Genomic DNA, 66,801 nt, shown 5'->3' on the forward strand with positions numbered 1-66,801 from the left:
AAGCACAGTCTATCGTTAGGCTGGGAAGGTTATACTTTTATTGGTAAATATCCTTGTCACCATACACGTAACACGGACAAAAGCAATCATTCCTGCGTGACTAATTAAAATGCTGCTTGAGAACTTTACTAGAGAGTTTGATTGCAGGCTATTTACTTTGTATCTTTTGACGTGTGATGTAGACAATTTGAGTTTTAACCATTATAAAGCTTTCACTCTTTGAATCTGAACCTCTACTGTCATTAATAATTACTGCCTCAGCCCCCCCCCCACCCAATGTTAGACATCCCCCATGATTTCCCGCAACTATGAAAATAAAAGTCAAAACATGCTTAAAAATAAATATTAATATTATCATCAAAATGATAGCAAAACAAACACGAATTCTGCCAGGCCTCCCTACCATGCTGACTACAACTCTTTCCTTTTCCTCACCTGTCTGTCTGTCTGTTCCCCTCTGTTTCTTATACTCAGACTGTCAGCTCATTGGGGTAGGGACTATCTCTTTGTCCTATTGTTTGTACAACATCTGGTGCAGATGAGTTATGGTCTATGACTGGGGCACCTAGGTGCTACCATAACACCTCATAAAGTTTTCAAATCTGCATGCCTAAAGTTAGTCCCCTAAATAGAACTGATCCAAACTTGGAAATTTCATTCCATGGATAATTCTGAGATTTCAATATTTCTGTTTGTCCCAAATCAGAAACAAACATTGATTTTTTCCTCCTGAAAATGAAATTTTATCTTGAGCCAACTGAAACATTTTGATAAAACTGAAATGTTTCATTTTGCTTTTGAGTGCTTTTATTTTGTGAAAAAGTACAATGGACAATAAAATACATTTCACAGTGAAAAGCTGTTTTGAAATGAAAAATGAGAAACATTTCATTCTGAAAATATACAACTGTTCCATTTTGACATCATCAAAATCTTAGAGTCATAGAGTTTAAGGCCAGAAGGGAGCACTAGATTACCTAGCTAGTCTCCTGAACATCACAGGCCACCAAAACCATTAAGAAGCCTCTCACTAAACTCAACAACCAAAATGAGAGCAGAGTATTGCAACCCACAGGAGACTAAACTATTATCTGCCACAGGCAGAGAAGAGGAGGGACTGAGGACCACCAGGCCCGAGGCTCCTGCAATGGCAGGGAAATTATTAAATTAAATATATGCAGGTAATCCTGACAAGTGACCTGTGCACCCACATGCTGCAGAGGAAGGTGAAACCCCTCCAATCTCCCTGCCAATCTGATGTGGGGGAAAATTCCCTCCCACAGTGCCTATGGGCTATGGCCATGGGTGGTGGATGAACCATGGGCTTGGGGAGGCTAGCCCCTGGCCCAGCCTACCCCTTCCACCTGAGTCCCTGCCCCAGCCAAAGACAAGAGGCCTGATTTTCCCTGCGGCCGCCAGCCCTGCCCCCCAGCCCTGGGCTGCCCAAGCGCCTCCAGCTCTGGAGCACTAGGTGCTGCATGGCCCCCTGCCCCAGTCCCAGAGCACCAGATGGGCAGGTGGATGGCCCCCCTTGACCCTTCCAGCTCTGGAGTGCTGGGTGGTGTAGCCCCAGCTCCAAGGGCCCCCCCAGCATTGGGGTAGACCCAGCCACCCCAAGTCCCAGCTGCCTTAGCTCCAGCCCCAGCCCAGCAGGCTTCCCGGAAGAGGAGCAGCCTGCCTGAGCTGGGGCCAACTAGCGGCAAGCAGGAAAGGGAACCTCAGGATGCAGCATGGGCAGAGCCAATCGGGGCTGTTTGGGGTGGCACAGCCTTCCCCAGCCTATTATATGTGCCACTTATGCCTATAGCGATCAGTTAGACCTTAAGCATGTGAGTAAGAACCAGCCAGCCAAGCACCTGAGAGAGAGAATGCTCGGTGCCACCTCAGAGCTCTGGCCCAACCTGCCCAATGTCCCATCTCCAGTTGTGGCCATCCTGGATGCTTCAGAGGAACAAAATAAAAAACTCTCCCAGAATACATAGGAGCAGGAGGTGGGGGTATGGAGGGATTCCCTTCCTGACCACTGATGGCGGCCCCCTGAAACCCTGAACATGAGCTTTAGGAACATAAACGAATACTCAGCCCCTGGGCTGCTGAGCCCCTGTCCCCCATCATCACGAACAATCCTGTTGTACAATCCACTCATAAATCTCTCCGACTCACTCTGAAAACTAATTAACTTGCTGCTTCATTTCATTTTTTTCTGAAACAATTACATTGAAATTGACACATTCCTGCAGAAAATTTCACAAAGCTGCATTTTCCAACAGAAAACGTTCAGTGGGGAAATTACCAAGTAGCTCTATTCTTAGTTCCATATTTAGGCATCTAGGGTGGAATGTTCAACAGCGTCTAAGTGATTAAGGAGCACCAGTTCCCCCAGTGTAATAAGCATAAGTATCCCACCCCTAGGTGCCTAACTTCAGACACCCAGGGTTGAAAACTTTGCCCTGGTATTTTGATCCTTACTCACCACACAGAAGCACCAGCCAGGCCCAGAGCAGCAGCGTCCCCTTCATTGCCATTGCTGGAAAACAAGGGGAAATGTGTCAGATTAATGCAGAAAGAAGAAAGCAGGGCCATCAGCCTCTGAGGACACTGGAAGGGGGGGGATCAAGTGCCAAATTTACCCCCCTCCTTCACCTGAGAAATGGGGACAGAATGGCCTACCTGGGAGACAGGTAAATATTCTATCTATGGGGAACATGAGGCACAGAGAGTTGACTGACATGAACAAAGTTGCAGAGTTAGTGATACAGCTAGGGATAGAACCCAGGACTCCTGACTCCCTGCAGCCTCCAGCTCTCACCACTAGACCCCTCCCAGAGCTGGGGATAGACCCCAGAAATCCACACTCCCAATCCCCCTCCCCTGCCTACTCTCACTACCAGACCCCACTCCCCTCCCAAAGCTGGGGATAGAACCCAAGAGTCCTCACTCCTAGCCATTCCTGCTCTAAACCCTACACCCCTCCTGATTACATTCAAGTGAAGAATTTGAAACAAAGAAACATTGGATGTATTGCGTCCAAAATCCAACTCTCACACAAAGCAGAGGGCTACATACGGCAGGTCACTATCCATTTATCTATCTGAGAGAAACAAGTTGGGGGAGGTAATATCTTTTATTAGACCAACTTCTGTGGGTGAAAGAGTCAAGCTTCCCAGCTATGCAGACCTGAAGAAAGGCTCTGTGTAGGGCTTGTCCCTTCCACCAAAGGACGTTGGTTCAATAAAAGAACCACCTTGTCTCTCTCATATCCTGGGAGAACATGCCTTCAACAACCCTGTAAACAATATCATCTATCTATCTAACTATCTATCCATCCATCCCTGTTTGCACCCCACTATCTAACTAGCTAGCTAGCTATCCTACCCCATCTATCTAGCTATGACATTTTTAATGTTCCTATCGCTCTGTGATCTAAGCAGCTTTGCCTCAATAAGGAAAGGACAAGATTGTGCTCACCTGCCCCATGCACCTGGCTAGCCTAGTGCCTGAGCGCACAGGTGCTATATAGCAGGGAATGCCTTGGGGAAGCAGCCAATGTTCCAGTGACACCCATGGGTGGGGTGGGGGCAAGCAGTAAGTGCCAGATTTAATCACAGCTTCCTGAATGATAAACTTGTTCACATATTATACACGCCTATAATGCTGATCTATATTTACTTATCTATCCTCATACACACCCATATCTTTGTACTGGAAAGAATCACAGCTACCCCACTGTGTGCCATAGGCTCTTCACTGCTACATCTAATGGTGATTCTGCAACATGCATTAAGGTATTAGGACCGTGACCAAAGGAAGTAAATAGAGCAGCCTTCTGAAGACCTCAAGGAGGCACCTGCCTCCTTGGATGTGTTGTTCAACCCTGTTGAATACATGTGATGTTGTGCTACAAATTCCAGACATTTGATCATGATAGACCTTTCTCTGCTAGACTGAAGAGGCCATTACTAAATATTTGCGCCTGTTGTAGATACTCATAGACTGTAATCAAGTCACCCCTTAACCCTGTCTTTGTTAAGCTAAATAGAGTGATCTCCTTGAGTCCATCACTATAAGGCAAGGTTTCTAACCCTTTAACGGTTCTCGTGGCTCTTCTCTGAACTCTCTTCAATCAACATCCTTCTGGAATTGTGGGCCCCAGAACTGGACACAGGCATGCAGCAGCAGTCACAGCAGTGCCAAATATAGAGGTAAAATAACCTGGCTACTGCTACTCGAGATTGCCCTGTTTCTGCATCGCAGGATCACAATAGGTGATTTATTTTGGAATTCTTATTTCCTGTGACCTAAACCATATGGTCCATTCCTCAAGGGGAAGGTGGGTTGAGTGAGAACTAGATCTATCGCTCTATCTAGCTATAGAATCATAGAAGATTAGGGTTGGAAGGGACCTCAGGAGGTATCTAGTCCAATCCCCTGCTCAAAGCAGGACCAACACCAATTAAATCATCCCAGCCAGGGCTTTGTCAAGCCAGGCCTTAAAAGCCTCTAAAGAAGAAGATTCCACCACCTCCCTAGGTAACCCATTCCAGTGCTTTACCACCCTCCTGTTGAAATAGTTTTTCCTAATATTCAACCTAGACCTCCCACACTGCAACTTGAGACCATTTCTTCTTGTTCTGTCATCTGCCACCACTAAGAACAGCCTAGCTCCATCCTCTTTGGAATCCCCCTTCAGGTCGTTGAAGGCTGCTATCAAATCCTCGGTTTCAGAGTAGCAGCCGTGTTAGTCTGTATTCGCAAAAAGAAAAGGAGTACTTGTGGCACCTTAGAGACTAACAAATTTATTAGAGCATAAGCTTTCGTGAGCTACAGCTCACTTCATCGGATGCATTCCGATGAAGTGAGCTGTAGCTCACGAAAGCTTATGCTCTAATAAATTTGTTAGTCTCTAAGGTGCCACAAGTACTCCTTTTCTTTTTATCAAATCCTCCTCACTCTTTTCTTCTGCAGACTAAACAATCCCAGTTCCCTCAGCCTCTCATCATAAGTCATGTGCCCCAGCCTCCCGATAATTTTCGTTGCCCTCTGCTGGACTCTCTCCAATTTGTCCACACCCTTTCTGTAATGGGGGGCCCAAAACTCGACGCAATGCTCCAGATGTGGCCTATCTATTCTGCCCACTTCTGTAGTGACTTGACAAAGAGTTTATTCTGCATAATTATTCAATTTTCTTGTTAATGGAGTTGCTCCTGATTTACACAGGGGTGAGTGAGAAGGGAATCATCCCAGGGACCCCAGTGGCATTACTCCTGATTTGCACCCAGGCCTGATCAGAACCAAACCCATTTTATGACTTTTTATAAGGGTTATATGGCATTTCTTTTCAAATCAGAACAAGAGTATATCTGTTTACTGATGCTATGTCTACAGAGCCTGTGAGCCAACCCAGCCCCTGAGGCAGTAAAAGCGCACATATGTCAAGCAAATGGAAGCGATTGCTAATTGGAGCCGTAAACAAATTGAGGCGTGGCCAGCTCTTCACATGCAAAGGCTGTAGGTGATGGAGCATCTCACCTGGGAAGCCCTTCCAGTAGCTTTCTGCCTGCTAACTGGGCAAACAAGAGGGGAATGTTAACAAGGCAGCTGGGCTGGGGTTACTAGGTAACAGGGAATGTGTCAGCTGAGACCTTGTGCTAGTGACAACTCATGTACACTGCTGGGGCATAGGGGTCAGCAACGGCTCTGAGGGGAACGTGCTCCCTACTGAGCCCCCTGCCTTGTTCCCTGCAGCACAGTGTCCCCTAGCCCCAAAATGGGGCATTAGAATCAGCAGGGATTATGAGGGGAATGCACCCCCTTCTAAGCCACCACCTCACTTCCTACAGCACAGCACCCCTTGGTGACACTCTGGGGCATTGGGGTGAACACCTACTCTGTCGAGAGAGCATCCCTCCTGGGATCCCTGCAGCTCAGTGCACCCTAAAGCCATGCTGTGATCAGTCAGATAGAAGACAATCACAGTCTGTGTCCATTTCACCACTTCTGACCCCAGCTGATCGCTCTTGGAGGTTTATGATCCCTTCCACTAACCAGTGTGGTGCTGGCAGACCAGGTACTTACTCAGGCCAAGGACCCCATGCCTCACTTGACCACCCAGGGCAAGTCTACACTTAGAACACTGCTCTGATACAGCTGCACCGCTGTAGCACTTTAATGAAAATGGAAGCATAGAGCTCTCCCGGAGATGTAGTTAGGCGGTAGCTCTGTTGGGAAGAAATGCTCTCTCGCCGACATAGCACTTTCTACACAGGGGGAGGGGGTTAGGTCACTATAACTATGGCCTGGCAGCTTGCATCAACCTAACCATGTAGTGTCTACACCAAAATTTTGCTCCAACCGATGTAACTCCACCTCCATGAGAGGCATAGAATTCAGGTTGACATAGTTAGGTCAATGCATTGTCAGTGTAGACATTGTGTTACTTACATTGACTTTAGTGGCCTCCAGGAGATGTCCCACAATGCCCCACCTTGACCACTCTGGTCATGGTTTTGAACTCTGCTGCCCAGCGGCCAGGTACACAGGTTCATGCCCCTCCCCTTTAAAGCCCTGTGAATTTTTGAGATTCATTTCCTGGCTACCCAGCTTGGAGAGCACACATAGCAACTCTTGAGCAGACCTAGCAACTGCCCAGCTAACCATGCCAGCTCCATACTGCAGACGTGTTCCTGCCTGGCCTACTCCAGAGCGGTTGAATCTCCGTGGTCTGTGGGGAGAGGAGGCGGTGCAGACACAGCTCTGATCCAGCTGTAGAACCCTCAGAATCTGTGGGCTGATTGCTCGGGGCACGGAGGAGAAGGGCTCCAACAGGGAACAGCAGCAGTGCCATGTGAAAGCCAAGGAGCTGTGGCAGGCATACCAGAAGGCAAGGGAGGCTAACAAACACTCTGGTGTGGAGCCTCAGACCTGCCGCTTTTACAAAGAGCTGCATGCCATCATCGGCAGAGACCCACCACCACCCTCAAGACCTCTTGACAAGGTTCCTTCCCCACTCTGAATTTTAGGGTACAGATGTGGGGACCTGCATGAAAAACCCCCTAAGCTTATTTTTACAAGCTTAGGTTAAAACTTCCCCAAGGTACAAACTATTTTTCCTTTTGTCCCTGGACTTTATTGCTGCCGCCACCAAGCGTCTAACAAATATAACTGGGAAAGAGCCCACTTGGAAACATCTTTCCCCCAAAAATCCCCCTAAGCCCTGCACCCCCTTCCTGGGGAAGGCTTGATAAAAATCCTCACCAATTTGCATAGGTGAGCACAGACCCAAACCCTTGGATCTTAAGAACACTGAAAAAGCAATCAGGTTCTTAAAAGAAGAATTTTAATTGAAGAAAAAGTAAAAGAATCACCTCTGTAAAATCAGGATGGTAAATACCTTACAGGGTAATCAGATTCAAAACATAGAAAGAAAAGGAGTACTTGTGGCACCTTAGAGACTAACAAATTTATTAGAGCATAAGCTTTCGTGAGCTACAGCTCACTTCATCGGATGCATTTGGTGGAAAAAACAGAGGAGAGATTTATATACACACACACACAGAGAACATGAAACAATGGGTTTATCATACACACTGTAAGGAGAGTGGGAGGTGCTGTCGTCATCATGAATAGGTCAGAGTATGAACAAGAGGCTACTAGGCAGCTCTCCAACACCACTTTCTACAAGCCATTACCCTCTGATCCCACTGAGAGTTACCAAAAGAAACTACAGCATTTGCTCAAGAAACTCCCTGAAAAAGCACAAGAACAAATCCGCACAGACACACCCCTGGAGCCAGGACCTGGGGTATTCTATCTGCTACCCAAGATCCATAAACCTGGAAATCCTGGACGCCCCATCATCTCAGGCATTGGCACCCTGACAGCAGGATTGTCTGGCTATGTAGACTCCCTCCTCAGGCCCTTCGTTACCAGCACTCCCAGCTATCTTCGAGACACCACCGATTTCCTGAGGAAACTACAGTCCATTGGTGATCTTCCTAAAAACACCATCCTAGCCACTATGGATGTAGAAGCCCTCTACACCAACATTCCACACAAAGATGGACTACAAGCCGTCAGGAACAGTATCCCCGATACTGTCACGGCTAACCTGGTGGCAGAACTTTGTGACTTTGTCCTGACCCATAACTATTTCACATTTGGTGACAATGTATACCTTCAAATCAGCGGCACTGCGATGGGTACCCGCATGGCCCCACAGTATGCCAACATTTTTATGGCTGACTTAGAACAACGCTTCCTCAGCTCTCGTTCCCTAATGCCCCTACTCTACTTGCGCTACATTGATGACATCTTCATCATCTGGACCCATGGAAAAGAAGCTCTTGAGGAATTCCACCATGATTTCAACAATTTCCATCCCACCATCAACCTCAGCCTGGACCAGTCCACACAAGAGATCCACTTCCTGGACACTACGGTGCTAATAAGCGATGGTCACATAAACACCACCCTATATCGGAAACCTACTGACCGCTATTCCTACCTACATGCCTCTAGCTTTCATCCAGATCATACCACTCGATCCATTGTCTACAGCCAAGCGCTACGATATAACCGCATTTGCTCCAACCCCTCAGACAGAGACAAACACCTACAAGATCTCTATCATGCATTCCTACAACTACAGTACCCACCTGCTGAAGTGAAGAAACAGATTGACAGAGCCAGAAGAGTACCCAGAAGTCACCTACTACAGGACAGGCCCAACAAAGAAAACAACAGAACGCCACTAGCCATCACCTTCAGCCCCCAACTAAAACCCCTCCAACGCATCATCAAGGATCTACAACCTATCCTGAAGGACGAGCCATCGCTCTCTCAGATCTTGGGAGACAGACCAGTCCTTGCTTACAGACAGCCCCCCAATCTGAAGCAAATACTCACCAGCAACCACACACCACACAACAGAACCACTAACCCAGGAACCTATCCTTGCAACAAAGCCCGTTGCCAACTCTGTCCACATATCTATTCAGGGGATACCATCATAGGGCCTAATCACATCAGCCACACCATCAGAGGCTCGTTCACCTGTGCATCTACCAATGTGATCTATGCCATCATGTGCCAGCAATGCCCCTCTGCCATGTACATTGGCCAAACTGGACAGTCTCTACGTAAAAGAATGAATGGACACAAATCAGACGTCAAGAATTATAACATTCAAAAACCAGTTGGAGAACACTTCAATCTCTCTGGTCACTCGATCACAGACCTAAGAGTGGCTATACTTCAACAAAAAAGCTTCAAAAACAGACTCCAACGAGAGACTGCTGAATTGGAATTAATTTGCAAACTGGATACAATTAACTTAGGCTTGAATAGAGACTGGGAATGGATGAGTCATTACACAAAGTAAAACTATTTCCCCATGGTATTTCTCCCTCCCACCCCACCCCCCACTGTTCCTCTGATATTCTTGTTAACTGCTGGAATTAGCCTACCTGCTTGTCACCATGAAAGGTTTTCCTCCTTCCCCCCCCTGCTGTTGGTGATGGCTTATCTTAAGTGATCACTCTCCTTACAGTGTGTATGATAAACCCATTGTTTCATGTTCTCTGTGTGTGTGTGTATATAAATCTCTCCTCTGTTTTTTCCACCAAATGCATCCGATGAAGTGAGCTGTAGCTCACGAAAGCTTATGCTCTAATAAATTTGTTAGTCTCTAAGGTGCCACAAGTACTCCTTTTCTTTTTGCGAATACAGACTAACACGGCTGCTACTCTGAAACCTGTCAAAACATAGAGAATCCCTCTAGGCAAAACCTTAAATTACAAAAAGACACAAAAACAGGAATATCCATTCCATTCAGCACAACTTATTTTATCAGCCATTTAAACAAAACAGAATCTAACGCATATCTAACTAGATTGCTTATTAACCCTTTACAGGAGTTCTGACCTGCATTCCTGCTCTGGTCCCAGAAAAGGCAACACACAGACTGCAAGGTTATCTTTAGCTTCTTAACCTTTTGTTTTCCCCCCGCCCTCCAGCTTTGAAAGTATCTTGTCTCCTCATTGGTCATTTTGTTCAGGTGCCAGCGAAGTTACCTTAGCTTCTTAACCCTTTACAGGTGAAAGGGTTTTTTCCTCTGGCCAGGAGGGACTTAAAGGTGGTTAGCCTTCCCTTTATGTTTATGTAGATACTTCGGGGGAGCATGAGTCACAGGCCCCACCATGAACAGTGAGGGGAAGGAGAAGGAGGAAGTGGAATAGAAGGAAGAGTTTGGGGGACAAGCAACTGGGGTGTCTAGCAGTGCTGGAAGGCAAGAACCTTGTTTTGCGTCCTGTGCAGTCCAGCCAGTGCCTACAGTCCTGCACAGGCAAGCCTGACGCGGGCGGGGGAGTCCGTCTGGTAAGTATGAAGTTTGTTTTGAAAATGCAGGGATGGATCCCCCAAAGTAGTAGGACACATCTGTTGATTTACTCTTTTTTACTTATGCTAGGAGATGTAATGAAACAACCAATGGAGGTAGAGTTGCTATCTGCTTCTTATTCCTCTGTAAAGTTAGGCAGAGGGGGCCTCATGGAACAGTTTGTTTATGTGCACCAAGATATCTTGTGAATCCTTCATAGAGAACTTGAGGAAACTTTCCTGGAGGTAGTCTGTAATCCTCTGCTGAAGATTTCAGGGCAGGGCTGCCTTATTTCTTCCACTGCAGTAGGACACTTTGCCACACCACTGAGCAATTATTTCAGCAGGCCCCATTGCAGCACACAGGCAAGCAGCATATGGCCCTGGTCTGCAGCTGGATGCCTTCAGGAGCTGTTCCCTTTCAGCCTCCATTACCCTCAGGAGTGAGATATCAGCTAAAGTCTCCACCACTTGTGGAAAACAGGGCCAGGATTCAGTTCATTTACCCTCTGCTCATATATTCATGCCCATGAGCTATTCCCGCCTTATTTCCCCAACTCATCCCCTCCCCACAGGGCTGTACTCACCATAGCTTCAGGTTCAACAGCCCTGTGCCCACCTCCCCCTGCAGCCCATGGAGAACTGCATTCCAGGACCTCCCTGTACCCCACATGCACATTCCATGTGGCATCCAGGGCTGCTGCACTCCCACTCCCACTCTCCCTGGGGAAGGGTACAGGCAATCCCAGATGCACATACACCAACTTGTGAAAGACACGGAAATGGCTGCTCTTTCCCCTTCAGAAGTTCTTTTCCCTATATTTATTACGTTTTATTCATTTATAAATGTGTCTATTTGCGTGGGTGTGGAATAAAAGTCTATTAATTCATCTTTATTAGTTCACAGCATATGCTGGCTCGGCTGACATCATTCATAGCTAATAACAATAGGGGCATTTGTAATGTTATATTGCTATAAACACAGCACTCGTTACAAGGTTCATACCTGGGTGACAAAGAGCAATGCCAGGTAGAACTCACTACAACAACACACATTACTGTGGCTCACTATTGAACTGGTCTTTCAAAGCCTCCCTTAGCCAAATAGCTCCGTGTTGAACTCTTCTTATTGTCCTGGTATCTGACTGCTCAAAATCAGCAGACAGCCACTCCACCTCTGCCCTCCACCCGATGGAAACTTTTCCCCCTTTGCTTCACTTTGCTACAGTTTCGACCAATTTGCCTGGTACTGAATTTAGGCTTACTGGCCTGTAATTGCCAGGGTCACCTTTGAGCCTTTTTTGAAGATCAGCATTACATTAGCTAACCTCCTGTCATATGGTGCAGAGGTTGATTTAAGCAATAGGTTACATACCACAGTTACTGGTTCTGCAATTTCATAAATGAATTCCTTCAGAACTCTTGGGTGATAACATCTCGTCTTGGTAACTTTTATTACTGTTTAATTTATCAATTTGTTCCAAAATCTCCTCTAGTGACACCTCAATCTGGGATATTTTCTCAGATTTCTCACCTAAAAAGAATGGGTCAGGTGTGGAGATCTCCCCCATATCCTCTGCAATGACACTGATGCAGAGAATTCATTTAACTTCTCTGCCTTGTCTTCCTTGAATGCTCCTTTAGTACTTCAGTCATCCAATGGATCCACTGATTTTTTGGCAGACTTCCTGCTTCTGATGTACTTAACATTTGTTTGCTGTTAGTTTTTGAGTCATTTGTTAGCTGTTCTTCAAATTCTTTTTTGGCCTGTCTAATTATACTTTTACACTTGACTTGCCAGAGTTTGTGAGCCCTTTTGCCTTTAATATGCTATTATTTATCTAGGGTGGCATTTTTTGGTCCTCTTACTGTTTTTTTTTTTTTTTTTTTTATTGGAGGTATACATTTACTTTGAGCCTCCATTATGGGGTTTTAAAAAATTTTCCATGCAGCTTGCAGTCACTTTTGTGACTGTTCCTTTTAATTTCCATTTATCTAGCTTCCTCATTTTTGTGTAGTTCTCCTTTTTGAAGTTAAATGCTACTGTGGTGGGTTTCGTTGGTATTTTTCTCCCCACATGGATGTTAAATTTAATTATATTATGGTTGCTATTACTGAGCAGTTCGGCTGTATTCATCACTTGGATCAGATCCTGTGTGCCACTGAAAACTAAATCAAGATTGCCTTTCCCCTTGTGGATTCCAGGCCTAGCTGCTTCAAGAAGCAGCCATTAATAGTTAATTTGAGCTTTGTGGCTTTTAACTTCTTGCAATTAGAGCTCATTCTGCCTTTGTCTGCTAGATACAAAAGCCCTCTATTCTCCACGCCCTACTTAGAATAGAGCTGGGTGAAACTTTTCAGATAAAGCTTTTTTCAGTGAAAAATTCAGACTTGACGACACTACAATGTTTTGCAAATTCATGTGGTTTGGCTGAATTGTTCATGTTGGGGGAAAAAAAGGAAAAAAACCCAACATCTCAACATTTTTTGTTCACAATTTCACAATGAGACATTTTGATTTTTTGGGTTAAAAATGACTTTTCATTTCAAAATATCCTTAAAATGTAGATTTATTTTTAAAAAAATGTTAAACTCAAAATATTTAATTTCTTATAATTTCCAGCAAAAAAGGAAAATCATTATTTGCACTGCTCTAGTTTACAGCTGCTAGTCAAGACATTTCCTCGATTCACAGAGTCCAAGGCCAGAAGGACCATTGTGACAATGTAGTCTGACCTCCTCTGTAAAAGAGCCCAAAGATCATCCCCAAAATAATTCCTAGAGCAGATCTGTTAGAAAAACATCCAATCTTGATTTAAAAATTGCCAGTGACGGAAAATCCACCATGACCCTTGATAAATTGTTCCAGTGGCTAATTACTCTCACTGTTAAAAATTTACACCTTATTTCCAGTATAAAATTGTCTAGCTTCAACTTCCTGGTATTGGATTGTGTTGGACCTTTCTCTGCTAGATCAAATTTAGTATTTGTTCCCCATTTAGGTACTTATAGACTGGGATCAAGTCACCCTTTAATCTTCTTTTTGTTCTACTAAATAGACAGCTGCTGGAGTCTCTCATTATAAAAGCATGTTTTCTATTCCTGTAATCATTCTCATATCTCTCTTCTGAACCCTCTCCAATTTATCAACATTTTTCCTGAACTGTAGATACCAGAACTGGAGACAGTATTCCATCTGTGGTTCCATCAGTGCCAAATTAAGACGTAAAATAATCTCTTAACCTTCTCTTTGATGAAGATTGAGCTCCTTAAGTTTTGCTCTATTGGCCCTCTTCTTCAGACATCCTTGTAGCTCTTTGCTGAAGCCTCTCTAACTCTGCCCCCAAAGATGTAGCCAGCTTGTTAACTCCTGCACATCTGTTATCTTACCCCACCCCCTCTCCCCAAGGCCAATGTAGCAGAAACAGACACAGCAGCTACCATGGGGAATATAACTCAGGACCATTAATTCAAGAAACATGGACTTCTCTAATTCTTGGGATAAAGCTTCATCCTTACTAACAAGTTTTAGTAGCAGGATGCATTATTATTACTATTATTAACTATTTGTATGGCAGTTGCACTCCGTTGTGCTTGGCCCTGTACAGACACGGAACAAAAAGTCTGTCTTGTTCTCTTGCACTGAGTCAGGAAATTACCTTAAGATAGAAAGGAACAGGCTGCTATAATAAAATCACCAAACGAAGTTTGCAAAAATGAGTTTACTGCTTCACAATCATCTGCAGGTTTATTTGTTTTTACTGACCATCAGAACAAAGTCTTTTTCTCATTTAATACCCTATAGGACACAGAAAGTAATGAGGGCTACAATTATGGCACTATGAGCAATTCCTAGCTAAGATGGCAGAGGGGGTCCACTTCAGGGAGGGAAAATGCTTCAGCAGCCAGGATTTTGTTTAGACGTTACTAGAAGACAAAAACAGGAGAGAAGTTAGTCAGCCTCCTTCAGGACTGGGACAATGTCTCAGTAAGATTCCTTTGCAATTGATTCATAGATTTTAAGGCCAGAAGGGACCATTAGACCATCTATTCAGCACAGGCCAGGGAGTTACAACCACTCTTTCATCCCCAGGGAGGTACCTATAGACCATCATAGAAAGATCAGAGGAAAGGGCAGCATCTGCAAAGCCACTCACCACCCAAAGAAGTCTCTGGCCTTCCAGGCATCAATGATCTCAGCAATGTTGCCTACAACCTTCCCGCTGGGCAACTGCAGGTCGTCGGAGACGTCGCCATTGAAGTTCCCGCAGGATGCGCACAGCTTGTTAGCCAGGCTCTCGACAACTCACTGTTACCTCCCCGCTGGGGCTGAACAGAACAGTCATCCCCGAGGCCTGGATCACAGCCACGCCGCCCTCAGACTCGCGCACAGACACAGCATCGGAGACGTTCGCCGGCAGCTGCACCAGGCGCCCATTCACCTGGAGCACACAGACATAGGTCAGAGGAGAACTGGGGAATGTGGAGGTGAATGAAATAGAAGGCCAGGAGCTGAGCTAGAGTCCATAGGCCACATTACTTGGCAACAGGATATAGAGTCTATAGGCCCCATTATAAGGCTACAGGTTGTAGAGTCCATGGGCCCCAATACCAGGTAGCGGGATCTAGAGTCTGTGTTGCAATAAAAAGCAATGGAGTCTAGAATCTATGGGCCATATTAGAAGGCAATGGGACCTGGGGTCTAGAGTCTATGGGCCACATTACAAAGCAAAAGGGTCTAGTGACTATGCGCCCCATTATAAGGCAATGGGGACTAGAGTCTATGGTCCACAATAAAAGGCAATAGTCTTAGACTGAGAGGTGCAGAAAACACTGTGACTGACTGAGAAGCCAATCAATAAACAGTGCTCTGGAGAGCAAATTTTTCCAATTCTGTCAATACCCAATGAAGGTGCACTGATTTGCATAGGCAACTTGATTGGCTGAAGTCTCTCGTGACTTCAATGTTACTGACCTGTGAGCAATTGTGTTTCTTAGTGGGAAAAGTCAAGAACTATAGAGATTTTATGCAAATATTTTAATACCCTAATTTACACATTTGATTAATGATACTTGCACTTATTTGCATAAATGACAGCAGCCAATCAAGAGAGAGACAAGGTGGGTGAGATCATATATTTTATGGGACCAACTTCTGTTGGTGGCAGCACATGCTTTCAAGCTACACATTGCTCTTCTTCAGGCTTGTACAGCTTGCAAGCTTCTCCCTTCCACCAACAGATGTTGATCCAATACAAGGTATCACCTCACCCACCTTGTCTCTCTAATATCCTGGGATCAACATACCTAGAACAACACTTTAAACAGCTGCTCAGGTTACCGAGTTTTCAATGTGACATCATGATACTGCCTCTGATTCCTCCCTCTGTCCCAGGGGGGCAATCTCTCCCTCAGTGGACAGGTCCTCCCATGAAGGGTGGTCTTTCCCCCAATGGCCAGGTGCCCCAGCAAAAGAAGGAATCTCTCCCAGGGAACCTACTGGGTTACAGAGACCCTTTCTAGAGCAGTTCCCTGCCTCTGCTCCAACCTTAGAGGTGGGACACAGTGGGGGGTGGGAGAGCTGGGAGTCAGGACTCCTGGATTGAATCCCCAGCTCTGGGAGGGGAGTGGACTCTAGTGGGTTAGAACAGGGGGAAGCCAGGACTTCTGAGTCTTAATTCAGTCTTTGCTACTGAATAATTGTTCATCCATAACTCATGTCATCCCCCACAGCCTGTACACCACGTCCTGTCAACACAGGGGGTTCATGGGGCTGAGTGAATTGATCTTTGAGCTGCCCAGATCAGCCCCAGTTAAGAGGATCAACATAACTGTAATTTCTAGTCTTTTCATCATTTTGGTGGCAGTTGAATGAGCTTCCTGCCCCTTCCACTCAGGCTGTTCTAATGTGGCCCCCTCTTACCCAGGTCTCCTTGTTCCTTTTCACAGCTATGAAAGCATCTTTGAAGAAAATGTAGGCGGTTGTCCCAGCCATCACGGCCCCGTCACTGCATGCCCTGATATCCACCACCACCCTGAACCAGGAGGGGGCGCTGTCATTGCAGAGAGAGGCCAGCTCGTAAGCTCCACTGTGGAGATCTCCTCCAGAGGCGCCGTCGAAGGAGGTGAGCTGGGCTCCGGGGAGCAGCGTGCACCAGCCTTCCTGCTTCATGCAGCCACGCACCCCATCCTGGAGCGCACAGATATCTTTGTTGGGGCAGCTGTGTGGCTCGCAGACGAGCCCGCCTGAGGCCTGGCAGGTGCACTTCTCGGAGCAAGCGCTGGAGATGATGCTCTCCCTGGCCTGCAGGGAAATTCCCAAACAACTTTGTCACAGGAAAGCAGCAGGAGAAAATTCCCAAGATAGGATCAACTCAAAGCTCCCTTTGATTATTTAAATTACAGTAGCATGCTTCAGAGTAGCAGCCGTGTTAGTCTGTATTCACAAAAAGAAAAGGAGGACTTGTGGCATCTTAGAGACTAACAAATTTATTTGAGCATAAGCTTTTGTGAGCTACAGCTCACTTCATCGGATGCATTCAGTGGACATCCCATTGCGCTGGGTGCTGTCCATATAAATAGTGAGCGATTCTCCCTGCTCCAACTGACACCAGGGTCCCATTGCGCTGGGTGCTGTACATAGACATAGTAAGACACAGTTCCTGCCCCAAAAGGTATGTCTTTACTGCAGAGTTATCTTGGGAGATCTTTCTTCCTCTGGGGTAGCCTCGACCAGGAGTGAGCAGCCACACTACAAAACCCTACCCCAGTGTCCCTCCAGTGCTGTCCCCCCCCCCCCCGGTGCTGAGCTCCACCCTGTGTGCCGCTGGGACCTCTGGAGGCATTTCCCATGGTGCTTTCTGCTGCAATAAACTGAGCAGCTCTAGGTGTGTCAAATTTGGGAATTTTGGTAATACTTTATCAGATATACATGCACCTCAGTTTCCCTCGGTGCTTTGTACTGCTGTGTGCTGAGTGTAAAGGGAGGGGATGAGGTGTTGGACTCATGTAGCCACCTGGTTGGAGGCCAGAGTTAACAAATGGAATAAAGTCTAGGCATGTGAACTGGAAGATGGTCTGGAAGAGACAATGGAAACCCCAAAGGCTGGGACATTCACCTGCTCTGACCAACTACCAAGAGACAGGAATTTAGCTGCAATAAAGCAGAGCAAAGGCCTGAGCCGGAGAATGAAGGGGAAAAGTGGCAGGTGGTTGGGTGAAGAGCTTAGCTCACAGGGGCTCTCTCCTGGGATGGAGACAAAGGGAGAGAGACAAAGAGGGGAAGCAACATGGTTCCTCCAGCAGCATGGCTCAAGGGAGCCAAGGCATTAGCCAGTCTGAACTCTGCCGTGACCTTTGCTTCTCTGGGCTAACCCAAGGCCTTTCAGATGCTGTAGCCATGGAACTAACAAGCTGTTACCTTGAAAAGATGCCTGGTGTTGCTGCAAAGTCTCACTGAGGGTTTTGCACCCTGAAGAGGCAGGAACAAAAACTCCCACAGGAATCCAGCTTGGCTGGACTCGCTGCAGGGAGCCATGGAGAGACAAGGGATCTCTGGTGCCCAAAGGGCCAATTGCGGTCTCATGGGGCCACAGGCCTGCCCCTGTGGAGCTGTGTGGGTCCTTGGGGCCCAGAACACTAAAGGAGTTGCCCCAAGGGACTAGTTACAGGCTGGGGCATGAACCAGCCCCTGTGAATCCATGACATGGGAATTCTTCCCTAGTGAATTGTGGCACAGGAGGGCTATCAGTGATTTAGCCTGTGTCTTCATGGCAAAGTGACTTATCAGCCTGAGTGTAAACAGCACCTGCGGTCCAACCACACCCCCACCCCATCCCCTGGATAGGCCAGCCAACCTGGGCTGAAAGAACCATGGAATTCGAGTGAGAACATCAGAATGGCCATAGTGGGTCAGACCAATGTCCATCTAGCCCAATATTCTGTCTCTGGCAGTGACCAGTGCCAGATGCTGGTGAGAGAATGAACAGAACAGGGCAATTAGTGAGTGATCCATCCCCTGTCATCCACTCCCAGCTTCTGACAGTCAGAGGGTTAGGGACAAGTCAGACCATGGGGTTGGGACCCTGAAAATCTTGGCTAATAGCCATTGATGGCCCTATTCTGCCTGAATTTATCTAATTCTTTTTTGAACCCAGTTATAGTTTTGGCCTTCACAGCATCCCCCGGCAACGACTTTCACAGGTTGACTGTGTTGTGTGAACTGCTTCCTGACTGAGTTGAAGACGGAGCATGATAAGTTCATGAACTTCCTAGACAGCAAAGGACCTCTATCCCATTCCCCAGCCTCCAAGCCAGCCACTTACCCTAACTGGGGTCAGGATTAGACCTGCAGCCCCTGAGAGAGGAAAGGCAGTATGTCCCATTCCCTACCCCCCCAAGCCAGCCAGTGTCCCATGCTGGGCCAGATCAGAGCCAGCGCCCTCTAGTGAGGAAGGGCTCCATATCCCATTTTCCATCCAATCCCTTGGTTTTCCTGTGATGAATCCCTAGTTCATGGCATAGTTTCATTTCCACGTGCACGGATCACACAGGGCAGGTGTTTGGATGCTCATCTAACCAAATGTTGCTGACTGCAGCAGAAGTCACATGGGTGCCTGAAGGCAGGACCTAGCTGTAGATTTTGTGTGTCGGTGCACTGAAGAGCACAGACACACAGTCACTGTAACTCCAGTGGGAAGCTGGGACAATCCCACACCTACAAGGGCATCCAATGCAAAATGACAGCATCCAGGACGACAGCCGACTCACATCCCAGCACCCACCTTGATGTAGCGTCCATCACGCACACAGCCGCATCCTTCCATGGACGTGCACGTTTCCCCATTGAATGCGTAGCCGGCTTCACACTGGCAGCCTTCAAAGCATTTTGCAGTGCACTGGGCAGGGGAGAACAAGCCAGCGCAGGTGAAATTGCAGGATCTAGTGCACAGCTCGTAGTGGCTGTTGGCCGGGCAGGTGAAAGCTGTAGAGAGAGAAGCGAATGAGAGAGGGATGAAAAACTGAAGCTATGTCTGCACTACAGCAGCTAAGCTACCGCACTGCAGCTATTCTGCTCTAGCATCCTGGTGTAGATGCTTCCTACATAAATAGAAGGGGCTCTCTCATCCATGTAGTTAATCTACCTCTGAGATACGATAGCTCGGTCAATGGAAGAATTCTTCCATCAACACAACTGTGTCTACAGTGGGGTTAGGTCAACCTAGCTATGTCACCCAGGATGTGAAATTTTTCATAGCCCTGAGCAATGTGGCTAGGTCAATCTAATTTTTAGGTGTAGTGTAGACCAGGCCTACCTCACTCATCCCATCTCCTGCAGCATGCTCCCAACCAGTCTCCTCACCCCTCGCAAAGGTTCTGATGGGCAGAGAGATTGTGATACCACATCACTAACTGCAAATACAGCTGAAGATAAGAGCAGGCTGTAGGTTGCCCTGTAGACTTACGGCAGAAGGAGGCCGTTCTCCAGGCTCTGATTTTGGCCCCAGCTGCCTGGCACGCGGCCGCGTATGCCTGGAGGCTCTGGCACAGGGTCTCTTCCACCCCACTGGCAGCACACGTCATAGAGACAATGGTTGAAGTACTTGGCAGGGCTGACCAGCAAGTGACAGTCTCTGAAGGGACCCGAGGTGGCTCTGATCTGCCCACAGGAACTCTCCACCTGGTACGGCGCTGTCTTGGCTGCATCGCAGACAGGGCACCTCTCACCACAGCCACTGGCACACGTGGCACCATCAACGGGCACCTTCCAGGAGGCCCCGAACTCATCCGCGTACTGGGCGCTCTTCCCACTGGGCAGCAGGAAGTAGTCTTTCTTCTCGCCGTTGAAGTTGCCGCACGAGCCGCACACGTGTCCCTTGTAGGAGCTGGGGATGGAGACTAGGACATAATGGGAGGTGTCGTAAAGGACTTGCAGGCCAGAGGCAGATCAGACAATGAGGTTGTTCCCCTCCTGGTTGATCTGAAGTTTCCCATCGTCCATAGCCAGTGGGAGAGTGTAGAGCTCCCCGTCCACCTGTGCCAATGAGAGGGAAATTCACCCGTCACTAGTGGGGACTCAGCAGCTGTGTCCTGGTTACAATACACAATGTTAGTCACTCTAGGCCAGTGGTTCTCAACCAGGGGTACACAGAGGTCTTCCACGGGGTACATTAACTCATCTAGATATTCGCCTAGTTTTACAACAGCCTATATAAAAAACACTAGTGAAGTCAAAAAGAAAAGGAGTACTTGTGGCACCTTAGAGACTAACAAATTTATTAGAGCATAAGCTTTCGTGAGCTACAGCTCACTTCATCGGATGCATTTGAAGTGAGCTGTAGCTCACGAAAGCTTATGCTCTAATAAATTTGTTAGTCTAAGGTGCCACAAGTACTCCTTTTCTTTTTGCGAATACAGACTAACACGGCTGCTACTCTGAAACTAGTGAAGTCAGTACAACCTAAAATTTCAGACAGACAATGACTTGTTTATACTGCTCTATACACTATACACTAAAATGCAAATACAATATTTATATTCCAAATGATTTTATAATTTTATGGTAAAAATGAGAGTAAGCTATTTTTCAGTGTGACTGTGACACTTTTTTGTATTTTATGTCTGATTTTGTAAGCAAGTAGTTCTTAAGTGAGGTGAAACTTGGGGGTACGTAGGGTGATGAGATGTCCTGATTTTATAGGGACAGTCCTGATTTTGGGGTCTTATTCTTATATAGGCTTCTATTACCCCCCACCCCCGTCCCGATTTTTCACACTTGCTGTCTGGTCACCCTAGGGGTACACAAGACAAATCAGACTCCTGAAAGGGGTACAGTAATCTGGAAAGGCTGGGAGCCACTGCTCTAGGCTACAATGAGAATAATCTCAAACAGGGACTTACCGTGACTTTCCACTTCCTTCCCCTCTCCATGATGGTGTAACCATGAACGGAGAACACCACCATCCATGCCACTGACACTTGGCCATTACTGTGGCTCTCATTTTCTACCACCACGGAGAAGTTTGCCAGCCCAGTGTCACTGCTGCAGACTCTGGCTAAGCTGTAAGTGCAAGTGCCATGGAAATCAAAGGCCCGTCCATCAAAGGTCAGATAGTGACGATCACCAGACATTACACATTTGCCGCAGCCCGTGGCGTGGCAGCCTAGGATTCCATTCTCCACCCTGCACTGCTCGTTGGCTCCACAGGAGGCTTCCTGGCACTCAACGATCCCATTGTCTTGGCACCGGCACCTCTCCTGGCAGGAGGCGCTGGAGTAGAACTCTTCTCCCTTCCTGTAGTACGTGCCCTGGTGCACACAGCCGCACTGCGCGACGGGGACGCACCGGTCTCCGCTCAGGAGGAACCCGGCATCGCAGAAACACCCTTCGGCACAGGGGGCATCGCAGCCGTCCGGCGCCGAGAGCCCGTGGCAGGTGGCAGGGCAGCCGCTCCCACAGAGCTCGTAGTGGGAGTTATGGGGGCAGGTGGGACCTGCAGGAGAAGATCAGAGGGAACGTTCAGATGGGGATGAGAGAAAGAAGAAATGCAAAGGTAAGTTGAAAGAAATCTCTCTCTATTCAAATAACTTACAATAGGGTTGTTCTGGTGGGGTTGGGAGCCAGGACTCCTGGGTTCTAGTCCTAGCTCTGGGAGGGGAGTGGGGCCTAGTGGTTAGAGGCTGGGAGTCAGGTCTCCTGGGTTGTATCCTGGATGTTGAAGGGCAGTCAGGTCTAGCGGGTTAAAGCAGTGTGGACTGGGCGTCAGGACTCCTGGGTTTTCTTTCTGACTCTTGGAGGGGCGTTTGGTCTAGTGGTAAGAGCTGCAGACAAGGGGATCTGTTCCAAGTTGTGTTTCAAATTCTGGCAGTGGGCTGCTGTGTATTGTTTAGAGACGGAGGACTGAGAGTCAGGATTCCTGGGTTCTGCCACTGGCTTCTTGTGTCATTTTGAGCAAATCACTTTATTTCTCTCTGCCTCTATTTTCCTGCACTGTTATGGGAAGGATGACTAGTGTTTGTAAAGTATTTCCTACACCTGGGAGAAAGGGGCCAGCAAGCAGACAGGATTACTTTACTATAGAATAAAGTTAAAGCAGAGCTGAGGAAGTGACCCTTACTGTCGGTGACACTGGAGGAGAACTACTACAAGAGGATAACTCTACAGGGCCACTGACACATGGCTGAGCCATTCTGAGTCCACCCTGTAGAGGGCGCTGCACATGCACACTATGTACACATAAAGCAAAGACAATTAGCAACACTCACTGCAGAATGAGGCCGATCTCCACTGCCGTATCTGGATGCCCCTGGCCTGGCAGGCCGTCACGTAGGCACTGACAGCACTGCAGAGAGCGTCATGGTGACCCTTGTACTGGCAGGTGTCAAAGACACAGTCATCAAAGAAGGGGGCTGGGTCGATGACCTCATGGCACTCTCTGAATGGCCCATCCCCTCTGGTGAGGACCCTGCAGTACCGATCTCCCTTGTAGGGTTGTCTCTGATCCTCACTGCAGACTGGGCAGTCCCTGATGCAACTGGGCAAGCACCCATGGACCTCCCCCATCTTCCAGCTCTCTGCAAACTGGAGGGCATTGGCCGCCTGGCTCCCATCCCTCTTGGTCAGGTCATCTCTGGCAGTTTGGTTGTTGTTGCCACAGAGGCCACAGAGGGCGTTGGCATAGGTGTTGGGCACGGTGACCCGGACCAGGCTTCTCCAGTCGAAGGTCACCCTCAGGTCGAAGGCGGTCTTGATGAGGATGTGGGATCCACTGATGTAGGCCTGTAGCTTCTCCTCATGGTAGAACGGCAGGTCCATGAAGACTCCGTCCACCTGGAACAGATGTGGCAGGACAGGGGCTTAATTTTGAATGAACATTGCAAGCAGAGAGTGGGGATCCAGGAGTCCTGGGTTCTATCCCTGGCTGTGGGAGAGGAGTGGTGTCTAGTGTGTTTAAGCAGGGTGGGCTGGGAGTCAGGACTCCTATATTCTATTTGTGGCTCTGCAAGGGGAGTGGGGGCTAGTGATTAGAGCAGGAGGGGCTGGAAGCCAGGACTCTTGGGTTGTATTCCTAATTCTGGGAGGGAAGTGGGATCTAGTCCTGAAAGCAGCGTAGAAGGACAGGTCCACAAAGATGTTATCCATGTAGAAAAAATGTGTCAGGGATGGTCAAAGTCTGAATTCCCAGGTACACTAAGTCCCTTTTACGTGTCTGGGGCAGTATAAATGCAATTTATTTCAACTTTGGTTGTCAGAGCAGTCTAAAGGACCTTAGCACAACAGAATTCAGAGCCAAGTACCTTAGCAGAGGAAGCTTTTAGGGCTGTTCATTCCCCTGGAGTCAGTGGGCCCGATATCAAAGTGGCATGAATTGGCCATAGCTCCACTGGAGTCAACTGGGCCCAATCCCCAGCTAAATGAGTAAGTTGTTTGAGTGCACAGGAGTTACAACGGCATAACTGCACTTACGGGGAGGAGATAATCATTCATTATATATTCACAAAGGGGCATTCAGTTACTTCCCATACACCCACCAGCTCAGTGTACAATGGACGCAAGACTTGGTTCTGCAGTGGGAACTGAAATCAGGGGCAACTTATCAAGAGCAAGAGTTCCTGCTCACAGCTTCCAAAATTACCCTGTGCTTCTGCATCCCTACCTTGATCTTGCGGGGATATTGCTGGCTGACAGTGATGTTTCTGCCATAGACCTCCAAGGTCACCACTTTGGTATAGGAGACGGCCTTGCTGCCGCGATTGTTATTCTCCACCTTGATGTTGAACGGGGTGAGTGTGGGGTCCTCAGAGCAGACCCCAGCCAGCTGGTAGATGCAGGTGCCCATGAAATCGTACTTTTTCCCGTCGAAGGTGGTGTAGTGAGGGTCCCCGGAGGCCGTGCATGTGGAGTAGCTGATTGCATGGCAGCCACAGATCCCGTTGACCACAGCACATCTCTCACTGGCCTTGCAGCTGGTCCCCTGGCAAACCACCATGCCCAAGCTGGGATCACATCTGCACCGAGAGTGGCAGTTCTCATCGGCCCAGAACTCCTCGCTGGGTTTGTAGTAGTGGCCATTATAGTTACATCCGCAGCTCCCCACCGGGACACACTGGCCGGCGCTGAGGACGTAACTGTTGTCACACTGGCAGGTCTCCACGCAGGGCTCCCGGCAGGAGGAGGAGGCAGTTCTATCAGAGCAGCTGGCCGGGCAGGCGTTCCCACAGGCCTCATAGTGGCTGTTCTCAGGGCAGGGCAGGACTGGAGGGGGTCAGAGAGGGGGAGATTTAACATCACAGAAAATGAACACCTGCTTAGATGCAGCAAGAGCCAGGGAGAAATTCAAATGTGCAGTCTGCATCCTCTATATCACAGGCCCGATGTACAAGCAGCCACACTAAGGCCACCTCTGGAGTACAGCACAGGGAACAACCCTGTTGGACAAAGGAGTTTGCTAGTTGGGAGAGCAGGGAAATGCTCTCTTTGAATAGAAAATCCAAGAAGATCTGCAAAGTGCACCCAGAGCAGATTAGACCTCATTTGTCAAGGCCTCCTCTGGAGCCCCACCGACGCCAGATGGCCTCAGACTCAGCACCTGTGCCATTGAAGTCGAGCAATTAAGTAGATCCTAGATTTTGGATCCCAGAATCATAGAATACCAGGGTTGGAAGGGACCTCGGGAGGTATCTAGTCCAACCCCCTGCTCAAAGCAGGACCAATCCCCAACTAAATCATCCCAGCCAGGGCTTTGTCAAGCCTGACCTTAAAACTTCTAAGGAAGGAGATTCCACCACCTCCCTAGGTAACGCATTTCAGTGCTTCACCACCCTCCTAGTGAAAAAGTTTTTCCTAATATTGAACCTAAACCTCCCCCACTGCAACTTGAGACCACTACTCCTTGTTCTGTCATCTGCCCCCACTGAGAACAGTCTAGATCCATCCTGTTTGGAACCCCTTTCAGGTAGTTGAAAGCAGCTATCAAATCCCCCCTCATTCTTCTCTTCCGCAGACTAAACAATCCCAGTTCCCTCAGCCTCTCCTCATAAGTCATGTCTTCCAGTCCCCTAATCATTTTTGTTGCCCTCCGCTGGATGCTTTCCAATTTTTTCACATCCTTCTTGTAGTGTGGGGCCCAAAACTGGACACAGTACTCCAGATGAGGCCTCACCAATGTTGAATAGAGGGGAACGATCACATCCCTCGATCTGCTGGCAATGCCCCTACTTATACAGCCCAAAATGCCATTGGATGGGTCTCATCTTTCTGTCTCTTTCTGATCCATCTCTCTCTTCCATCCAAGCCACCCACCAAATCCAACCCTCTCTTCTGTTCATCAGTTATATCCCTCTTACACAATATTGATCATCCCTTATTTGAAGTCATTCATTTTTACAACCTCCTTACATTTACTGGTAAGAGGAAAAAATAGATCAATGAATACAATGATACAGCTACATAATTGGAATGTGGATGTGTTTCCAAAGGTTGACCAAGAATACTTGACCTTGAAGTGTTAGGATGCACAGGGAGAGGAGAAAGTGAGATTTTCTTTACTGTAGCTTGTAATAAAATGTTCAGTGCTTCCCCAGACCCCTTAATTGTCTTTCAGAGTAGCAGTTATGTTAGTCTGTATCCGCAGAAAGAAAAGGCGTACTTGTGGCACCTTAGAGACAAATAAATTTGTTAGTCTCTAAGGTGCCACAAGTACTCCTTTTCTTTTTAATTGTCTTTCGTGACTTCTGCTGCGGGGCGGGGTGTGTCGTGACTCATTGGTTGAGGAACACTTCTCTAAAGCATTCAATCCATCCATTAAAAAAATCTATTTACCTAATCCATCCATATAATCCAATAAATCATGAAATCCACTGCATCAAAGACTATTATATAGCACACATTACTATACTATCTGAGCAGCTCACAATATGTAATATATTTATCCTCCCTCTTCCTTGTGAGAGAGAGTGGTGCTATTATCCCCATTGTACTCATGGAAACAGAAGAAGTGACCTGTCAAAAGTCACACAGGAAGCAGCTGGAAGAGCAGGGATTGGAACCATGGTCTTCTAAGTGTAGGCTACATTTACAGAGTCTAATACCAGAAAGCACCATTGTGATCATCTAGTCCTGTATACCACAGGCCAGAGAACATCCCCTACAGCAGATCTGTTAAAAACATTCAGTCTTGGTTTAAAAATTGTCAGTGATGGAGAATCCACCATGAGCTTTATCAGGTTATTCCAATGGTCAATTACTCTCACTGTTAAAAATTTACTCCTTATTTCCAGTCTGAATTTGTCTAGCTTCACCTTCCAGCTATCGGGGTGTGTTATAGCTTCATCTCCTAGACTGAAGTGCCCATTATTAAATATTAGTTCCCCATTTAGATACTCATCAACTGTGATCAAGTCAGCCCTTAACCACTGTTAAGCTTAATCAGTGGAGCTCTTTAAGTCTATCACTATAAAGCAGGTTTTCTGATCCTTTCATCATTCTCCTGGCTCTTCTCTGACCCTCTCCAATTTATCAACATCCTTCTTGAACTGTGGGCACCAAAACTGATCACAGGAGTCCAGCAGCAATTGCAAAATTACTTCTCTGCTCCTTCTCATGATTCCCTTCTTTATGTATCCCAGGGTTGCATTCGCTCTTTTGGCCACAGCATCACACTGGGAGCTCATGTTCAGCTGATTATTCCCTATGACCCCCAAATCTTTTTGACAGTCACTGCTTCCCAGGATCAAGTCCCCCTCCTGTAAGTCTGGCCTACAGTTTTTGTTCCTAGATTTACATATTTACATTTAGCTGTATTAAAACACATATTTGCTTGCACCAAGTTTACCAGGCAATCCAAATTGCACTGAATCAGTGACCTGTTCTCTTTTTTATTTACCACTCCCCCAACTTTTGTGTCATCTGCAAACTTGATCAGGAATGATTTGATGTTTTCTTCTAGGCAGGGGTGTTCATAGGAATTTTGATTCCAGCATTTTTGGAGGGGCAAGTTCTGTGCCCCTGCCGGGGTCCCAGGCACAGATGAACTTTCAGCTCCTGTCGGGGCTCCAGCATGGGAGGATAGCATGCTCACCCTGCCAGGGCCTGAGGAGCTCGCATGCCAACCTTGCCAGGGCCCTGGGGGCTGGAAGAGCTTGTGCTCTTCCTGCTGGGGTCCCAGGGGGTCCAAGGAGCTCTGTGCCCCTGGTTGCCCACCCTTTTGCACCCTCCTGAATCTGGGTCATTGATAAAATGGTCATTAGCAATCTATCTGGGACCCAGTGGAAACACACCTGCTCAGCAATGTTCCCTCTAATTTTTCCCACCCATATGTCCACATAACAAAATTCATGTTGCAGGGTGGACCTGAGGGGTTTGGAGTGTGGGAGGGGGGCTCAGAGCTGGGACAGATTGTTGGGTGCAGGGAGGTGATGGCTCTGGCTGGGGGTGCGGGCTCTGGGGTGGGGCCAGGGATGAGGGCACTGGGGTGCGGGACTGGGCTCAGAGCTGGGGCAGAGGGTTGGGGTGTGGGGGGATGAGGGCTCTGGCTGGAGGTGCAGGCTCTGGGATGGGGCTAGGGATGAGGGGTTTGGGGTGCAGGCTTCCCTAGGGCTGCAGTAGGGAGAGAGGACTCCCCCCAGCCCTCTCTTGCTGCAGCAGCTCAGGGATGAGTGAGAGGCGCCTCTCCCCAGCTGTGGCAGCTCCAGCGGGGCAGAGCTGGGCCGGGGGAGGGGCACCTCTCCCCGCCTGCGCGGCCCGTGCTAGCCTTACAGGGAACTTAGCGGCTCAGTGATGATTCCTTAACCATGCCCCAACCAGCTTGTCCATGCTCATTCCTGCCTTGAGTGCTGGGGACTGGACTAGCTAACCTCTCGAGGTCCCTTCTAGTTCTATGATTCTATGCAATTACCTAATAGTGCTGGCTGAAAAAGCTTGAAAAAATATTTTTCCATCACACAATGTGGCTTTGTCAAAATTTAAATTTTCTGTGGGAAATTTAAAAAGAAATGGCAGAATTCTTGTGGTCCATCATGGGGCAGGGAGAGACCATGGTGCATCGTGGGAGATGGTCAGGGAGCAGTACCCACAGGAGAGAATGGAAGTACGAGGGGTCTGGACTACAGCTCCCATGTGGGTGCTCAGGCAGGCTCAGAGGTTAATCTTCATGTGAAATAAAATGTTTCCTTTCAGAACCACAATCTGAAATGTTCAATTTGGGAATATCATAATGTTTGTTTCTGTCTCAATATTTCATTTGGACATTTTTGAATTTAAATTTTTTCAGAACATCAACATTTTGACATTCTGGACCCATTTGGGGACAAATAGAAATATTAAAACATCAGAATTACCCATGGGATGGAAATTCTCCTTTCTGATCAGTCATTTTCTGTGTCTCCCATGCCTGCATCTAATGTGTACACCTGATGTGTACACTCATGAGTCTGCACACCACATATCTGATGTGTATACCCGCGAGTATCTATATCTGTCTCATCTATAACCTAATCCATTTAATGTATCCATCCATCCGTCTAATGTCTAATCTACCAATCTTTACCTCGATTTAAATCGATTTAATCTCCCTGTGCATCAAATCCATCTATCCATCCACTAAATCCATTTAATCTCCCTCTCATGCAATCCATCTATTCCTCATAACAATATATTGAGTCTTTCTTTTTCTCTAATCTAATCTACTAAACCCATGTGTCTATCCATTGTCAATCTATCAAGTCTATTCTAGGGATTTCTAATGCTCACATCCCCATAGTGCCTAGTTGCCAAGGTGCAGTATCTAAGCCTATCTCCCCTGATGCTAAGCCCCCTCAACATCTCCTCAAGCAGCAGAGTAACTCTAGTCTAATTGCTGCTTTTCTCAATAAAGAAACCAAACCACCAAGCTCACCACAGCCGGATGGTGTCCTCCAGTCATAGACGATGATGCCTTGTTTCTTGCAGATGGCTGCGTAGGCCTCCAGCGCCTGGCACAGGATGTTCTTGGCTCCCCTGTTCAGACACACGTCATAGATGCAGCTGTCAAAAATGTCCTCGGGGCTCACTTTGGGGTGACACTCTCTGAAGGGCCCTCCCGGTGCTTTGCTGATCAAACCACAGTATTCATCGCCCCCGTAGATCTCTTTCCTGCTCTCTTCACATGTTGGGCAGTTCCCTTGGCAATCATCCCAGCAGAAAGGATCTCGGTCTTTAACTTTCCAGCTCCTGGCCCACTCCACGATGGAAGAGACTCGGGTCCCGTTGGGTGACACCATGTCATCTCCATGGTTTTGGTTGAAGTTCCCACAAAGGCCGCATGTGGCCCCATAATAGCTGCTGGGGAGGGTGATGATCAGGTGCCAATTCCAGTCATACGACACCTGCAGACCAAAGTCTGTCTGCAGGATAGCACTGAGACCACTCTGGTAGAGCTTGATTTTACCGTCTTCAAGGGTCACCGGCAAGCTGGTGGTCACGTCATTGATCTAGAGATAGGAGGAAAGAACCAACGGTTATTTCTCTTTTCATCTCACCTCTTACAAGTTGCTCTTCTGGGACAATACAGATTGGAAAGCCCAGAATTAAGCACTTGAGAGCTCAGGGATAAAATGTTGTCTGTCCAAGGGACCTGGTTGTGGAATGAATTCCCAGTGCAGAACAGATAAATCCAGAGTCTGACCAACTTTAGGAAATGCTGAAAGACCCTCCCATATCATAAAGCTTTTCCACCATAACAACAATAACATTCATAGCTTGAAACCCACCCAACTCACGACAAAATCCCACCTCAAGTAGAGTTTTGTATAGCCCAAAAAGAGGAGAAAAACCTGAAACTCCACAGATTTCACCAGGGTGTTTACTATTGTCAATATATGTTATGCAGAGGATGCTTGGATACTGTGGTATTGGCTGGCAGTACAAAACCAGAGACAGACAGAGAGAGAGAGAATGTTTTAACTGAAAACATTTTCAAAATGAAAAACTTGGCTTCTTCCTTATAGCTTTTCTCTGAATTCAAACTGTCAGCATCCTTCTTCTTCTTTGTGCGTGGTCATCAACATCTTTCAGAGTAGCAGCCATGTTAGTCTGTATCCACAAAAAGAAAAGGAGGACTTGTGGCACCTTAGAGACTAACAAATTTATTTGACCATAAGCTTCTGTGAGCTACAGCTCACTTCATCGGATGTATTCAGTGGAAAATACTAAATGCATCCGATGAAGTAAGCTGTAGCTTTATTATGCTCAAATAAATTTGTTAGTCTCTAAGGTGTCACAAGTCCTCCTTTTCTTTCTATCAACATCTTTGTTTTTCTTCGTGTTCAACTACCATGGCCCTGTACTGCATTTGGTCATCACTGTCCTTCAATGTGCTCAATCCAGGAACCAGTTAGCCTGTGTGATTTGGAGGGACTATGTGACCTAGGGAGACTGGTGGAACAGAAATTCTGGGAGGCCCAAGGGGACTGGGTGGCCCACATGGTTCATGGAGACAAGACTGCCCTGATGACTTGGTAGGGCCCAGGAGCATATAATTTAAAATCGGTTCATTTCTTGGCTGTTCAGATTCCTATGTAATGTTGGCCTTTTAGATCTTTTTTCTTTTCATGGATACTTTGAGATCACAAAAAGCAGATTTCTTTTTAATGAAAATCCAAAAGAGTTCAATTCTGAAATTTCTAAATATAATTTAAATTACCCAGTTCAAAATAAATGACATGATTCAGTGGAAATTCTTGAAAAGCAAACAAAAATATTGGTCCTTTTTGTATGACTGGAACAAAAAAGATTTTCCAATTCTCCAAAAAATCCTTGGTCTTCAGCAAGATGGATAGATAGATAAGATAGTGGAGGTGTATGGGGATACATAGATAGATAGATAAGATAGATAGTGGAGGTGTATGGAGTTAGATAGATAGATAGTGGAGGTGATTGGGGATAGATCGATAGATAGGTAGATTAGATAGGAGATGTATGGAGATAGATTAGATAGATAGAGGACGTTTATGGAGATACATAGATAGGTAGTGGACGTTTATGGAGATACATAGATAAGGTGTATAGGGATAGATAGATAGATAGAGGAGGTATATGGAGATACATAGATAGATAGAGGAGGTGTAAGGGGATAGGTAGATAGATAGATTAGATATTTAACAGGTTTCAGAGTAGCAGCCATGTTAGTCTGTATTTGCAAAAAACAAAAGGAGTACTTGTGGCACCTTAGAGACTAACAAATTTATGTGAGCATAAGCTTTATTTGAGCATAAACATCGAATGCATCCGATGAAGTGAGCTGTAGCTCACGAAAGCTTATGCTCAAATAAATTTGTTAGTCTCTAAGGTTCCACAAGTCCTCCTTTTCATTTTTATTAGATATTTAGTTGAGGTGTATGGAGATAGATAGATAGATGAGGTATATGGGGATACATAGATAGATAGATGAGGTGTATGGGTATAGATCGATAGATTAGATTAAATAGGTAGTGGAGATGTATGGAGAGAGACAGATAGATAGATAGTGTAGGTATATAGGGAGAGACAGATAGATAGATAGAGAGTGGACGTTTATGGGGATACATAGATAAATAGAGGTGCATGGGGATACATAGTGTATGGAGATACATAGATAAACAGATAGTGGACGTTTATGGCGCTAGATAGATAGATAGACAGAGGAGGTGTATGGAGATAGATAGATAATGGAGGTGTATGGGGATACATAGATAGATAGATAGATAAGATTAGTGTAGCCAGGATAGACAGATAGATAGTGGAGGTGTATGGGGATAGATAGATACATAGATAGATAGATAGTGGAGGTGTATGGGGATAGATAGATACATAGATAGATAGATAGTGGAGGTGTATGGGGATAGATAGATACATAGATAGATAGATAGTGGAGGTGTATGGGATAGATAGATACATAGATAGATAGATAGTGGAGGTGTATGGGATAGATAGATACATAGATAGATAGATAGTGGAGGTGTATGGGGATAGATAGATAGATAGATAGGAGGACGTTTATGGGGATACATAGATAGATAGAGGAGGTGCATGGGGATACATAGTAGGATAGATGAGGTGTATGGGTATAGATCGATAGATAGATTAGATTAAATAGTTAGTGGAGATCTATGGGGATAGATTGATAAATAGATAGATAGTGTAGGCATACAGGGAGAGAGAGATAGTGGAGGTGAATGCAGATAGATAGATAGATATAGATGAGGCGCATGGGGATACATAGTTAGATAGATGAGGTGTATGGGGATAGATCGATAGATAGACAGATAGATAGTGGAGGTGTATGGGGATACATAGATAGATAGATGAGGTGTATGGGGGTAGATCGATAGATAGATAGTAGAGGTGTATGCAGATAGACCAATGGATAGTGGAGGTGTACGGGGATAGACAGAAAGATAGATAGTGGAGGTGTATGGGGATAGATACATAGATAGTGGAGGTGTATGGAGAAAAATAGATAGTGGATGTTTATGGAGATAACTAGGTAGATAGATGAGGTGTATAGATAGATAAGATAGATAGTGGAGGTGCATGGAATAGATAATGGAGGTGTATGGGGATACATAGATAGATAGATTAGATTAGTGTAGCCAGGATAGATAGATAGATAGATAGATAGTGGAGGTGTATGGGGATAGATAGGCAGATTATAGAGGTGTATGGAGATACATAGATAGATAAATAGATAGTGGAGGTGTATGGAGATAGATAGATAGTGAAGGTATATTGGGATAGATAGAAAGATAGATAGTGGAGGTGTCTGGGGATAGATAGATAGTGGAGGTGTCTGGGGATAGATAGATAGATAGTGGAGGTGTGCATGAGGATGGATGGGATAGATTGAGAGAAAAAGCTGTGTGTGGGGGATAGACAGAGGGGTGGATAGATGTGTCTGGGGATGGTGTAGCGTAGCAATGACTCACCTGCTGGTCATCTTGGGAATTAGCTCTTATCCAGCCTGGAGCACCCTCTGGAGGCTTTTATCTCACCTACCTTAGGGCCCCCGTGTCCCTCCTGGACCTCAGTGCCCCTTTACCTCAGGGTTCTTTCCCCAGCAGTAATCCACAGTCTGGGTCTCCCCTCCCAGGAGAACCCCCCAACCCTCTATCCCCATCTTGCCTCAGTGGCTACTGCCAGTCACCATCTAGCCCCCGCTCACTCGGGCAGACTTTGGTCTGTAATAGCCACTCATCATAGGCAAGGGGGTCGGACCAGCTGCCTCTGCCTAACCCTGGGCTGCACTTCTGCAACCCCAGTACTTGCTTTGGCCTTTCACGAGGCTTCAGCCTGGGGATTTGCCAGGCTGGAGCTCCCCGTTCCTCTTGCCTTTCTCCAACCCTGCTCTACTCCTGGTACCCTGAGCTCCCAGGCAGCCAGGTCCCTCTCTCTCCACAGCTAGAGAGAGACTGACCCAGCTCCTCTCTGAGCCCTTATAACAGGGCCAGGTGTGGCCTGATTGGCGCATGGCCCCAGCTGTGGCTGCTTCCCCAATCAGTCAAGCCTTTTCTCTAGGAGTGGGGTAACTGCCCCGCTACAGATGGATAGATAAAGAGCTTTGTATGGGGATGGAAGGGAGGATGGATGCACAGGTATGAGGACAGATAAATAGATGTGTACAAGGATGGAAGTGGGGATAGATTCAAAGACAGATATATTTGGAAGGGTGGGGGTGGATGGGGATATGTTTTTATTCCAAATGTAACCTCTCCAACCACTTTTGTATTTTGTACTCACTCTGATTTTCCCAACTTCCTTCATGTAAATGGAGATATTGTAGCCATAGATGTAGATGTTGGTCAGGCGCACGTAGGAGACAGCCTGGTTGCTCCCCCTGTTGTCGTTCTTCTCAGTGATGTTGAAGGGCACCAGGGTGGGGTCGGTCCCACAGTACTTGGCCAGGGTGTAGGTGCAGGTTCCCTGGAAGTCAAAGTTCAGCCCGTCGAAGGTGTGATAGTGCGGGTCCCCCCAGCCCCACCAGGTTCAAGTGTAGTTGGGAACACACATCGCACGGCCGTCCTCAATCTTACATGTCTCCTTGGTCCGGCACTTCAGGACTTTGCAGGGATCTGAAAGGGGAGAAATCCCAGCAATCCGTGAGTGAGAGCTAGATGCCAGGTAAGCTCACTTCAGCACGGGCACAGTTATTCTCCAGAACCAGCTGGCCCACCAAAGTCATTCGGAAGAGGGGACAACCAGAAAGGAGTCAATGAGACACAGTTTGCTACAGATGAGAGACCTAGACTATATGTCCCTGTTCAGTAATTGATGAGGAAGAAATTCCCTTGGCTTCTGAATCATAGAATCAGATGGTTAGAAGGGATCATAAGGGTCATGTAGTCTAACCTCCTGCTAAGATGCAGGATAGAAGCTCTGCCTGAGTAGGGATTAAGCAATTAGGTAGAGTAAGGACCTCAACATTTGACCCAAAAGGCAGGAACAGAGGAGACTTTTATTTGCCTCTTGACTGTCAAGTCCCTGATCCAAAAGCCAAGGATAAAATCAATTACTTGGTTTAACATGTCCTGCCTCCCAACCCCCAACCTCCTACCCATATAATTCATTAGATCCCACTCCCCTCCTAGAGATCGGGATAAAACCCAGCTGAACTGGCTCCTAGCCCCCCAGATCTAACCACTTGACCCCACTCCCCTCCTAGATCTAAGGGCAGAAATTCTACTCTGCGCCAGATCCTAAGCTTTTGTGACTCCACTGAATCTGCTCTAATGTCCGGCTCTACAATCACCTCTCTTCTTCTTTCACTCACCCTCCTTTACCTTTGTTGATACATTGCATGATTCCATCTCTGATCTCACAGGTTTCATCACTGGCGCAGCTGTGGGCCTCGCAGGTGACTCCTTGGAAAGGAATGCAGGTGCAGCTTTGCTGGCACTTGTTCTTCAGGACCATTTCGTTGGGCTGTTTTAAAAAGGAGAAATAATACAATGTTACCCAGACAAATATAGTTCTAGAGCGAGGAGGTTTTCAGTTATATATAGCCAACACATGGGTATAGAAATCACATCTCTTGTCTCCCAGCCTCCCTGTTCTAACTCACTAGATCTCACTCTTCTCCAAGAGCCAGGAACAGAACCCAGGAGTCCTGGCTCCCACCCCCCTTGCTCTTTTCTTCACCTCTTGACTGTCAAGTCCCTGATTCAAAAGCCAATGATAAAATCCCTGACTTGATTTGACAGAGACCCCACTCTCCTCGAGAGCTGGCTATAAAACCCAGGAGTCCTGGGTCCCATCCCCCTTTTCTTCTAAACCACTAGACCCTTCTCTCCTTCCAGAGCAAGGGATAGAAGCCAGAGCAAGGGATAGAAGCCATTAGTTATCATTCCCAGCCACCTGCTCTAATTCACTAGACACAACTCCCCTTTCAGAGCCAGGGTTCATGGAAATAGTATTGCACCATTAGTGTCTTTTGCTTTTCTATAGAGATTTATGTATTGGCCACTGGCAACTGACAATGGTCTGATCCAAAATGGCTGATGAGAGCACGGCATGAAGGAAGACAATGGATAGGAGTTAATACCCCAGCAGGGGGTGGTACCTTGTAATATATCCCCTTTTTGAAGCACCCACAGCTCTGCAGAGCCACGCAGCCCTGGCCATCGAAGAGGAAGCCATCGTCGCACTGGCAGCCTTCAGCGCAGGTGTCTGGGCACTTTCTGGCATCGGTGATCCTGGCACCGGTGCTGGTGCAGAGGTCGGCGCACACCTCGTAGTGACTGCTGGCTGGGCAGCGCAGAGCTAAAGCAGAGAGAGAAGTAACTGATAGCTGGAGAGATCTCACCCCACACCTTAGCGAGACAGACATGAAGGAGAGGAGAATCTGACAGGGACGAGAGGACCAGATCACCTTTATAAAGGAACATGACGTTGTTGGTTTTCACCCAAAGGAGTCTCTGAAGAAGCCCAGAGGCCTGGAATGAGATACCTAGAATTGCTGTCCCCGCACCCCTGCGGGAGGGGAGCGAGTGGGACAGACCCTTGTGCTACACCAGCATCACAGCACTTACGGCAGAAGGAGGTGCTCCTCCAGGGCTGGATGGTGGCCCCGGCCTCTTGGCAGGCCGTCACATAGCTGTGGATGCTCTGGCACAGGACCTGGGAGTCCCCGTTGCCCAGGTACACATCATACAGGCAGTTGTTGAAATACACAGTGGGGCTGATCGTGCCGTGGCAGGCGATGAAGGGGCCGTCGGGGGCCGTGAGCAGCCCGCAGTAGTTGCGCTGTTTGAAGACGTCCTTCTTCCTCTCCTCACAGACCGGGCAGCTGGTCCCGGTGCATCCGTCCTCACAGGCTGCCTCCGGGATCGGGATTTTCCAGGCGGAACCAAAGGCTGCCACGTTAGAGGCCGTGCTGCCATCAGGGAGCAGGAACTCGTCATCCTGACGCCTGTTGTAGTTCCCGCACAGGCCGCACATCTGGCCCTGGTAGTTCCCTGGGACAGTGACTCTGACCTGGTAAACCAGGTCGTAGCTCACAGTGAGGCCGAAGTCAGTTTGCACCAGCACGTTTCCACCGTGCCGATATGCTTGGAGCTGCCCATCAGCCACAACCACAGGGAGGTTATGGGAAACCCCGTCCACCTGGAAGAGACAGAGCATTCCCTGTGAGCCGGGGGAGTGGATGCTGTGGGGGTGGGCTATGGGCACAAGATAGGGTCTCAGTGACACCTGGTTAAATCTGTAGTGACACCACTGAATTAAATTAAGTTAGGACCAGGTTCTCATCTCACTGATCCCAAGGTAAAACCAGAGTCACTTCTTGCAGTCAAACGGGGACAGGTCTGTATTCTGATCTCAATTCCCTGGGGTTAATCTGCAATCATCCACTCACTGCAATGAGGTGAGAACTGCATTCTGGTATCACTTGTTCCATTGAAAATCCATAGTCCACTTTTTTCAGTGGGAAGCCTCTGGATTTACACTGGTGTCAATGAGGTCAGGATCACACACTCAGTCTTTGACCCCAGTTGGGGTCTCCACAGAGAGTTAATTCTAATGACTGACCTGTGAGACAAGTGCCTCTTGCATTGCCACATCTGTGGGGCTACCCCATGGCTGGTTTCAAACCCATGGGATCATCTTGAGCAGGACTTACCATGATGAGCCCCTTCTTGTTCTGCAGCAAGGTGAGTATGAACCCATAGTCCTCCACGGACACCAGCTTGGTGACAAACACCTTCCCATTGCCCCAGGGCACGTTCTTCACCTTCACACCGAAGGACGTCAGGTTCCCAGTGTTGGTGCAGCTCTTGGCCAGGGTGTAGGTGCAGGTGCCTTGGAAATCAAAGGCGACCCCATCGAAGGAGAGGTAGTGGGGGTCTCCAGCAGCAGAACACGTTGCGGATCCGACAGGCTGGCATTTCCGGATACCATTCACCAGCTTGCACTCCTCATTAGGGCGGCAGGACAACCCCTTACATACCACGTCTCCGCTGGCCTGGCACACACACTGCTCCTGGCATGTTGGGTGGAAGGTCTCCCCAGCCTTATAATAAAATCCCAGGTAGACACAGCCACACTGGGATATAGGGACACACTCATCACCGCTGAGCACAAAGCCCTCATCACACACGCAACCTTCCCAGCACTGGGCCGAGCACTGAACTGGGGCATAGAGGCTGCTGCAGGTCGACTGGCAGCCATGGGCACAGACCTCGTAGTGGCTGTTTTGGGCACAGGAGAGACCTGCCATTGAGACAACAAGACGTTAGCATCTCAAAAAAGAAGACTAGATGGATTCTGAACTATGTAACAATGTAAGGGCTGGAGAAGGGAGCCTGATGTCAGCCCTGGAGAATGGAGTCTGTTGGGTGCAGTATAGGAAGCTGCCAAGCAAAATTCCTTCATACTGTGCCTTGCCAGTATGTCGTTGCAGGACCCCTTGAGAGAGAAGAGTTCAGTCTCCATGGCCCGTTCAGCTCTTGACCTTTTCTAACACTGGCAGCTCAGGTGTATTTATTTCCAGTTATTACCGTGAGCTCTGTGACAGGCTCATTTGTACTATAAGGACCTGCATGAGACTCACATGCTCGTGAAATACAGGCCCTATATCCCATTCCCTGGACAACCCACACTGAGTCAACTTCTCGCCCCCAGGCAGGGCCTGGATTGGAATTCGCACCCTCCTGGGTACAGGCCCCAAATTCCAATTCCCTGCCCGTGAGCCAGTCCATTCCCCTGTCTTGGGGTCAGATCAGAGCTGGTGCCCCCTAGAGGGGAAAAGCCCCACATTCTCTCCCATGCCCACCCTGAGCTGGCCAGTCCCCCCACCTTGGAGCTAGATCAGAGCCGCACCTGCTAGGGAAGAAACAGCTCATATCCCCTTCCCTGAACACCAACCAACTTGTCTTGCCCTTGAGCAAAGACCCTGTTTTCTTTCCCTCGTGCATTAACTTTCATCCCAGAAGACAGTCCCAAGCTGCTTCCACTTACTGCAGAAGGAGTTGGTCCTCCAGGCATATATAGTCACCCCGGCGGCCTGGCAGGCTGCAGCATAGCTAGTGATAAGCTGGCATATCACAGCTTGTTGGCCTTTGAAGAAGCAATAGTCGTACACGCAGTCTTGGAAGTAGCTCTCAGGGTCGACTTTGCTGTGACACTCTCGGAAGGGGCCACTCTTATCTAAGAGGATCCCGCACTCCCCATTCATTCCTCGTTGGCGTGTCTCAACAGCTTCAAGATCTGAGCATTCGTCCTTGGCAACCTCCACGCAGCCGGGGATATCCTTCACCTTCCAGCTCTGCCCAAAGGCCGTTGGGTTCGGGGCCAATGTGCCGCCCCTCATGGTCAACTCATCTCCCTTGTCCCCGTTGAAGTTCCCACAGAGACCGCACACGGCTCCAGCATAGGTGCTTGGAGCTGTGACAGTGATCCGGCCCTGCCAGTCAAAGGTGACGGTGAGACCAAAGTCAGTCTGGATCGTGGCTTCCTTCCCCCTCCGGTATATGGAGATCTTGCTGTCGTTGGTGCTATATGGAAGGTTGATCAGCACGCTGTTCACCTAGGATCAATGCCAAGGGATCAGTGAGAATGGTCTGACACTGAGCAAGCAACTTTGAACCTGCAGAACCCCGCCCATCTAAAGAACTTTCCAGGTAGAGCCGGTTGAAAAGAAAATCCAAATGGTTAATTTTGAATTCATTTTCATTCTGTTCATTTTTTCTTTTCCTTTTTTTAAAAACTCTTTTTAACTATGTTACCATTTGCAGGTTAAGTAGTTTTTGAAAATGAAATTTTATTGATTCCAAAACCAAAACTTTTCAATTTGGGAAAGTTTCCCAAATGAAGCGCAATGCACAATGACCAATGACTGGAGATAGAAGAATAAGAGATAGGGGTACAATGACAAAATGCCAAAGAAAGAAAGTTATGGCAACTGAACACAAAAAGAGAAGAAACACAGAAAGGCTGACAAATGAAAATAGAAAAGGAATAAAGCTAATGCATCTGTGGAGAAATAACTTGCACAAGCTGGTCAGAATTCTCCATCAGAATGATTTTTGCAGCTGAAAATGCAGTTTCTGAACATTTAAAATTTACTAGCAGAAAATTTTGATTTTGCTGGAAATTTTCTATTTTCCTGACAGAAAAACCAAAATGAAATAGTCATTTTGAGTCAATTCCATCTGAACTGGAATATTTAATTTTTTAACTGCCCCACAATGTTTCATTTTGAATCAGTTAAAACACAATTCATCTTCTTTTCCCTATTGTGCATTGCCTTATGGGAGTTGTAGTTCCAGTCCCCATTCTCTCCTATGGGCTGGACTCCCTGGAGGATTTCAACTCCCTGTAATAGATTTCCACTGCTTGGAGCATCATGGGTATCACATGATTCTGGTTCTACTATGGGAGATCTAGTCCCCCAGGAGAAAATGGTGTCAGGAACTACAGCTCCTATCAGGCAATCGGGAAATACGATTTAATCTTGAAATGTGGCTCAACGCGGTGGATCAGAACATTTCTGTTGGAGTTGCTTGAAATGTTTCATTCATATTAAAATGTAGTATTTCCACATTTCAATTTTTTACCGCATTTTGGGATGAAAACAAAATTTGGAAATGTCTAAACTTCCTGTGAGGTTCGCAGTCCACATTTCACTCGGCTCCTCTTGCCATGCAGACATGCACGGAGAAGGCCTTATTTGTAGAGCAGCAATACGGAAGGTTCGGCTGATTATCTACATGAAATTACATCTGAGCTGGGGAAACTGAGCAGGACTGCCAGATGTCCCGTTTTCAGCCCGACAGTCCAGTCGAAAAGTGGACATGCTGGCCACTTCTGGGAGCAGCGCAGAGCCAGAGCAGGCAGGGAGCCTGCCTTAGCCTTGCTGGGCCACCAACCGGGAGCTGCCCGAGATAAGCGCCGCCTGACCGGAGAGCACATCCCAAACCCCCTTTCCCAGGTTGGAACCCCCTCATGCACCCAAACACCCTCCAAGAGCCCGCACCCCCCCACACACACCCTAATGCCCTACCCCAGCCCTGAGCTCCCTCCTTCACTCCAAACCCCTCATCCCCAGCCCCACCCCACAGCCCGCACCCCCAACCTGAGCCCTCACCCCTTCCCGCACCCCTATCCCCTGCCCCAGCCTAGAGAAAGTGAGTGAGGGTACGGGAGAGCAGGTGACAGAGGGAGGGGGACTGGGGTGAGTGGGGGCAGAGCCACAGAGAAGGGGCGGGGCAGGGGCAGGGCCTCTGGGAACGAGCAGGACAGGGGGCAGGGCAAGGATGTTCAGTTTTGTGCAATTAGAAAGTTGGCAACTCTATTGGAAGGGCTTGAGTGGACAAGGAAGGGGGTTGCTGGGCAGGCAGTGCAGAAGGAGGTGGGAGGCTGCTGTGCAGGAGGGCTTCCTCGTAGTCCCCTGGGTGGCTACAGCGCCCTTCTGACCTGCACTGCCAGGCAGCCTGCTGGAGATGGGGTTTGCAAGTCCCTTGGGGCTGCTCACCCAGGTGTTGAGGGGGGAGAGCAGTGAGTGATGGGGGGAGAGGGGAAAGAGGAGCAAATGGGAGATGGGGCCTCGGAGGAAGAGACGGGGAAGAGGATCCAGTTTTCAGAAATAAGAAAGTTGGCAACCCTAGCACTGAGAGAGAGGCAGATGTGGGCATTGTCCTAGCAATGCTGGATGCAGCTCCAGACAGCTCCAAATTATAGCTGGGAGAATAACGGGGTTTTCAGTTTGCTGGCAATTCCAACCCCCCCACCCCCCCAAAAAACACATTGAACTGAAATGAAAGGTTCCAGAATTTTCAGTGAATGAAAAAGCAAATATGGGGGGAGACTAAACTTTCCATTTGACCCAAAACAAAATCTTTTGGTTGAATTTCAAGTTTGTCTTGTCTTTATGATAGTTTTAAAAAATAAAATTAAAGGAAAATTTGAAATTAAAAGTCATTTTGAACTGAATTTTTGTTTTAAAATGCCAAAACGGAACATTTGAATGGTTTGGATTTTTTTTAAAGGGTTCTTTCCAATTAAAACAATTTGGTGAAACTGACACAAATTCACAAAGTGTTTTCTTGTTGCCAAACCTGCACTTTTTACCAAAAAAGGTTAGATATGAAAACCGTCAGTCACCTGAAGTCCAAAATATACATCAGAAATTTCATTCTGTGTTGAAAATATGGTTGAATTAAACATCTAATCACAGTGTCCTGGGTAAAAGAAAAGATAAAATGAGCGAACTCAGGAAAGAAGAAAATGATGGCTGACCACAGGAAAGAAAGAAGGTTCGGTGACTGAACATGGTAAAGGAAGACAGGTCTGATGACTGACCAAGAAAGGATAGAAAGATTTGATAAGCTCACCACGACCCTTCCAGGGTTTTCCCTGCTGATCACAATGTCGACCTCATAGACTTTGACCTGCACAACTTTGGTGAAGGACACGACTTGGCTGCCCCGATGGTCGTTCTGAACTAGGACCTGGAAATCCACCAGGTCCTGGCTTTTGTTGCACAGCCCGGCGAACTGAAACAGGCAGGTGCCCTGGAAGTCAAACTTCTTCCTGTCAAAGCTGATGTAGTGAGGATCCCCCGAAGCTGAGCAGGTTTCGTAGCTGTTGGGGTAGCAGTTCTGGATACCATTCTCTACCCGGCACTGCTCCCCAGTCCTGCATCCAGTGGCCTGGCAGTTCACTTGCTTGGTTTGTGGGTCACAGAGGCACTGTCTTGTGCAGGTGCTTTCCCCCCAGAATTGCTCTCCGAGAGAATACAGACGCCCCTGAAACTCGCACCCACATCCAGCCTTGGGGATGCATTTCCCAGCATCCAGCACGAAGCCCTCGTTGCACTGGCAGGTCTCCACGCAGGGCAAGGAGCAGTTGTTAGGGGTCGCTTGGTCATTGCAGGTGGCAGGACAGGCAGAGCCGCAAGCCTTATACTGGCTATTCACTGGGCAGGGCAGAGCTGTCAAAAGGACAGGACACTGAGGTCACTGGGAATATCGCTCCCCTGTAGTATTAAACAGTTTAGCACAGGTCTGAGGGGGCCCAGCTGGAAATTCTGCATCATAGCAGACCCTAATGATACTCCTGAACCTACAGTGAACTCTGACCCATAGAACTAGAGATGTCACGGCCCCATCACCTTCAGTCCATGGCTTTGTCAGTCTAGCTTTAAAAGACTGAAGTAATGAGGCTCCCACCAATCCTCTCAAGAAGATAATTCTGTAGGCTGACAGACTTCTTCATTTTCCCTTCGCTCCGTCTTGTCCCATTACTGTTAGACATACCCACTGGGACTACCATGAACATTTCCCCTACCTACTTCCTCACCTCAGATTTTCTGAGAGGGTTATTTCGTCCACCGCTTATCCCTAGTCTACACGAGAAAGGGTATGCTGGTATAGCAATACCAGCAAACTTTCCTAGTGGGGATACTGTTTATACCAGCGAAAGAGTCCTTATGCTGATATAGCTCATACCATTTCCCCAGATGAATTAAGCTATGATGGCAAAAGTTCTTTGGTGGGTCCTGGGTCCAGCTATAGTCACCCATGTTCAAGAAAGATCAAATCAGACATGGGTAGGTGCAGTGAAGAGCTAGTAGGATGATATGGGGAATGGAAGGCCTATTTTAAGAGAGTAGACTAAAAGAGGTTCGCTTATTTAACCTAGCAAAGGAGAGGATCAGGCGCTACTCCATGGGTGCTCCGGGGCTGGAGCATCCGTGGGAAAAAAGTAGCCGGTGCTCAGCACCCACCGACAGCCCTATTGATCAGCTCCTCCCTCTCCACCCAGTGCCTCCCGCCCACCAGTGATCAACTCTTCAGCGGCATGCAGGAGGTGCTGTGGAGGAGGGGGAGAAACGGGCAGAAAGAGGCAGGGCAGGGTGGAGGTTTGGGGGAAGAATGGAGGGGGCAGGGCCTGGAGCGGAGTGGGGGTCAAGAACCCCCGGGGAACTCAGGAAGTCGGTGCCTGTGATGTGATTGCTTTCCATAAATACATGGAGGGGAACACCAGGGAGGAAGAAAAGGTATTTTAATGAAAGGACAACATTGGTACAAGAACAAAGGAGGCAAAACTGGCCATGAGCCAGTTTACACTTGAAATTAGAAGGTTTCTAATCATCAGAGCAGAGTGAAGTTCTGGAACAGATTTGCAGTAGGAGCAGTTGGGTGAAGGACCGACCTAATTTGAAGATGGAGCGTGATAAAATTATGAACGGGATTGTATGATGGGATGGCTGCAACAGGAGGGAGTGAACGCAATGATCCAAGAGGTCCCTTCCAGTCCTGGGTTCCTATGTTTGCCAGTATAATTGCATCTACACTAGGGTTTTTTGCCAGTATAAAAATGTCTCAGAGAATCACAGTCCTAACTGCTGTTATTATACCGGCAAATGTTTCAGGCATAGACATGGCTTGAGTCATCCGTTCGCCAAGCTATGCACAGGCACACCTTTGACTGTTTCCTTCTCATTCAGCCTCCCCTGCTTCTTTACATTATTTGCACTGGCCATTTTTCAAATTCCAAGGGTGAGGCCAGAACCTCTGCTAAAGTCAAAGAAGTCATGCCGATTTCAACCGGGAAGGAACTGTCTCATTATCATTAGTTTATAGGTGCCTAACAAACAGCACAAGTATTAAAAGAAGACAGAGATATTCAAAAGAAGCCAACTGGGGACCACTGAGGTATGATACAGAGAGATCAATTCTCATTGTGATGTTCCAAAGGCACTTAAACATCTATCTGTGCAGTCCTACCACATCCATGATATCTCAGAGCCTCTATGATATTTACACTCAGTTCTACAAATCTCTTTAGATCTCTTGGGGACCTGTTCTCATTTTGCCATTGACTTCAAACTCAGCTACTAAAACCTCCTGTCTTTAGGTCATGAGCCATCACCTCTTTGTCACCCTGGATATACTCACAGCACCCTGTGGGTATCCTCCACTCGGAGATGGCCACCCTCTTTCTCCGGCAGGCATCAGCGTAGGTTGTCAGTGCCCGGCACAGCATTTCCTTGAGGCCATCGTTCATGCACAAATCATAGACGCAGTTGTCCAGGTAGTTTTTGGGGTCGATCATGGAGTGGCACCGGCTGAAGGGGCCACTCACCTCTTTGGTGATCCAGCCGCAGAAGGGCTCAGCTTTGTACCTGCTGACCAGCTCTGGGGAGCAGCTCTTGCACTCCCCATGGCAGTCATCCCAGCAGAACCTGTCCCAATCCTCCACCTTCCAGCTCTTCTCGAACTCCACGGAGTTGGCAGCCAGTGCCCCGGCTGGGGTAGCAAAGTCGTCCCCAGGGTCCCCGTTGTAGTTGCCACAAAGGCCACACATGGTCTCCGAGAAGCTGCTGGAGAGCCGCACCACCAGGTAGCTGTTCCAGTCATAGGAGACCCTCAGGGAGAAGTCAGTCTCAATGACCACAGAACCTCCACTCTGATACACCTTCAGCTTCCCCTCAAGCAGGGAGATGGGCAGGCGGGAGCGCTGGTCATTCACCTGGGAAGGGAACCACAAGAAACAGACATTGTTCTGGGTGCATTACCCAAAGGAATCTGGCACAGTGAGGGACTTACTGGCCCTGCACTGAGGCTGCTATGTGCCACTGCAGTTCAAATAATACTAGGTTGAGATTTGCAAGGTTAGCTAGGGGATTTAGCCACACAGCTCCCATTAATTGCAATGTAGTTACATACTCAAGTCATCCTTGGAAATCTCAGACACAGAGTTTTCTATATAAAGCCACCATGTAGCTTGACATGCTCTGCTGAAAGTTACATGAGCAGAATTGTCAGACGGAGGGGATCCCAGAGCTGGGATAGTAAAGCTGTATGTATGTAGGGACTGTGGGAGTAGCCTAGGGCTGAGATAGTGCTGCAGGGGGAGACGGTGGGTCTGGATTGATGATCACCAGCAGATCTGTGTGTATATGGGGAGCCCAGGGCTGGAGTTGCTCGGGGACTGAGTTGAGACTGAGAGGCACTGGCAGAGCTTTGTATGAGGGGAGCCCAGGGTTGGAGTAGCAGGGGGCTGTGAGTCAGGACTGAAGGGCATTAGCAGAGATGAAGAGGAAAAAGGAAGGGGAGATGAAGGGGAAGGGAGGCTGGAATAGCAGTGAGTTTTTGTTCAAATCTGAAGTACAAGTGTGAATCTCTGTAGTAAAACTTTCCAGCAGCTGCCTCTAGCAAATGCGATTTTATGTTAGCATCACCAAATCTACCCTTCAATCATAAGCAGAAAACAAAGTATCAGTATTTATTCACGTTGCTCTCTTACCCTCACAAACCCAGTCTCATATCTGACCACTGAGACAGTGACATTATAGACTTCAACCATCACATAACCAACATAGGAGACACGCGTGTTGCCCCTGTTGTCGTTCTTGGCCTTGACACTGAATGACGGGAGAGTTGAGTCTGAGCCGCAGGTCTTGGCGATGGTGTAGGTGCAGGTGCCCATGAAGTCGAAATTCCGCCCATCGAAAGTGTGATAATGTGGGTCTCCCTGAGCCCAGCAGATGGATTCTGACTCAGCCACACACACCGGGCGGCCATCTACAATCTGACACATCTCTTTCTTCCTGCATTGAACAATGCTGCAGGACAGGGTTGGGTTACCTAGAATGATTCAACCAGCCAGTTATACAAGAACTCATTTATGCCATGTATTGGCAGGATGATTTGTTTGTTTGCACTGCATTTTTCAGCCACTAGGTGTCTCTGTTCAGGATGAGGGAGACTTGTAACAAAAGAGACAAAGTTGGATCTCAAGCTGTGTACAGCCTCTTTGTGTATATTTGTTGTCATCTCCCATCCTATGCAGTTGTTGGGGAGTGGGGTGTTGCCTGGATAATAAACACACACAAAACTTACTTACTGCCTAGGAATTATAGAAACACAGAAATTACTTACTGCATGCACAAAGGCCAGATGAGCCATATCCACTGTGCATTCTCCCTCCAAAGCTCAGCAGACTGAAGGGCGAGCTCGGGTGCTGTATGGAATGGGTACTAATCCCTATGCCAAAGCTGTACTCTCCCCAAGAATACTCCATGCCAGGGATCTGCCTCCACTGGACATTTCCTATGGCTTTCTGATCAGACATGATCCTGCTGGACTCTGAGCTCTTGACTATGATCAGCACATGGTTCTCAAACTCCTTCACCTCATCAGTGTGGTAGGACTGGCAGTAGTTCGTGACGGGTGGGATGTTGATGAGGAACGGGTCATATGTGGATTTCCCATTTTTAGCACCAGTGAAGAAGAGAAGAACCTGGATGCTGGTGCTAGCAGAGATGTAAAGTGGGTGAGAGACTTGGACTTGAAATTCAACAACCTGCCCAGCCAATATGTTGCAAGAATCTCGTGTGGGCCCTGACTGATAGTCAATGCGAGTGTTTTGGGAGGCGACAATGTACGCAATGTCAAACTTGGCTTGGAAGGACAGAGGAGGGACGATGTATGTGCTGCCCCAGCTGGAGACAGGCAGGAGCTGCTCGACAGCGTGATCACAGTAGGTGTTTTGGTCAACACAGCTGTGCCCAGTCAAGACGGCCACATCTTCCTGAGACTCGATTTTGGTGCCAGATAAATCAGCAGAGCTTTGCAGTTGCAAGGCTTGGTAGGGAGCGAGGGGAACCGTGAGTTTACTCCCAGCAGCATAGATCCAGCGTTTGAAAATTACAGCCCCCTTCAAATAAATATCAACTGTAGTGGGAGCCTGCCCTGCTATGACAGCAAACTCTTTGTTGCCTGAATTTTTGCCAGATGGAGTTACAATGTAATATACAGTACCCAGCTTCTCAATGGGATACACTACAGTGGTATCGATGGAATTGGGCTTTGAGTTAACAGACAGGACAGAGATGTTTTTGTCAGCCTGAATGAGGATGGTGCTATCAAATGTTTGGCTCCCAAACATCTCTACAGAGGCTGGGATCTGCACGGTCACTGTCTGTCCTTCTCCAACAGGTGTCATTCTCCGGAACGTACCCTTGTTCACTGTCACAGTAACCGTAGTGGAGGCATGGTAACCAGTGATAAACAGCTTGCAATCTGCTCTGACACTTTGGACATAGTTTTGCATGAAGACCGTAATGAATTCTTTCCCACAGAAACTTGCTCTGCAAAGACCTAAAAGCAACAGATTGTGGGTTAGATTCATAGATACTAAGGTCAGAAGGGACCATTCTGATCATCTAGTCCGACCTCCTGCACAACGCAGGACACAGAATCTCACCCACCCGCTCCTACAAAAAACCTCACCTATGTCTGAGCTATTGAAGTCCTCAAATCGTGGTTTAAAGACTTCAAGGAGCAGAGAATCCTCCAGCAAGTGACCCGTGCCCCATGCTACAGAGGAAGGCGAAAAACCTCCAGGGCCTCTTCCAATCTGCCCTGGAGGAAAATTCCTTCCCGACCCCAAATATGGCAATCAGCTAAACCCTGAGCATATGGGCAAGATTCACCAGCCAGATATTACAGAAAATTCTTTCCTGGGTAACTCAGATCCCATCCATCTAATATCCCATCTCAGGGGATTAGGCCTATTATTAGGAAAAAAATTTGACTAGGAGGGAGGTGAAGCACTGGAATGAGTTACCTAGGGAGGTGGTGGAATCTCCTTCCTTTGAGGTTTAAGGTCAGGCTTGACAAAGCCCTGGCTGGGATGATTTAGTTGGAGATTGGTCCTGCTTTGAGCAGGGAGTTGGACTAGATGACCTCCTGAGGTCCCTTCCAACCCTGATATTCTGTGATGTGATGAATTAATTACCAAAATCACATTATCCCATCATACCATCTCCTCCATAAACTTATCAAGTAGAATCTTAAAACCAGATAGATCTTTTGCCCCCACTGCTTCCCTTGGAAGGCTATTCCAAAACAGACAGCTGCAGCGGCACAGGAGCTAGCAAACAGAGCTCTAAACAGGGGAGTTTGAGTGGGAGTTTGTAAGGGGGGTTTGGATTGTGCTTGTTTGGGGTTTGCTTTTGCTGGGGGGGTGGTCTTTTTGGTGTGGCTTGTGTTTCCCAGATTAACAGGATTTAGGTGGGAAGGAGATGACAGATACAGAGGAAGCTGTGGGAGTGACTCCTGCAGTGAAAGACACATTGAGGATGACTGGATGTGGAAGCTGTGGTATGTACATGATCCTGGAGGGGGGAACCGGTAAGAGTTTTGTCTGCATGAAATGCCGTCTGATAGAGCTGATGGAGGAAAAGATCCGAGGTTTGGAGATGCAGGTGGAAAGTCTGGTTGAGTTTAGGAAGGGGTTTGAGCAGATGATGGAGCAAAGATATGAGGTATCTGAAGGGAAAAGCTCAGACTCACGGATGGAAGCAGGGCTGGGGAATTTTGAGGAGAGACTGGATGAGGAAAGTGGTCAGTGGAAACATGTGACTCAAAGAACCAGGCAGAGGAAAAGACGGGCTAGTGAAGGAGAAATAGAGCTTAGGAACAGGTTTGCAGAGTTGGAAAATGAAGGGGCTCAGCAGGTAGTCGCTGAAGGTGGAAGGGTAAGGAAGAAGAGAAGAGAGGCTAGCCCTATAGAAAAAGGGGAAGAGTCAAGGGAGAGTACACCAAATATGAGCCCCAGGAGGATACAGGATGGGTTGAAGAGAATTGTAAGGGAAAATAGGAATGGAAAGAACTTGCAGCCAGAGGGAACAGGGGAGAGACTGGAGAATAGCACTGTCACCAGGAAAAGGCAGGTCTATGTGATCGGGGACTCTTTATTGAGAAGAATAGACAGGCCTGTAACTAGAGCTGATCCTGAGAATAGAAGGGTGTGCTGTCTTCCGGGTGCTAAGATACGGGATGTACACCTGAGGTTGAAAAGGATCCTCAAGGGAGCGGGAAAGAATCCCCTAATTATCCTTCATGTGGGAACAAATGATACAGCCAGATTCTCGCTGGAAAGTATCAAGGGAGACTATGCTAGGCTGGGGAAGACGCTTAAGGAAATTGAGGCTCAGGTGATCTTTAGCGGGATCCTTCCTGTTCCTAGAGAAGGGCAACAAAGGTGTGACAAGATTATGACTGTCAACAGATGGCTTAGGCAGTGGTGCTATAAGGAGGGCTTTGGGATGTATGGCCACTGGGAGGCATTCACGGACAGAGGTCAGTTCTCTCGGGATGGACTTCATCTGAGTAGGGAAGGAAATAGACTTCTAGGATCGAGGCTGGCACAACTGATAAAGAGAGCTTTAAACTAGGAATTGGGGGGAGATGGATGGGAGATGTCCAGAAAATCTCCACGCCAGATTTTAGCATTGAGAGGGAAGAAGATGAAGTAAGAAAGGATACAGCCATGGGTAGGAGAATGTATATAAGGAGCGAGGGCGGTGTGGATACTAGTCTAATAGGTTATACTGGCTGTAGAATGACTGTGCCTAATAGGGTACAAATGTGAGCGAGGCCAAACAGCAAAAATTAAGATGTTTATACACCAATGCGAGGAGTCTAGGTAACAAAATGGAGGAACTAGAGCTACTGGTGCAGGAAGTGAAACCAGATATTATAGGGATAACAGAAACATGGTGGAATAATAGTCATGACTGGACTACAGGTATTGAAGGGTATGTGCTCTTTAGGAAAGACAGAAACAAAGGTAAAGGGGGTGGAGTAGCATTGTATATCAACGATGAGTTAGAATGTAAAGAAATAAGAAGCGATGCAATGGATAAGACAGAGTCTGTCTGGGCAAAAATTACATTGGGGAAGAAAACTAGTAAAGCCTCTCCTGCGATAGTGCTTGGGGTATGCTATAGACCTCTGGGATCTAATTTGGTTATGGATAGAGCCCTTTTTAATGTCTTTAATAAAGTAAATACTAATGGAAACTGCGTGATCATGGGAGACTTTAACTTCCCAGATATACACTGGAGGACCAGTGCTAGTAATAATAATAGGGCTCAGATTTTCCTAGATGCGATAGGTGATGGATTCCTTCATCAAGTAGTTGCTGAACCGACTAGAGGGGATGCCATTTTAGATTTAATTTTGGTGAGTAGCGAGGACCTCATAGAAGAAATGGTTGTAGGGGACAATCTTGGCTCAAGTGATCATGAGCTAATTCAGTTCAAACTAAATGGAAGGATTAACAAAAATGAATCTGCAACTAGGGTTTTTGATTTCAAAAGGGCTGACTTTCAAAAATTAAGGCAATTTGTTAGGGAAGTGGATTGGACTGAAGAACTTATGGATCTAAAGGCAGTTGAGGCCTGGGATTACTTTAAATCAAAACTGCAGAAGCTATCGGAAGCCTGTATCCCAAGAAAGGGGAAAAAATTCATAGGAAGGAGTTGTAGACCAAGCTGGATGAGCAAGCATCTTAGAGAGGTGATTATGAAGAAGCAGAAAGCATACAGGGAGTGGAAGATGGGAGGGATCAGCAAGGAAAGCTACCTAATTGAGGTCAGAAGATGTAGGGATAAAGTCAGAGAGGCTAAAAGTCGAGTAGAGTTGGACCTTGCAAAGGGAATTAAAACCAATAGTAAAAGGTTCTATAGCCATATAAATAAGAAGAAAACTAAGAAGGAAGAAGTGGGGCCGCTTAACACTGAGGATGGAGCGGAGGTTAAAGATAATCTAGGCATGGCCCAATATCTAAACAAATACTTTGCCTCAGTCTTTAATAAGGCTAAAGAGGATCTTGGGGATAATGGTAGCATGACAAATGGGAAGGAGGATATAGAGGTAGATATTACCATATCAGAGGTAGAAGCGAAACTGAAACAGCTTAATGGGACTAAATCGGGGGGCCCAGATAATCTTCATCCAAGAATATTAAAGGAATTGGCACCTGAAATTGCAAGCCCATTAGCAAGAATTTTTAATGAATCTGTAAACTCAGGAATAGTACCGAATGATTGGAGAATTGCTAATATAGTTCCTATTTTTAAGAAAGGAAAAAAAAGTGATCCAGGTAACTACAGGCCAGTTAGTTTGACCTCTGTAGTATGCAAGGTCCTGGAAAAAATTTTGAAGGAGAAATTAGTTAAGGACATTGAAGTCAATGGTAAATGGGACAAAATACAACATGGTTTTACAAAAGGTAGATCGTGCCAAACCAACCTAATCTCCTTTTTTGAAAAAGTAACAGATTTTTTAGAGAAAGGAAATGCAGTGGATCTAATTTACCTAGATTTCAGTAAGGCATTTGATACCGTGCCACATGGGGAATTATTAGTTAAATTGGAGAAGATGGGGATCAATATGAACATCAGAAGGTGGATAAGGAATTGGTTAAAGGGGACTGCAACGGGTCCTACTGAAAGGCGAACTGTCAGGTTGGAGGGAGGTTACCAGTGGAGTTCCTCAGGGATCGGTTTTGGGACCAATCTTATTTAATCTTTTTGTTACTGACCTTGGCACAAAAAGTGGGAGTGTGCTAATAAAGTTTGCAGATGATACAAAGCTGGGAGGTATTGCCAATTCGGAGAAGGATCGGGATATTATACAGGAGGATCTGGATGACCTTGTAAACTGGAGTAATAGTAATAGGATGAAATTTAATAGTGAGAAGTGTAAGGTTATGCATTTAGGGATTAATAACAAGAATTTTAGTTATAAGTTGGGGACGCATCAATTAGAAGTAACGGAAGAGGAGAAGGACCTTGGAGTATTGGTTGATCATAGGATGACTATGAGCTGCCAATGTGATACGGCTGTGAAAAAAGCTAATGCGGTTTTGGGATGCATCAGGAGAGGCATTTCCAGTAGTGATAAGGAGGTTTTAGTACCGTTATACAAGGCACTGGTGAGACCTCACCTAGAATACTGTGTGCAGTTCTGGTCTCCCATGTTTAAAAAGGATGAATTCAAACTGGAGCAGGTACAGAGAAGGGCTACTCGGATGATCCGAGGAATGGAAACTTGTCTTATGAAAGGAGACTTAAGGAGCTTGGCTTGTTTAGCCTAACTAAAAGAAGGTTGAGGGGAGATATGATTGCTCTCTATAAATATATCAGAGGGATAAATATAGGAGAGGGAGAGGAATTATTTCAGCTCAGCACCAATGTGGACACAAGAACAAATGGGTATAAACTGGCCACCAGGAAGTTTAGACTTGAAATCAGACGAAGGTTTTTAACCATCAGAGGAGTGAAGTTTTGGAATAACCTTCCAAGGGAAGCAGTGGGGGCAAAAGATCTATCTGGTTTTAAGATTCTACTCGATAAGTTTATGGAGGAGATGGTATGATGGGATAATGGGATTTTGGTAAGTAATTGATCTTTAAATATTCAGGGTAAATAGGCCAAATCCCCTGAGATGGGATATTAGATGGATGGGATCGATTTACTATAGAAAATTCTTTCCTGGGTATCTGGCTGGTGAATCTTGCCAATGTGCTCAGGGTTTGGCTGATTGCCATGTTTGGGGTCGGGAGGGAGTTTTCCTCCAGGAGAGGCCCTGGAGGTTTTTTTGCCTTCCTCTGTAGCATGGGGCATGGTTGACTGGAGGGAGGCTTCTCTGCTCCTTGAAGTTTTGAACCATGATTTGAGGACTTCAATAGCTCAGACATGGGTGAGGTTTTTCATAGGAGTGGTGGGTGACATTCTGTGGCCTGCGCTGTGCAGGAGGTCGGACTAGATGATCAGAGTGGTCCCTTCTGACCTTAGTATCTATGAATCTATGAAAACTTCACTCCTCTGATGGTTAGAAACCTTCATCTAATTTCAAGTCTAAACTTCCTGGTGGCCAGTTTATAACCATTTGTTCTTGTGTCCACATTGGTGCTGAGGTTAAATAATTCCTCTCCCTCTCCTGCATTTATCCCTCTGATATATTTATAGAGAGCAATCATATCTCCCCTCAACCTTGTTTTAGTTAGGCTAAACAAGCCAAGCTCCTTAAGTCTCCTTTCATAAGACAAGTTTTCCATTCTTCGGATCATCCCCGTAGCCCTTCTCTGTACCTGCTCCAGTTTGAATTCAACCTTTTTAAACATGGGAGACCAGAACTGTACACAGTATTCCAGGTGAGGTCTCACCAGTGCCTTGTATAACGGTACTAAAACCTCCTTATCCCTACTGGAAATGCCTCTCCTGATGCATCCCAAAACCGCATTAGCTTTTTTCACAGCCATATCACATTGGCAGCTCATAGTCATCCTGTGATCAACCAATATTCCAAGGTCCTTCTCCTCTTCCGTTACTTCTAATTAATGCGTCCCCAACTTATAACTAAAATTCTTGTTATTAATCCCTAAATGCATAACCTTACACTTCTCACTATTAAATTTCATCCTATTACTATTTCTCCAGTTTACAAGGTCATCCAGATCCTCCTGTATAATATCCCGATCCTTCTCTGAATTGGCAATACCTCCCAGCTTTGTATCATCTGCAAACTTTATTAGCACACTCCCACTTTTTGTGCCAAGGTCAGTAATAAAAAGATTAAATAAGATTGGTCCCAAAACTGATCCCTGAGGAACTCCACTGGTAACCTCCCTCCAACCTGACAGTTCACCTTTCAGTAGGACCCGTTGTAGTCTCCCCTTTAACCAATTCCTTATCCACCTTTTGATGTTCATATTGATCCCCATCTTCTCCAATTTAACTAATAATTCCCCATGTTGCACAGTATAAAACGCCTTACTGAAATCTAGGTAAATTAGATCCACTGTGTTTCCTTTATCTAAAAAATCTGTTACTTTCTCAAAGAAGGAGATCAGGTTGGTTTGGCACGATCTACCTTTTGTAAAACCATGTTGTATTTTGTCCCATTTACCATTGACTTCAATGTCCTTAACTAATTTCTCCTTCAAAATTTTTTCTAGGACCTTGCATACTACAGATGTCAAACTAAGTGGCTTGTAGTTACCCGGATCACTTTTTTTTCCTTTCTTAAAAATAGAAACTATATTAGCAATTCTCCAATAATTCGGTACAACTCCTGAGTTTACAGATTCATTAAAAATTCTTGCTAATAGGCTTGCAATTTCAGGTGCCAATTCCTTTAATGTTCTTGGATGAAGATTATCTGGGCCCCCTGATTTAGTCCCATTAAGCTGTTTGAGTTTCGCTTCTACCTCAGATATGGTAATATCTACCTCCATATCCTCATTCCCATTTGTCATGCTACCATTATCCCTAAGATCCTCTTTAGCCTTATTAAAGACTGAGGCAAAGTATTTGTTTAGATATTGGGCCATGCCTAGATTATCCTTAACCTCACTCCATCCTCAGTGTTTAGCGGCCCCACTCCTTCTTTCTTAGTTTTCTTCTTATTTATATGGCTATAGAACCTTTTACTATTGGTTTTAATTCCCTTTGCAAGGTCCAACTCTACTCGACTTTTAGCCTGTCTCACTTTATCCCTACATGTTCTGACCTCAATTAGGTAGCTTTCCTTGCTGATCCCTCCCATCTTCCACTCCCTGTATGCTTTCTGCTTCTTCTTAATCACCTCTCTAAGAAGCTTGCTCATCCAGCTTGGTCTACAACTCCTGCCTATGAATTTTTTCCCCTTTCTTGGGATACAGGCTTCCAATAGCTTCTGCAGCTTTGATTTAAAGTAATCCCAGGCCTCCTCTACCTTTAGATCCATACATTCTTCAGTCCAATCCACTTCCCTAACTAATTTCCTTAATTTTTGAAAGTCAGCCCTTTTGAAATCAAAAACCGTAGTTGCAGATTTATTTTTGTTAATCTTTCCGTTCAGTTTGAACTGAATTAGCTCATGATCACTTAAACCAAGATTATCCCCTACAACTATTTCTTCTATGAGGTCCTCACTACTCACCAAAACCAAATCTAAAATGGCATCCCCTCTAGTTGGTTCAGCAACTACTTGATGAAGGAATCCATCAGCTATCACATCTAGGAAAATCTGAGCCCTATTATTATTACTAGCACTGGTCCTCCAGTCCATATCTGGGAAGTTAAAGTCTCCCATGATCATGCAGTTTCCATTAGTATTTACTTTATTAAAAATATTAAAAAGGGCTCTATCCATATCCAAATTAGATCCCGGCGGTCTATAGCACACCCCAAGCACTATTGTAGGAGAGGCTCTACTAGTTATCTTTCCCAATGTAATTTTTGCCCCGACGGACTCTGTCTTATCCATTGCATCGCTTCTTATTTCTTTACATTCTACCTCATCATTGATATACAATGCTACTCCACCACCTTTACCTTTGTTTCTGTCTTTCCTAAACAGCACATACCCTTCAATACCTGTAGTCCAGTCATGACTACTATTCCACCATGTTTCTGTTATCCCTATAATATCTGGTTTCACTTCCTGCACCAGTAGCTCTAGTTCCTCCATTTTGTTACCTAGGCTCTTCGCATTGGTGTACAAACATCTTAATTTTTGCTGTTTGGCCTCGCTCACATTTTGTACCCTATTAGGCATAGTCGTTCTACCTCCAGTATAACCTATTACACTGGTATCCACACTGCCCTTGCTCCTTGTATACATTCTCCTACGCATGGCTGTATCCTTTCTTACTTCATCTTCTTCCCTCTCAATGCTAAAATCTGGCGTGGAGATTACCTGGACATCTCCCAACCATCTCCCCCAAATTCCTAGTTTAAAGCTCTCTTTATCAGTTGTGCCAGCCTCCATCCTAGAAGTCTATTTCCTTCCTACTCAGATGAAGTCCATCCCGAGAGAACTGTCCTCTGTCCATGAATGCCTCCCAGTGGCCATACATCCCAAAGCCCTCCTTATAGCACCACTGCCTAAGCCATCTGTTGACAGTCATTTGACAGACAGGGTTAAGAAAGAGGGTCAGAAACCCCACACCAAATCACAGCTGGGAATAGAACTCAAGTGTCCCAACTTCCAGATTCACTGTTCTAAGCAACAGACACTAGTCACCTACCCAAGGTAGGAATAAAATGCTGGAGTCCTGACTCCTAGGCCCTCTTAGTTCAACCCTAAATTCCACTTTCCTTCCAGACTTATAAATAGAAATGAGAAGTCCTGATTCCCAGATGCTTCTGCTTTAACCATTTAGACTATCACTCTCCTCCTGGAAAATGGAGAACATGCAAAAGGAGGCCTAGCATGAAGAAGACCAAATACAATGACCAAAGAAAAGTAGAAGAAAAAGATGAAGAAGGTTAAATGTGAAAAAGATCAGAAATGAAAAAAGCAAATCAACCATTGCAGAGATACCTGAATTTGAAAAACAAGAACCACTGAATATGAACACAAAGAAGAAGACTACAAAGAAGTGCCAAGTGTTGGGATATGTAAGGGTTAAGTAGAGACCTGGGAAACCGCTGGTGTGCTGGTATGGTATTAGGGAGTGAAGTCACAGGCAGGCACCATTTCTTCATTTGATAGATAAAAGTGTCATCCCTCGCCCTGCCCTTCAGCTTGATGGAGATAGATAAGCTCGCAGCTGCATAAGGAATGTGGCGATCTAAAAGATACTTTTTGTGTAGAGCGGTGTTTTCTCCGCCTCCCTTCCTTTCCCAGCTACATAAATGAGCTCGGGGTCATGGCTCTTTCCTCCCTCCCCTGTGAACTGCTGAATAAGGGAACTTGTGGTTATAATTACTGCAAAGAAATGTATTTTCAAGGTAAAAATGTCTGTATAATATGCATAATGCTGTAAATAGTAAATAGGGGCGGGTATAATCATAATATGGGAGTTCATATTACTCAGTAAGGGTTTTGGAGCAAATGTAGGTGTTTACATACTAACTTAGATAAAAAGAGTGTGCTGTAACTAAGCGAGTGCTTATTTAACAATTGGGTTGAGGGGAACAAGTATCACAATAAAGAAGCCTGTACTTAAATCCACCTCTGGGTCAACCTGCTCCTTTTTTTTCTAACACCAACAAACACAAGGACAAGGAAGACCAAATGTGAGGACAACAGAAAACCAAGAAGATATGAACCAAACATAAAGAAAGTCAAAATTGATGGAGAAGAATGACGGAGCATTAATGAGAGAAAAGATTGAGCAAGAAGAAGCTAGAACAAGATGAAGAGTGAGTGTAATGCTGACAGCAGCGGCAGGCGGGGTCGAACCGGGGAACTCTGGAGGTTAGTGCATGAGCCTCTACAGCATAAGCTAAAAGCCAAACTGGCTGTTAGCTAAGGCTGTAGAGCACCCTTTTTATATATCTCTCTACGTGGTCTCAGTGCCACTAGATGGGACAGAGCACCATGCCCAGGCAGTGTGTGGATTACATGAGCACTAAGAAATCCAAAAGTTAAGAAAACTGAGCATGAAGACAGAACAAGAATGAGCATGAAGAAATCTTAATTTGAAGAAGAATGCTGAACACGAAGACAGAAGAAGAATGAGCATGAAGAAATCCAGACTTGAATAATAATATTGAACAAAAGAACACATGACGATCGGGGGAGGTCCTGGACGACTGGAAAAAGGTTAATGTAGTGCCCATCTTTAAAAAAGGGAAGAAGGAGGATCCTGGGAACTACAGGCCAGTCAGCCTCACCTCAGTCCCTGGAAAAGTCATGGAGCAGGTCCTCAAGGAATCAATTCTGAAGCACTTAGAGGAGAGGAAAGTGATCGGGAACAGTCAGCATGGATTCACCAAGGGCAAGTCATGCCTGACTAATCTAATTGCCTTCTACGACAAGATAACTGGCTCTGTGGATGAGGGGAAAGCAGTGGACATGTTGTTCCTTGATTTTAGCAAAGCTTTTGACATGATCTCCCACAGTACTCTTGCGAGCAAGTTAAAGACGTATGAGCTGGATGAATGGACTATAAGGTGGATAGAAAGTTGGCTAGATTGTTGGGCTCAACAGGTAGTGATCAATGGCTCCATGTCTAGTTGGCAGCCGGTATCAAGGGGAGTGCCCCAAGGGTCGGTCCTCGGGCCGGTTTTGCTCAATATCTTCATAAATGATCTGGAGGATGATGTGGATTGCACCCTGAGCAAGTTTGCAGATGACACTAGGAGGGAGGGAGGAGAGGTAGCTACGCTGGAGGGTAAGGATAGGATACAGAGGGACCTAGACAAATTAGAGGATTGGGCCAAAAGAAATCTGGTGAGGTTCAACAAGGACAAGTGCAAAGTCCTGCACTTAGGACTGAAGAATCCCACGCACCACTACAGATTAGGGACCGAATGGCTAGGCAGCAGTTCTGCAGAAAAGGACCTAGGGGTTACAGTGGACGAGAAGCTGGATATGAGTCAACAGTGTGCCCTTGTTGCCAAGAAGGCCAATGGCATTTTGGGATGTATAAGTAGGGGCATTGCCAGCAGATCGAGGGATGTGATCGTTCCCCTCTATTCAACATTTGAGAGGCCTCATCTGGAGTACTGTGTCCAGTTTTGGGCCCCACACTACAAGAAGGATGTGGAAAAATTGGCAAATGTCCAGCGGAGAGCAACAAAAATTATTAGGGGACTGGAACACACGACTTATGAGGAGAGGCTGAGGGAACTGGGATAGTTTAGTCTGCGGAAGAGAAGAATGAGGGGGGATTTGACAGCTGCTTTCAACTACCTGAAAGGGGGTTCCAAAGAGGATGGATCTAGACTATTCTCAGTGGTGGCAGATGACAGAACAAGGAGCAACAGTCTCAAGTTGCAGTGTGGGAGGTTTAGGTTGGATATTAGGAAAAACTTTTTCACTAGGAGAGTGGTGAAACACTGGAATGTGTTACCTAGGGAGGTGGTGGAATCTCCTTCCTTAGAAGTTTTTAAGGCCTGGCTTGACAAAGCCCTGGCAGGGATGATTTAGTTGGGGGTGGTCCTGCTTTGAGCAGGGGGTTGGACTAGATACCTCCTGAGGTCCCTTCCAACCCTGATATTCTATGATTCTATGAACACAGCAGAAGAACATTGAGCATGAAGAAGATGGAACAGTATGAAGAAGAAACATGAAGAAATCCAAACTTGAAGAAAAAGATTGAAAATAAAAAAGATGGAAGAAGAATGAGCATGAAAAAATCTGAACTTGAAGAAGATTGAGCAAGAAGAACAAAAAGCATTAAGAATTTCAATCAAAGGAGAAAACCAAATAGAAAAGGAATGAATGACCATAGATAAGAAGAGAAAGAAGAAGACCAAACACAGAGCTGACTTGAGCACAAGAAGGCTAAAAGGGAAGATGAAAAAAATCAAAAAAGAAAAAAATAGAAAAACCAAGAGTCCACATTTTTGTTTACAGTTTCTATTTACCTTTTTCAAAAAACAAAAAATTCCAAGGTGGAGAAACTCATCAACTTTGCAAAAGTCATTTTAAAAGGCCATTTTAATAAGAATCCTTTTAATTTAAAAAACTTTAAATCAGCTTGACTATTTAACCATATGAAGACACCTGTGCAGCTTTGACTGCTGCTTAGGGGCAGTGTAGTACAGTGGCTAAAACGGGGCACTAGGATTTATAAGACATGGGTTCTGTTCAAAGGTCTGACCTTGGTTTGCTGGGTGACTGTAGGCAAAGCACTTCCCCTTTCTGTGCCTTAATTTCCACAACTGTAAAATGGGAATTATGATAATGACCTGCTTCGTAAAGCACTTTCATGATAAGGGCTGGATAGGAAATGATATTCCCATTGAGACCTTTCAATATTTCTAAATTTTTTCCCATTCCATATTGGAATGAAATGTGGAATGCTGAAAATGTTTGCAAACCAAAACTTTGAATTTTTTCTCAGTTTGAATCAACTGAAACATTTTGATTTGATAATTTCAAAATATTTCATTCCCATTTTGATCTTTTTTTTCAGTTTTAGAATAAGTAAATTTACATGTCAAAACAAGGTCACTTTGAAATGAAAGAAAGATTTTTTTTATTGTGAAAACAGGATGTGGGGTGGCAGATGTGGGGCTAGAGGAGGGGTACAGCATTAGTTAATTGGCATTTTGAGGGGCAGGGAGAATCTTTGAGCTCGGCACAGTTGGTTGGCACTTTATAAATATCTGAGCACTTTGCTTTCAATCGGGTTCTTTAGCAAGAGGTTCTGCAGCAGAGTCAAAACCCCATATGTCATTGTACATTTGTGAGAGCCAGCAGCATTGTCAGTGTCTCACACACACACACACACACACACACACACACACGGAGGGTGAGGTAGGGTAGGGATTCAAAAATGAAGACAGTCCAAAACAAACACTATCATCTTCATTTAAAAAAATCTCATTGTTGGGATTCCCTCTGAGACCTTTTCTACTTGGCTTATCCAGAACACCTTATCCAGTTCTGGGAGATCACTTCATCCAGTTCTCTGGGATCCAAAGCATTCAGTTTGACTCTGGATTTCATTACTCAGGCTCCTTTATTTGGCAAAACTATGCTGAGTTGATCAGACTCAAGTTGTAGGGGGTGGGTATAGGGCATACCAGAGATGAGAAACTTATTTACCTGTGCAGTAACTGAGGTTCTTCCAGATGTGTGTCTCTATGGGTGTTCCACTGTAGGTATGGTAGCATCTCCTGCATCTGGGATCAGAGATCTTTGGTAGCAGTGCCCTTTGGGCCGCACATGCACTCCTCCCAATCTCGTGCTGTGAGCAGTGTTTATATAACACTGTGCTGTCCTCAGTTCCTTCTCTACCACAGAGCCCACATTTGAAGTACGAAGCAGCGGGGAGGAGGGCAGTTAATGAAGCACCCATAGGGACACACATCTCGAAGAACTTCAGTTACTACACAAGGTGAATAATGTTCTTTTCTTCTTTGAGTGGTGTCCCTATGGATGCTTCAGGTGACTGTAGAGTAGTGCCCCTAGATGGAAGCCTGGGGCTTCAGGGTGACATCTACTAAGGAAAATAGGACAGTGTGTCCTAGCAGGGCATCTGATGCCACATCATGGATAATTATATAGTGTTGGCTAAAAGTGTCTGAGCATGCCCAGGTGGCCACTTGACAAATATCAGTAATTAGCACGTTGTTCAGAAAGGTGATCGAGGTGAACAGTGAGCAAGTGGAATGCATTCGAGTTCCAGGTGGGAGTCACAGCTTATGTCATTGGTACATTGGTGGTAAAGGTGGGTGCACTCTGGGATCCATTTAGAGAGATATTATTTGGATCTGGCTGATCCTCTTTGATCTTTCTGCAATGGAGGGGAATAAGTGCGGCGACTGTCTGAAAGATTTGGTCCTGTGAATGTAAAAGGCTAATGCTCATCTGACATCCTGTGTGTGCAGCATGGCTTCATGTTGGTTGCCATGTGGCTTGGGGAAGAAAGAAGGAAGGTGGATAGGTTGGCTTAAGTGAAAAGAGGATGGCACCTTGGATAAGAATTTTGGCTGTGGTCCTAACATGATCTTGTCTTTATAAAAGATTGTGTACGGAGGGTACACCATGATAGCACCTGTCTCTTCTACCCGTCGGGCAGATGTGATAGCTATGAGAAATGCTGTATTCATGGATTGGTGGATGTAGGAGTATGTTGCTATGGGCTCACATGGAGGACCTATGAGACAGCACAGAACTAGGCTGGAATCCCAAGATAGGATGGGGTCCTGTATTTGAGGGCAAAGGTTTTGAAGGTCCTTAAGGAACCTTTTTTTTGTCATTGAATGGATAAATATCTTGGGATGAAATGCAGTGATGCCGGTGAGGTGTATGCAAAAGGAAACTGTGGATAGTCCTGATTTTTTAAGTTCTAGGATGCAGTCTAGAATAAGTGGTAAAGGAGCGTTCATTGCCAAGACATGTTTGCCAGTGTACCAAGTCTGAAATCTTTTCCATTTATAGAGGTAAGTATTCTGAGTTGCCTCACAGCTACTATTTAAAAGGATCTCTTTCACCTCTTCTGAGCCAATCATTTCTGGATCCCAGAACCATGAAGGGGCCATGCCTTCAGATGGAGGAGTTCCAGACTGGGGTGGAGGATTTGGCCTGAGTCCTGCAAGAGGAGGTATGGAGTCAAGTGTAGAGTGATTGGTGGACAGAGCGCCATGTGAAAGAAGTAAGGATACCAAATCTGTCATGGCCATGTTGGGACTATGAGAATGATTCTGGGTTGATCCACCTGTATCTTGTGAAGTATTTTGAACATTGGGGAAATTGTCGAAAACCATAGCGTACGAGTGAATTCCATGTGATAAGAAAGGCCTCCCCTCAAGACCGGTGACCTAATCCCACTCTTGAGCAGAACTGTGGACATTTGGTGTTGTCGGGTGTGGCAAAGAGATCTATGTTCGGGAACCCCCAGCAGTGGAATATATATTGTAGGGCTGTTGTGTCTAGTTCCCACTCATGGTCTTGTGAAAACCTCATGCTCAATGTGTCTGCTGTGGTGTTCTGATGCCCAGGTAGGTACATGGCCAAGATGTTGATGTCATGTTGGATACACTAGTTCCACAATTTCAGTGCTTCTCAGCACAGGGATTGTGACCTGGCTGTTGATGTAGAACATGCAGGCAATGTTGTCCGTAATTATTCTTATGGTTGTTTGATCAGTGATAGGAAGTGTCAACACACATTGTGGATTGCATGCAGCTCTAGGCCGTTGATGTGCAACTTGGAGTCTGAGCTGTCACCAAACTGATGGTCCACTGAAGATGGTTGGAGCATCTGGATCAGACGTAGGCATCTCAGGGCCTTGACCAAAACTTCAAAACTGTGATTTGGAGGTGGATGTATGAGGCACAGCAGGATATGTTGGTGTCTGTCTGCACTTAGGAGTGGACCTCTGTCACTGATGTTGCAGGTCATACTGCCACTGAGGTGTGAAGTGTGGAGGTTAGGGCCTAGGGTAGGCTGGTATCTACCCTGTCTTCTTTTCAGCGCTGGTGAGTGAGTGGAGTGTCACTCTAGAATCTTTTAAAGGTATGCAGGGATTCATCCTGTGCACTTGACAAAGAGTGTAGGCCCCCTGCAAAGGGGAGATTCTCGTCTCATAACCACCGATGTTGCGCATGGAGTGGACAGCTGTGTCTGTGGAGTCCAAAGAGGTTTGCCGTGCTGTATGGGCTAGGAGTTCTCCCTCCGTGATCAGTGCCTGGAACTGTTCCCTTTTGTCCTCTGAGAAGTTCAAGATCCGGGCTCACCTGCCAGGGCATCTGCCATGCGGCAGGGTAGTGGGTCTAGGAACTTCAACCCCGTTGGAGGCATCTGCCATGAGGCAGAAGCCCCTAAACACCCCCCCTCAAACTGGGCAGAAGTCTCTAGCCCCACCACCCCACCTAAATGCAGAATCCTTGAGATTTCTGCATGCCCTCCCCACCCCAGTCTGGTAGGCCGAGAATGTGGAGGCGTGGTGGGCTCTGCGAGCCATATTTTTACTGTAAAAGAGCTGCATGTGGCTTGTGAACCGCGGTTTGGCCACTCCTCTTATAGACTGTGATCAAGTCACCCCTTAACCCATTTCACTCTCCACCATCCCAGCGCTAGGAGGATAAGAAGAAGCAGTGGTCTCAGAGTTTGTGTTTCCCCTTCTATTATTTAATATAAGTAACTGTAGGTTAACTTGCTGAGTCTACACTCTCTCATGAGTAAGGCTGCGATTTAGTCACGGAGGTCATGGAAGTCACGGAATCCATGACTTCCAAAGATCTCCGTGACTTCAGCCAGTGCCAGCTGGGAGCTGCAGGGTTCCTTTCTGCCTGTGGAGGCAGGTGGACCCCCTACAACTCCTGGCCACCATGGGCAGCAGGGAGGACCCCCGCAGCTCCTGGCCGCCACAGTCTTCTGTGAATTTTTCATTATTGCCTGGCTGTAACTTTTACTAAAAATATCCATGACAAAATCTTAGCCTTACTCATGAGACCTCAAATAGCCATGATGTTTAGCCGCTGTAATGGGAGCCATTCATCCCCCAATTTCCCCTTCCCCATCATGTACCAGCCAATTCTGCACACTGGTACAGAACCATGATTTCTCCCACTTCTGCCCCTTGGCACTTTCTCCCAGGGGCAGAACCTTACTTAGGACACCTGGCCCTATAACTCTAGGCAAATTGTTTACACGTGATACCAAAATAGTGGGATGGCTACATACACACACCATACAGCACAGTTTACCTCAGGGTCAGTCACAGAAATAGGCCTTCAGCCTATGTACCCACTGGTGAGTGTGTTCTAGGGAGATCTCTGAGCAAAGGCGCTTTAGTACAAGCTGTTGCTGTATCTCCACTTAGTTCTAAAGACCCCTGGTTCAATCCCCTATATGTCAGCTATAGGGGTGTCTATCTCATAATGCTGTCCATGTGCCAAATGATTGAGTACTTCATGCCCACACTTTAACTATTTATCCCAAACCCAGAGACTCCTAACAGTGAGCTCTTGAGTTCAACAAGAATATGTTCAAATAAGAAGCCCAGGGGTTCTAGAGACAGAGGAATAGTCAGGCTACCGTGTACTAAAACCACAGTCTATTGTTAGGCTTGGAAGGATTATATTTTTATGGATAAATGTCACCATACATGCACACACTGACAAAAGAAATTCCATTGATAGTAACTAAAATGCACAGATAGACAATGTAAAATGCTGCTTGAGAATTTATTAGAGTTAGATTTCAGGCTATTTTTTTGTATATTTTGCCATGGGGTGCTGACAATTTGTGTTTTAGCTGTTATAAAGCTTTAACTGCAACTGTCGTACACCTAATAAACATCAAAGTAATGTACAGCAGCTGGCACATTGGTGTCCTGGTCTATGACTAGGGTGCTGAGATGCTGCCATAATAGACCTAATATATAGCAATAATAATGTACAGTGCCAGGCACAGAGGGATCCTGATCCATGATTGGTGCTCCTAGGTTCTACTGTAATACACCTAGTGAACAGCAGCAATAATTTATCAGGAGTTGGGACAAAAATTTAAAATCTGCATGCCTAAAGTTAGACCCTTAAATAGAACTGGTCCAAACTTGGAAATTTCATTCCATGGGAAATTCTGAGATTTCAAGATTTCTTGTTGTCCAAATCAGAAAGAAACATTGATTTTTTCCTCCAAATGATATTTTATCTTGAGTCAATTGAAACATTTTGATAAAATTGAAATGTTTGATTTTGAATGCTTTTATTTTGTGAAAAAGTATAATAGACAATAAAATACATTTCACAGTGAAAAGCTGTTTTGAAATGAAAACTGAAATGAAAAATCAGAAACATTTCATTCTGAAAACGTGTAAATGTTCCATTTTGACACCATCAAAATCATAGAGTCATAGAGTTTAAGGCCAGAAGGGAGCACCAGATTACCTAGCTGGCCACCTGTACATCAGAGGCCACCAAAACCAACAGGAACTTGCACACTAAACCCATCAACTGAAATGAGACCAAAGTATTGCAACCTACAGGAAAATAAACTATTATCTGCCACAGGCAGAGGACAGGAGGGACTGAGGACCTCCAGTGCCTGAGGCCCCTGCAATGGCAGGGAAATGATTAAATTAAATTAGGTCTGTCAAGTGATCGCAGTTAACTCACACAATTAACTCAAAAAAGCAATCGCAATTAAAAAATTAATCACAATGAATCGCAGTTTTAATCGCACTGTTGAATCTGACATAAATGTAAACAAACTTGTTTGTCTGAGTGATTGGCTGAACAAGAAGTAAGACTGAGTGGATCTGTAGGCCCTAAAGTTTTACATTGTTTGTTTTTGAGTGCAGTTATGCAACAACAAAAATCTACATTTGTAAATGGCATTTTCACAATAAAAAGATTGCACTACAGTAGTTGTGTGAGGTGAACTGAAAAATACTATTTCTTTTGTTTATCTCTTTACATTGTAAATATTTGTAATTAAAAATAATAATATAAAGTGAGCATTGTACACTTTGTATTTTGTGCTGTAATTGAAAGCAATATATTTGAAAATGTAGAAAAATATGCCAAAATATGTATAATAAATTGCAGTTAGTATTCTGTTATTGTTTAACAGTGTGATTAAATAAATAAATTTTTTAAATGCATGATTAATTGCAATTAATTTTTTAAATCATTTGTCAGCCCTAAATTAAATATACCCAGATAATCCCAGCAAGTGACCTGCACCACCCACTGCAGAGGAAGGCAGAAACCCCTCCAATGTCCC

The 66,801-nt window shown here is 46.2% G+C and overlaps 1 protein-coding gene across 1 annotated transcript; it reads right to left on the reverse strand.

Annotated features, from left to right (window-relative positions):
- Nucleotides 1-14,258: 14,258 nt before the first annotated feature.
- On the reverse strand, nucleotides 14,259-57,268 carry LOC119847607 (IgGFc-binding protein-like). The gene is given in 21 exon segments (XM_043502311.1): nucleotides 14,259-14,301; nucleotides 14,532-14,816; nucleotides 16,298-16,678; nucleotides 19,158-19,357; nucleotides 19,839-19,951; nucleotides 19,953-20,407; nucleotides 21,274-21,866; nucleotides 22,639-23,203; nucleotides 24,030-24,628; nucleotides 29,268-29,841; nucleotides 34,124-34,455; nucleotides 35,164-35,305; nucleotides 35,943-36,142; nucleotides 36,412-36,985; nucleotides 37,500-38,089; nucleotides 38,837-39,404; nucleotides 42,052-42,809; nucleotides 44,779-45,352; nucleotides 46,130-46,470; nucleotides 46,765-47,985; nucleotides 56,693-57,268. Coding segments are annotated over 19 exon segments (8,889 nt in total). The 5' UTR covers nucleotides 47,939-47,985; nucleotides 56,693-57,268; the 3' UTR covers nucleotides 14,259-14,301; nucleotides 14,532-14,660.
- Nucleotides 57,269-66,801: the final 9,533 nt, after the last annotated feature.

This window comes from Dermochelys coriacea, chromosome 24, assembly GCF_009764565.3.
Source record: "Dermochelys coriacea isolate rDerCor1 chromosome 24, rDerCor1.pri.v4, whole genome shotgun sequence".
Lineage (NCBI taxonomy): Eukaryota > Metazoa > Chordata > Testudines > Dermochelyidae > Dermochelys > Dermochelys coriacea.